General features: G+C 34.4%; 1 pseudogene; it reads right to left on the reverse strand.

Moving 5' to 3' along the window:
• Positions 1-25,077: 25,077 nt before the first annotated feature.
• On the reverse strand, positions 25,078-25,628 carry LOC105738907 (annotated as a pseudogene).
• Between the last annotated feature and the right edge of the window lie 46,461 nt (positions 25,629-72,089).

A 72,089-nucleotide genomic window follows, 5' to 3' on the forward strand; every position in this document is an offset into this window, starting at 1 on the left:
TCCAACTTTGGTCTTCCTTTTCAAGATTTTGGCTTTTCTAGGTGACCTGATTTTTCATAAGAATTTTAAGACCAACTTGTCAAGTTCTATGAAGAAAGCTGGGGTTTTGATGGGAATTACATTAAATCTGTTGATCAACTTGGTTAGTACTGCCATCTTAACAAAACTGAGTCTTCTGATTCATGAATATGGAATGTTTACAAATATTTAGATCTTTTAAAATTTCTTCTAAGAATGATTTTTAGGCTTGTGTGTTACATGCTTGTATTCATCTTTTATATCTTTAGCATTAATAGTGATAGCTCCTTTTTAATATTATTAATTTGAGTCTTATTTTTTCTTGTCAGTTTCAACAGTAGTTTACATATTTTCCTGATATTTACTAAGGTAATACCATTTCTTCTATTAAATTTTTCTATTTTGTTTTTACATCATTATTTTTGTTCTTATTTTTATTCTTTTCATTTTTTGGCTTACTTTGGGTTTAATTTGCTTTTCTTTTTCCAATTTCTCAAGGTGGATCCTCCTATTTTTTATTTAAGACCTATAATATTTTGGTATAAACATTTACTACCATAAATGTCTGTCTTAATGCTGCTTTAGCTTCATTTGATATACTGTAATTAAAAATGTTTTAATTTTTCTTTGAGACATACTCTTATATCCACTGACTATACATGCGTACTGTTTAATTTTAACATATTTGGGGATTTTTCAGACATATTTTGGTTAATCAGATTTCTATATTGATGCTGATATTATCATGGAACATATTATATTTGGTTTTAATTCCACTAATTTTTTTAAGGTTTGTTACACGGTTAAGAATATGGTCCATTGTAATGACTAGTCAATGAGTACTTGAAAGAATATTGTGGTTTTGTTTTCTACATTTTTCAGCAGTGGTTAAGTGGCATGTTCTATAAATGTCAATTAAGCTCTCATTCAGAGATTGGAAAGCTTTTTATTAAGCAGTAAATATTTTAGGCTTTGCAGACCAAGTGGCAAAGTTGAGGACATTATGTAGATACTTATAGAACCGTTTAAAATGCAACTATTTAAAAGTATGAAAAACATTCTTATCTTGTAGACCATACCAAAAATGTAGTGGTCTGGATTTGATTGATAAGCCATAGTTTGCCAACTTCTGTTCTAATTTGTTTATGGTATTGTTATAATTTTTTATATCCTTGCAAATATTCTCTACTTGTTCCATCAATTATCTATCAATTATATGAACAAGAGTGTTTAAACCTGTGGATTCTTCTATTTCCCCTATTAATTTTGTCTGTTTTTAATATTTCTTATATTTTGGAGCTCTGTGTGTACAAATACTTTTAAGAGAATTGTAGTTGGAATTTGTTGAGCTTCTTCCATATTTAACTGTCTATATCCGTCTGTCTTTCTATCTATGTAAAAATATATGTCTTTTGCCAAGTTTGGGATGCTTTCAACCACAGTTTCATTAAATACACTTTGTGCAAAAAATCTTTTATCCACTATTTCAGGAAATCCAATGTCAAAAATGTTAGATATCGAAATATTATTCCACTGGTTTCTAAGGCTGTGTTCCTTGTATTTTCTATATTTTTTCATTATGCTGTTCAGATTAGATAATTTCTATTGTTTAATTTTACTGATTTTTTCCTCTGTCATCTTCATTCTGCTATTCAGCCCTTCCAATGATTTATTATTTATTTTTAAAGTTTTCTTTATTTTTAATTGACAAATAATAATTATATATAGAGAGGCAAACAAAATGTGATGCTTCAATCCAATGCAAAAATCAGATTTTTACCATATTCTTCAGCTCAAATACTTGCCATTTCTTTATGATGAGAATATTTACAGTCCATTTTTTAGCTATTTTGAAATATACAATACATTATTAATAACTGTAGTCACCATGCTACGCAATCAATCAGCGGAATCTGTTTCTCCTATTCCACTGAAACTTTGAACCTTTTGATAAACATTACCCTTTTCCCTTCCACTCTTCCATCCCACCACACCCCAGCCTCCGGTAACCACCACTCTGTTTTCTACTTCTATTAGTTCTTTTTTTTGGATTTCACATATAAGTAAGATTACACAGTATTTTTTTCTCTGTGCCTGGCTTATTTCACTAAGCATAATGTACTCTGAGTTCATCTGTGTTGTCACTAATGACAGAATTTCCTGCTTTTTACAAGCTAAATAGTATTCCAATGTGTAATTTTATTTTACACATTGGAAAATGAGCAAATTTCTCTGTCTTAAAATTTTCATTTGCTTCTGTTTTATGGTTTCTTTTTCTCTTTCTGTTCATTTGAATTGCTCATGTTTATTTCATAAAATATGATTATAATAACTTCTTTAAAGTCTTTGGTAATTCCAACATCTGGTTCATCTCAGGATTGTCATCTATTGATTGTCTATCTCTTGATTGTTGGTCATATTTCCCTGGTTCTTGATAGTTTGAGTTACTTTGGACTGTATCTTGGACATATGGAAAGCTATGTTGTGAGAAACTGAGTCTTCTTAAAATCCAGTGGATGCTATTGATTTTTATTTATTAGTTTTAGTAGACAATCAGCTTATGTACAGAATACAAGTCAAACTGCCTTTTGTAGGTGGTGAATCTAAAGTAAGTTCAATTTTTAAAGTGCCTACTATATTTTTTGCATCTGCCTCTCATCTGAGCAACTCAGGATGAGCTAGAACTTGGGCACAGGTTTAATATAGTAACTCACTTTCCAAATCTTCTACTCTGCTTTCAGGGTAGGTTCTGTACATGGGCAGCTTAGGATGAGCTTAGAACTTGTATTGGTTCATATACAAATTTAGGTATCTTCCTTCAGCTCACTCCTCTCTGGGATCTCTCCCACACACTCCAGTATCTATGAGCTGGTTTGTTCTGGTTCGTCTAGACAAAATCATGAGATTCTCTAAGTGTTTTAGCCTCCCAAGCTGGTGTGCAGTTCCATGTAACTGGGCCTACCTTTCAGGGCAAGCAAAGAAAGACAATATAGAGAAAAAATTGGAAATCTTCTGCAAGGGGACCCCATTCTCCGTTTCTGAATCTAGAATGATGACTTTTTTTTTCTTATGTCATTAGGTACTTGTGTCACTGCTACACCGCTGCATTGCAGTTCTGTGACAGGACTGGATTTGGTGTGGGCCTTAGAAGGTTAAAAACAAACAAACAAACAAACAACAGGAGAAGAAAATCAATTCTCTTTACTCTCTTCAGCTCATAGAGGGCTTTTTTATTATCCCCCTGGTTTGCTAGCCAGAAAGAGATTACTAAGAGATTTTGATTTATTTGTCTTGCAATGGGGAGCTAAAGAAGAAAGAAAAAAACTACATGAAACCAAACATGACCATATTGGTTGTTCCTCAAGTTTTCATGTCTTTCCCAGTTTTACTGTTGTCATCTACTTTTCACATTCTTCAGGTGGTTGCTTTTTGTGTTTTGTCAGTTTTTAAGCAGTAATCAACCTTAATGTGCTTCTGTCAAGTGGAATTTTCACCTCCTTCTTAAATTCTGAGGCAATTTGCACACATACACTGAGAAGTCCTAAAAAAAAAAGAATGAGTACTTTGTACTCTTCATAGCAAATGTTCTAATTTACTTAGCGGTAAAAGTTACAGTGTTTTCTTTGTTAGCATCAGATAAGTTTGGGCATTTGGGAATAGAGCTCACATTTATGAATAAATGGTATCAGTGATAAATGAGAATTGCTATTTCTAGAGAAAGTTATTTCTTTCTTCAGAACTTCAGAATCTTGATTTTCTTAAGATCCTTTATAGAATTGCAAAGACAAATGATCACATTTGATTAGTTATACTGTGATACCTGAATAAATTAAATAATATTTAAACGTTAATGTTATATCAGATCTGTAATTAGTTTTTATCCTAAAAAGATAAACTGGTCAAATCATTCTCAAGTGGTCATGCAATATTGCCAAAGGACATTACAAGGAAATATCTTTTCATGGATTTAAAAATAATCTGATACCGTCTAATTAAAAAAAGATATACATGTCACAATTGAAATTTATGATTATTAAATGGTACTGAAAAGACATTGAACCTATTTAAGCATATGTTTTGAATATTTTTATTAACAATTATTTCTACAAGTGTCTCACAATGTATTATTTAACATTTAAAATTAAAATTAAAATTAGTGAGATTCCAAACACCCAAGACATTAAAAATCAACTCTTGTGCCATGGAGTAATTGGGGCTAAGATAAAAGTTACAGTCCACAAAAGGCTAAATATTGATCTGTTCAGTTTGCATCCATTATTGCTGATCTTTCAGAATTTAAATATCGATTGGGCACTGCAGTTACAATAAGCTAGAGCAAAGGCTCATCCATATTGCAATGTTGGGCAAAAGAAAAAGAGTTTTAATGTCAATAAGCCTATGGCCTAGTTAGAAAATGCCATCTTCCTTCTAAATCTTTAGCCTGCCTATGAAAAAATTAATAATTTATTGAAACATATTTTATGACAGGGCTTTCCCTTCTGTCTCTCTGGCATGCGTCCAGTGTACACTATGAAGTAACAGTTGGAAAATGACCTCCACTTCTTCAAATGTGTTGTTTCTTTAGTTTGCTTAATATTAATCATTTATTTGAAAAAAATATATACTAGAGATGCTTCTCAGTATGGCTAGACTTTCATGCTCATTGTGGCTCTTTGCCGGAGTCTAATATGACATCAGAATGATGTTACTTTGGCTGTGCCAGCCATACTAGAATTATAATGCATTGCTCTGATGATATATTAAACATTGACTTGGAACCCAAATACATAATTGTTAATGACAAAGGGAAGCATAATTTACTATCTCCTATGCCGCCCTCCTCTTCAGCTGCCCCCACTCCCCGAGTTGCTTAGGGCCATGCCTTCTCAATGCATTGTCATTATTTCAAATAGTACGTAGCACACATTTGTAAGTTCCTACCAAAATTTCCTTGTTGGAAATATTTTATATAGAATATAGCACTCCAAGGATTTTCCCATTGGTTTATGTTTTAATAAAGCAAAGTTAAAGTCTCAATTTTATCCCTGTTTCCCAATAAAGAGTACAATTGCTAGTTAAACATTCAATACCTGATTGTTGATAGATCAAAAAAGCATTAAAAATGCCTCAAAATGTCTCACACTGAAGATCATTTGTTTTCAATCTGTCCAGAAACCATATTTATAAACTCTCAGCCAACTTTTCAAAGGAAAAATATCCTTCACATTTTTACCAACCTAGCAGAATCAACTTCTGCCATATTGTCTCATTGACATTTATTTCTTATAATAATCAGCAAAAAAGTGTTATTGTGAACAAAATCACAAGGCAATAAGTTCATGATGCCCTTGAGTCACTAATTTATATTTGTCTTTCTCTGTTTCCTGGAGATATTTTTCATTTAGTTTCTCTTTCAAGTATCATCTTAGCTGTCAGATATTTTCCTAAAAACCCTACGATGTGATTTCAGAAATGTCTTAAATTTATTGTCTTGAGAAGAATCTATAGACACTGATTTCCCATTTATCTTCATTTTTGTGTTTCTAACGTCTGACATTATTTGGCCTTGTGAGTTGCAAGAAAAGATATAGCTCACAGTTTAATGACAATTTCCTCTACTCTGCCTTTTTCAAGTTTCAAATAATTAGATATTTTAAAAACAGTTGCTATTAAACAAGTAAAAAGTTTTCAGCTTCAGCTCTTTCTTCACATTTTTTTGTTAGGAATAATAGACAAATTTGGGGGCCATAAACTCTATCGAATTTCTTCATAAACTATTCACAGTGAAGAAAGATTTTGGACAATTGTTTTGTCCTAGAATTAGCAAAATACATTGTAGGATCACACCTTCTCAGTTCTTAGACCAGCATCCACCTTGACTTAAGACATACATTTTTGAATAAATAAAGGTTTCTCCACAATTTTATATTTATGATATTAACATTTTATTTGGGAAATGGGGAGTGTTCTGTGGACTGCTTTCATTTTCATTCTCATTTCTCTAGCAATTATAAATTTGCTTGGAATAAAACTAATAGCATGCAGATTTTAGTTACCGACGCTTTTCAATATAGCTCTTTCTAACATACAGTCTTAGATTAATGTTCAGTATACTGAAAGAGAAGTTAGGGGATAGTGAGGAATGGCAAGAAAACATTTTGAGTACATTATATTTGGATGTCAAAGTTGCATTTTAATGATAGAGTGGGGCTGATAGAAGGAAAAACATGTTTCATGTAAATACCTTAGGCTGGCATGTTTTTCAGTTTTTGGGAACATTTTTATTTAAATTATTTTCCCTGTCATATGTAGCCAGAACGGTCTATGGACTGTTACAACACAGGAAAGTGACAGTGTTCACCCTCTTGCTGGATAGCCACTGACAGAGACATTCAGAGGCATAGAGGATACACTTTGTGTAGTTACTTCATAGTAATCACTATACATGGCGCATAGTAAAATCATCCTCCGTTCTCAGGGTAAGAATGTCTACTGTCCCGTTAGCTTGATCATGTTTTTCAAATAACTGTTAATAAAAATGTCTTAAAATTCTCACTATTTGCCAGAATTCATTGAACTGCATTCGTGTTTCTCAAGTTTTATGGGATGCCATAATATTTACATAAGGTACTTGAGAAAATTTTGGATTCTGGATCCTTGGGGACAGATATGTTGAATCCGATTATCTAGAAAATTTTATTCTGTTTTTGGTCTTTCACATTCCTGGAACAGTATACATGTACTGATCATTTAAGGAAGGATTCTTTATGATTTTATCTGCTGCAATACAAGTAGGTATTGTAATCCCAGCATCAATAAATTGATATTATTTTTCAGAATTGTCTTTTCTAAACCATGTTGGATAAACCCATACATATATTGAGAATTATATGGTTTCACAGACTAAGGCATGCAAGATATTGTTGCTTTTTTAGCTGAGTTTGGATAAATTTATAATAGTTTACTCAGTTTGGACTAAAACTCCATTTTAGCAGTATATGAATATACAATTATAAACTTGGTAACTTGATTTTTTTTAAACCAGAATAGTACCATCTCTTAAAAACCTGACAAAGAATGAAACAATGAGCTAATTAGGTCTGAATTCATTATCAGCCATATGACCTTGAGCAAGATACTGATTTCTGCCTATTTAAGTTTCATGAACAATAAAACGGGATAATAGTACCTATCTCAAAGTACTATCATGAGAATAAAACCACATAATCAGCATGATGTATTTATCAGAGTGCCTACCATATATAAAATCAATGAATGATATTTGTTATTGCAATTGTTAAAACTGTTCTAAAATATATAATTTCTTTATTATACTTTAAGTTCTAGGGTACATGTGCACAATGTGCAGGTTTGACACATGTGTATACATATGCCATGTTGGTTTGCTGCATCCATTAATTTGTCATTTACATTATGTATTTCTCCTAATGCTATCCCTCCCCCATCCCCCACTCCATGACAGGCCCCGGTGTGTGATGTTCCCCGCCCTGTGTCCAAGTGTTCTCATTGTTCAATTTCCACCTATGAGTGAGAACATGTGGTGTTTGGTTTTCTGTCCTCGCGATAGTTTGCTGAGAATGATGGTTTCCAGCTTCATCCATATCCCTACAAAGGACATGAACTCATCCTTTTTTATGGCTGCATAGTATTCCATCGTGTGTATATGCCACATTTTCTTAATCAAGTCTAGCATTGATGGACATTTGGGTTGGTTCCAAGGCTTTGCTATTGTGAATAGTGCCACATTTGAACTCTTGCCCAGGCTCTTTAGTATCAGGGGGAGACCACCATTTGCAAGTAAAAGCCTGGTTATCTCCCCAGAGCTTTCAAGGCCTCACTCTGTTCTCACACTCTCTTCGTGTTTCCGATGTATCTTCTACTACTCCCTCGAAATTGACTGTGTATCAGTCATGTTGTTCCCTGTGCATCCCCCATGTACACTCTGTTCTTCTTGATCCATGTGACAGAATGGAATCTCCATCCTTTACCAGCTGTTGAAATCCAACAACCCTTGGCCCAAGCTTCTGGAAACTTTTCTGATCTACAGAAGCATCTCTGATCTCAATCATCAAGATCCGTTCTACTCAAAGTTTGGTCTGCTCATCAGTGACAAGCCAGAAATGCAGAATCTCAGACTCCATATCAGGTTTATGGAACCTGCATTTCAACAGGTTTCCCAGGTGACTTTTATGCACATTCAATTTTGAGAAGTGCTGACCTGAAGGATTTTGAGCAGTGGTCATCAGTTTAAGCTGTGCACCAGAATTACCTGTGATCTTCTATAAAATGACTCCTGTCTTCCATTTCCAGATACTCTAATTCCATTGGCTCAGCTTTTATCCCAGAAATTTTGTTTTCCAAATTCCTGATGAGCTCAATAGGCAGCCAAGTTTGACAACTCCCAACTTAGAGTCCAATTAGCACCATTATATATGATGTGTCCCCTCCAATTTTTTACAGAATCCAATCGACTTCAAATGTGATATAGATAGATATGTACATATGTATATATATACACAAACATGCACACACACACACATACACACAAACATATGATTTCTCTGAAAAAGTGATAAAGTAAAAATATCCATACTAACTTTAAAAACAGCTGTAGTTTTTCTTGCTACCACTGTCCAGGTGTAGATAATTACAGCAGAAAGGAAATATATAAAAGTTATTATTGCTTGCTAAGTTCCAAAATTCCATGAAATTGAGATTCAGTATCTTCACATTTTTGATAAGAAAACTGAAACTTTAGAAAGACTGAGTAACTTGTACAAGGTTACACATCTAATAAGCAAAAGCATCAATATATTGACCTCAGTCAACTCCTAAGCCATTTGCCTTTGTACATTAACAGACAAATAACGGTACAGAGCAATAGTGAAATCATCACTCTCAGTTCCTCTGTTGCACTAATTATTGAATCTAACTCCTGTTCATTCTCACTCTAACTGCCAGGTTCTACATCTTTTGTGTGAATTTTTGCAATAATTTCCAAGTTGCTCTTTCCGAGTCCAGTTTCTCAGTTCTTCATTTCATATTGTTTCCAAAGACAGCCCTGTAAATCATAATTGCATCATGTCCCTTTCTGCTCTACCCACATGATGGGTAGAGCAGAAAGGGACATACTGGAATATGTAATATGTAATATGTAATACTGGAATACCTTCCAGTATTACAGCCCGCCATAATTTGACACCTACCTGATGACATTGACTATTCATTTCTCAACTTGCGATGTCTTTCCTCATCTAAAATGCCTGATGTTATCCCTGAAGGTTCATGTTAACTAGCCTCTAAAGCCTGTTAAAATATGGCCTGTGCTTCTAAATGTGAATATTTAAATTAGGAAAACTATTGTAAAACTTTTTTGCATTCACTGTCATGTTATATTATTTTTAATAATATATTTGCTAGTGCGTGGTACAGTGCCAGGATGCACTTTTGGAGAAATGGTCTTTTGAGGCCTGGCGACAATGTAGAAAACCCTATGTCAGGAGTGGTTCGTTCTTTAAACACATTTTATATCCAAGACTCATCATGCGACCCAAAGTAATAAATGCTTTCTGCCCAGATTTAAACATGCTTTAAATAAATTTTAAAGAGGTGTAGTGAGGCAAGGAGTTAGCAAAGTTTGTATTCCAAGACTTTTCTCCTATAATGAATTTTTGACATCTGCAACACTGTTCTTATGCACTAATAGATCTAGGCTGTATTGTACCTCTGGGTTAGCCATAGATGGGACCCCTCCACTTTGTCTACCATTAAATATTAGAGGAGAAATAAGGGGAAATACCCTACAGAAAATAAAATTAAAGAATATCAGGGACTGGCCTTGTGCAAACTGACAATGGCGTGTCACATGTTTAACCCTACAGGGAATTTGGATAAAAAGTAAAAATATAGACATTATATCTGACCATCATTTCTTACATGGAAAGGAAGTGGCTTCATTTCCTATTGAAGGGTCTCCTTAACAGTATGTCCTCCCTTTTTGCATAGACATGATATCCTATCATGTGTCATCCCACACCTAGCATACTCCTTATATTCTTGATGCTTAACAAATATAGGTTTAATAAATGAATATTTATTGTCTTAAAATATATCTAGACTATTTTGAAGAAACATGAATGTTTTACAATTACCATATATGAAGGTTGTTTTCACCATCTCAAAATCCATCCCATTATATAACCACCACATATTAAATATGACTTTTAATAAATCAAGAGAATACTACCATATGTATCTGAATTAGATTCACATTTAGAGATAAAGTCATTTATTAATTATTCAACACAACTGCTTAAACCATGTTAATTCTCAGAAACAGTTAATTTTGCATTTATGTATACAAAAAAATACATAACCACAAACAGAAATTTTACCGCAGTCATTTGACTGAATTGATTGATTAACCTGAACACAGTGGTTCAGTCATTTGACTGAGCCAGATACTTCCTTACAGAACTTTAATCCATTGGCTAACATATCCCATTTATCTCAATGTTACATATACTTCTGATTTGCATTTAACACAATTTGGCTGCATTTATTTGAGTGATTAAAGTGACTAAATAAGTTCCAAGACAAGTCTTAGAATTGTACAGCATGGATGTTGACAATACATTTTCAAATGCCAGGAATATTTTTGGCACTATCGTAGAAAATAATTTCAAGACCTGATACAAATTTGCTTGCAAGCCTTCCTCTTTATTTTTCAGTATATTTTAGTGAGGGACTCCTGTGAGAAATTAGCGAGGTCTCTAACACAGAATTTAAATTCTTACTGGCCAATGGAATTCTGCAATTCCATTAACACAAGAGCCTACATAACCAAGATTTATATTGCCAGAAACTCTTGTTTGATTTATAATCTGGTAATCCTTTTATCCTCCATTTATATGCAGTATTACTTGACGTAAGTGCAAGAATGCCTCTGCTAATAGAATTCACGAATAGTGGACCAAGACATTTTTTTTTAGATCATAAAGCCTCCATGAAAAGAGGCAGAAAGGGAAAGGCTGGGTCTGGCTATGATGGGATAATGGGATCTGGCTTTAGCACAGTCTCGTAAATGAAACTCGTGTTAAAACTACTGATTTTAGAACAATAGATTGGCATAAAGTTCTCTTTAGATGGGTCTGCTCCCTCAACTTAGCCCACAAAACTATTTTACCAGTCCTTGAGTCACAAGAGAGTTTAGATACTTGTAATTTTTGTTACAGTTTATATTAAAAAGTTATATGGACTTAAGATGTATATGTATATGGAGAGAAGCAAAGAAAGTGGAGTCAAGAGGGACAGAAAATCCTAAACATCATTTCTGGGATATAAGGAAAGCTGGATATAAATGAATAGTCACCAAGTCCACTTTATCTATAACATGCCATCTTTTAATCAGACACCAATCCAAACAAACAAAAATAATAATAGTAAACTAAGTGTCCAAGGTTTCTATCAGTTGCAACCTTCTCTGTACTATTCAGCCTCCACTTCCTTTCCCCCACTGTTACATCCTATTTGTTTACTATACTTTGAACTTGGTTTGAGAAATAATTTCTGTCACTGTGCCACTCAATAATAAAATGTTGTTTCTGTCTCTTACCATTCATCCAAATGCTGATTTTGAACAGGCATTATTTCATTTTCATGATTTCTCTGTACACATTGTAAAATTCTTATTTGAAAACCTCTTAGCTGTGTAAAAAGTGTGTTAGCTCACAGCCACACATAATATATGCATGGAAAAATCTAGTAGAATGGTGCTCATCATTTTGGGGGAGTATAGTGAGATATCGAGTGATTTGGGGGTGTTTGCCTTTGTACCTTATATGTTTTTCAAACTTTCTACTTGAATACATATTATTCCAGAGTTTCAAAAAATTCAAAAGCGTTGTTGTGAAGAAGTAAACTTTGAAAGTGTCTAGATTAATTAAACGAGGATATGGTGGAGCATAATGATCAGGTCATAGGAAGGCAGTGCTTTACTTAAGAGGTCATCCAAAATAGTCTGCTATTCAAAGCGTTTCAACCATCTTTGAATTTTCTGTGATTTAATACCACTCTCTTATCTACAATATGTCTTTGATACTTTTGTCATTTGATATCTTAAAACTTACATGATATGGCATCACAATACTTAATAAACTGGGGTTAAATGTGGTTTAAGGTCAATTTAACCACCTAAACAATATTAAAATAAATTGCACAAGTAAAGCAGGATAAAAAATTGTTTGTCTGTAAGTTTAATGGCTTCAGACATAGGATAGTAAATGTGAATACTTAATTTTACTGAATTAATAGTTAAATTATATTTTAATGATTTGGGAGGCAGAGAAAAAATGGGATAGAAATCAAGGGAGGGAGAAATGGAAAGGCAGAAGTAGAGTTGGATGAAGAGAAAGGAAGAAAGAGAGAAAAATGTGTTAGTAATATTCAGCAAGATCCTATGCCCAGATTGAAATGTTGACACATTGTTCCCTTAGTTGATGAGAATGTGAGTCAGCTTCAAAATGTCTCTGTGTCTTCAAAAGAAAGATTACTATCTGTAGGATCCCACACCACGAACACTCTGCCTCGCAGTTTGTGCTGAATACAAAGCTTGGCATCATGAAAGTTGTACTACTAACTCTTCCTCTATTAAAATGCATATATTTATTATTAATTATTATTAAATTTCTTAATTTTAGAGTATTAGGGGGCAATGTAGGAATTTTGTTGACTCATTAGAAAAACCTAATGTGATATTCCAAACAATGCAACACTGTATTAAAAGTCTGTATTTATAGCATTAATTTTAAGTCCTCGTTTGAACTGTTATATTAAAGAAGAATACAAAAAAAGGTAAATCTCAAAGTTAAGCTGGGAGCTTTGCCTATTTAGTTTTCCAGTTTGCTGAACACACAAATAAGCTCATACCACCCGCAAATTAACTTGACCCCTTCTTTCTTTTTTATCTATTTCCCTCTCTTTGGCCCTCTTTCCAATTTTTTTCTCTCTCCTCCATATTCCTTCTTGAAAATGTTCTTCCACCCCAGTACTGTACAAATAGAACTTTGCATGTTTCTACGTCAGTTCTGAATTCCATTCATTTATTCACAATGATGAGTAAAGACAAATTATTAAATTCACTTCCAAAGCAATTAACATTTTCAGAATCTTCATGTGTTACAGCAGTTCATGATTCAGTCAAAATGAATCAAATAAAATATTGGCTATGTTTTATATTCTTCTTCCCTGTGTCTTGCAATCTAGTTGTACTGAAATAAAATTAGGAAGTTGCTTGGAATTAATTTAAGCACTATACTGCATTATACTAAAAGTAATCATATGTGTAGTGCATTATTGTAATGCATTATTTCTTATTTTCTAGATAATGATTACATCTGTGATACTATAAAATAATACCGTAACTACATTCAATTTTTCAGCAAAATACACTTAATTCTGGTGATCATTTAAAAATCAGTGCATTACAATGTCTATAAGATTGTACTATTATGAACAAGAAGAATGCAGTATTTATAGCTTTTTTAATATCTCTATATGAAAAAGTCAGCGACTAATTGCAAGTATTATATCATCATGAATTACAATAGGCAAAATAAGGAGCAGCGGAAAAATTTGGCATTCCAATATTAGCTTAAATTCTTGTTAGCATGTTTTTTAAGCAGTGTGCATGTGTGTGTAGTGTATACGTGCTTAAGCAAAAAATTAATGCAGAATAGAAAAGATTGTGTTCCATGTGTAATGAAAAATAATATAAAATAGTTTATAAAACATTTTCTTGGAAAACTCATTTTTTTAAGTTAGTAACAATAGATTGTCTCCAGAGGCAGAGAAATGAATTAATGCGTCTCTAAATATCATTTCAGGTTGTTTAATCTGTGAAAAATTTTAAAACTAATTTGGTAGAAGTTGAAGAATTAGAAATATATCGGTTTAATTACTCTTAAAAATCTTACAATTTGTTGGAAAAGTTAATTCTTTGATTCTCAGTTTTTTCCTTAGAATGAGGACAGCATTTCTCAATGTTACTATGTAGAAAAAATGATATAACAAAAGTTAAACCAACTAGCATAAATAAGTATGCTTTCCCTCTTCCTTTCTTGCTCTCTTTTTTTCAGATATGCGTTTGTCCTTATTTTTAGGGATTTTATATGTGTGAGGATAATTATTTTCCTATACTTCTTAAAATAAGAATGTTAATATGACTGCCCTTGGTCTTATTGAATTATCTCTTCATTTTAAGAAACTATTGAAGGCTTATAATAAAATAACATCAATTAAATATATTATCTCTAAAGTTTGTGTTTAGCTTGCTGGATTTTCTCTCTTTTTTGAGAGCAGTAATATAAACCACGTGATGAAAATATTTTTTCTTCCCTTTTTATTGATATATTCCCAGTGTCTAGAAAATACCTCAGACATATTTTGCACCCAACAAGCATTTGTTGAACTGAAAGTATAATCAAGTTTGATTTGCAGCACGTTCTTCTCAGTCTGCTTTAACTGAATATAGTTTTGGCTTGGCTTGGTTTTATTAAAAATGGACAATTAAATATTTTGAATAATTGAAAATTATTTTATTATTTACAAAAAGGAGAAAATGATGCACATAATAGGAAGTCAATAAGTGGACTGGGGAAACAAAAATATTTGAATCGGTCTACTCATTTTTAGAAATAAATTAAGAACCCAAAGTTCATTCCAATTATTTGGAAAAAAGAATATTAGTTTACTACCATGGCTGACATGAAAAGAAAACTTACATAAAGTTAACAAATATACTCATTGTCTTAGGGAATTATTTTTGATGGCAGTATGCAAAATTGAGTGTTCTGTTAAATCCTGTCATTCAAAATTGGTAGGAAAGAACTGTGGAATCTGAACTCATTTAAATATTCCATCTATTGGAATTACAAGAGTACTTGACATTTATGATATATGCTACTGTGCTTTTATTCTTTAGCTCATTTTCTTAAAACAATTTTCTTTTACTTTTGATCTTTCATAATAATAAAAGCTTTGTAGAAGAGGAGGAAGACAAGAGCTACCATCTGGAGAGCAGAAAGTTTTGGGAAGGCATCAAAGGCAAAGAACCTAAGAATCCAGGAAGATCTTGAACTATTACCCTTTACTTGAATTTTTAATCATGGAAATATTTGCTTGGAAAAGAGACTGTGTCTACAATGGCAACCATTTTTATATTCAGAAATTTGCCATGTAAAATAATTGAATGTCAGATGAAGAACTGCCTGTCATATTTTGCTATTAAAATAATATATTTTTATGCATAACCTGACCTGCCTTTGTGAGTTACTGTAGCCTGTGGTCTCTCTGCAAGATTTTCCAATGGGATTTTTAATAATATTCTGATGTTTGCCATCTTAAGCAGTGCAAGCTGTTAAACTCAATTTGTGAAAAAAAGAAATCAGGTATAAAACCAGATAATCTGTATCCCTTTGGAATCAAAAGTCACTTTGCCAAAATATTTTAACACGCAAATTGCTTCTTTAGAGATGTTTGTCATGATAAAATGACAGAAAACTACATTTCCATTATAATTATAACTGACTCGTGGTGCTAAGTTTTTATAATTTAAAGGTATTCTCAACTCTGACAGCCCTTCCATGTTGAATTATGCATCTCAGGCTCTTAAATAGTTCTGCTGGCACGAGACAGCTGAGATGAAGTTGTCTTTCTAAAATAATTGCTCCATGGAGCATCCATTATACCTTCAGAAAAAATGTATTACTTGACTTCTACAAATTATAGACTAGCCTATAATGGGTATTTTTGACAGCTATTAGCTTAAAAAAAATCTGAACAGTAAAATGAGTATTGATATCACAATGGTGTACCGTGCATGTTAATACCAACCTTCTCTGTACTTTCCTCCTAAAGCATGATGTAATCATTAATTATAATAATATTGATGTAACTGCACTCATGTTAAAAATATAGTATTTGCAAAGTATGTCATTTTCTCACCTATGAGATAAAAAGCATTAAATGAATATTTACAGTAGATTTTGAAGACACTGTCCAAGCTTGAAGGATAAAAAGTGAATTCATTTTTGGCAATATTTTTCTTAGTCATGAGATTATTAAGTGTATTTTTAAAACATGAATGAGACAATAATCAATGAATAATAGAGGTAATAATTTTAACCCTCAAATTCTTCTTCAAAATGTTGAACACTGGTAAAAACATAATTTATCAATAAATTTAAAAATGTTTTCTATTTCTTATCCAGAATTTTATGCATCATTTAGTTCTTAAACCAGTTATAATTTTTTAAGTAAAAACACTTGAAAACATTCTGTCAGGAACATCGCATCCCAAAGAACAACAATAATCCAATTATTAAAATCTAGAATGGAAACAATATTGATAGACAGACATAAAAGTAAAGGGTCATTTTCTTTCATTTTTCCATTTGTACCAATTAATTCCAGTTCTATGAAATAAAATATTTGTGGTTAAATTTAGGGAAATTCTATGCAAATTTAAAGTTTTCTGTGATAAACAAATATGAGGTAAATATTTTCCTAGCATATTGCATTGCCAGGCTTTTTTTTTTTTTTTAATGTAACTACAGAGAAAGAAATGGCTTAATTTCCTATGTCTCCCTTGAATAAACAGTTCACAGACCCAGACACATATGGACACGTACCTCCTACCTGAAAAATAAAAAGTAACAATTTATCATTAACTTAACATTAATTAACACATCAATCCATGGTGTAGCAACTGCCTAGTCTGTGCTACTTTGCCAAGTACTGATCAGACATTTCTTACTCACAATTATTCCTTATTAACCGTATCCTAGAGGTTCATTCTTCTACACGTGGCCAGAGCCAAAATCACCCAGATACGTGGTCTTTACAAATTCCCTTGGATTTAAATTCATCCTCCCCCTCAGGCTAACAGTAGAGAGACAATTCCTGGGCTAAGTCCCTGCAACTCGTTTTCTTTTGTGTTAGGGGTTTGGTTGGATGATGAGGACGGGTGGGAGGTTAGAGGGAAACATGATACAGTTTTAGTGCATCTTTCCAATTCTGATGTCTTACTTTTATGTCTCTTATTCAAATGAAGTTAGAAGACTATAAAACTAGTTTAAGAGATATAAAAATATTTAGAAATAAATATTTAACCATTGTCTTAAAAAGAACAAGAGTAGGAGGGAGGGAAGTAGAAAGAAACAGGTGACAGAGACTTTATACTTCACTATGCATTAGTCACACCCTTTATACTGGGTCCAATGGGTACAATCCAAGCTAGAGAAAAGTGCCCTAGTGTTGGGATTAATAGTTTATGTTAAGGTTACCACAATTGTCTATGACAATCTAAGTTAAAAAAATCTCTTTTATATATTCCGTGCAGCTGATATTATAATATTAAACATTAACACACTTCTTTTTACTAGGTAAGAAATTTTGATAGCATGAGATCTTGATTTTTTAAATATTTATTGTAGTCACAAATTATTAAATTATGAACTAAAATTATTTATCTATTTACACAGTTGAGGCATTATTGATGGAGTTATCAAACAAGTATCTCCCCAAAGCAAAACCACTTATAGTAACATAAGGATGATTTTTATTTCAAGGGACTTAAATAATGTATTTCTACATCCTTAAAACTCATTGAAAATTGGGTTTATGGGTTTTTAATTGGAAAGACTACCAAGTGGTGAATACCATCTGCTGGGAAGAACCTGTATCTATAATATTATTTCAAAAACCCATGTCTTTCCTGTGTTTACCACGAATAAAATTCAACATGTATATTATCTGTTTGTGTGGTATTTATATAAAATGTGAAAATTATACACAATCACCTGTGAAAATGCAATGGAATTTTGCATGATTTTAGTTACTGCTTTTGATTTTTCTATAGCCTTCACATTTTACATAATACAAATAAGTTTTTATTTACTTTATGTAAGCAATACAAAAATTTCTTCTTGTTGCAAAGTTTTTCAACAAAAATACAGCATAAAATGTCAAAGTACTTTTTCTTGATGTCTTGACCTTTCCTATCCCCTTTCAGCTCTCAAACCCTAACAACCCAGTGTTTTCCCAGATGCAACTGATGTTGTTAGTGAGAACTGTCCAGACCTTTAGTTTCCTCTAATTTTATTGTATACTATGTATGGGAAGGCTGCAGGTTACCTAGTTGTTATTCGATGTCTCAGAATAGAGAAACAAAATCTCCCCCAAAGCTTCCTTGCAGAAAGGGGTGTGATGTCCTTCTGGCCAATAAATATAAGCAGAAGTCATTATGTTAGGGTTTGGAGAAACTTTTTTTTTTTTTTTTTTGAGACGGAGTCTCGCTCTATCACCCGGGCTGGAGTGCAGTGGCACGATCTCGGGTCACTGCAACCTCCACCTCCTGGGTTCATGCCATTCTGCTGCCTCAGCCTCCTCAGTAGCTGGGACTACAGGCGCCCACCACCACGCCCGGCTAATTTTTTATATTTTCACCGTGTTAGCCAGGATGATCTCGACCTCCTGACCTTGTGATCTTCCTGCCTCGGCCTCCCAGAGTGCTGGGATTACAGGCGCGAGCCGCTGCGCCCGGCCACCTTTTTTTAAGATTTAAAATGCTGGTTCTTATCCAGCAGCTACCTAATAAGAAGTCTGACCCTTACTTCTATTTTTCCATCTCTTAGCATATGCTTTTAAATTCAGCCTGACCAGCACTTAAGGAACATTTTCAGTACAAAGCTTTAGGTTGTCCAGTAAGTGCATTCTTCTATTGAGAGTTCCTTGAAGTTTTTATTTCCTAGTAACTCCCTTGCTCTCTGAATGTTCTGTCTTCATAGCAGCCTGTTCTTATTTGAATAGAAATGTCCCCTCAGACATTCTAAAGATGCCAAATATTATTTTGCTTTTAATTATTGCCTACTTTCTTTTGCACATATCTACTATTCTATATTCTCATTTCGATCCTTTCTTTCAAGAGATGTTTCCAACATATTTATAGTTATGAACGAGGAAGTCAATTAATTATCATGAGTAGTGGTGTTGATTTCTTCAGGAGTTCATCGAACTGTTTCCAAAAGAGACTGTTCCAAAAGCAAGGCCAACAGGCTCCTTATAAAGAGAGCAGTGGGGAGTTGTAGGTTTTGTGTTATGCTGTTTACGTGTGAAGATAGCCACGAATTTCTGTCCTTCCCTAGATTCTAAAGTGAGGATGGCTTGATTTGGCTATTGGAAATCAAGTATTTATCCCCTTCATAGAGCTTTATTTTCTTTGTTTTTCTTTAGACCTATTATGAAATATGTAACTATCCAAGCTTCTCTCTCACTGATGCAAGTGACCACCTGGGAAGCAATTTACACTTTCCACACAGGTCTCAGGATCAGAGCCTCTGTGGGCAAGTTCTTTTGCGGGTAATGAGATGGGGATTGGAGAAGCAGTGCTGCTCTTCTGAATACATAACTGAAAATGACTCATCTATTCCCAGGCCCATCTTTTTCTATGCGTGTGTTGATTTCACATATTTAGCTTCTCTGGATATATTCTATCCTTCCCCAAAGTTTTTCAAGGTCTGTAATTTCTCTCTGTTCTTTCTACAGGATCCCGTGTAATTTTCAGTCTTTAATAGCTCATCATAATATCTAGGAGAGTCTTTGGCACACCACTTGTTTCCCTAGACTGTTAATGATATTTACAAAAACAAAAAAAAAGCATGTTTTCTACTGATAATCTTAAGACATTTGAGAGGAAGGGGACATGGGTGGTGTATTAGTCTGTTTTCATGTTGCTGATAGACATACCCAAAACTGGGCAATTTACAAAAGAAAGAGGTTTATAATGGACTTATAGTTCCACATGGCTGAGAAGGCTTCACAATCATGGTGGAAAGCAAAGATGAGTAAGTCACATCTTACACGGATGGTGGCAGGCAAAGAGAGAGAACTTGTGCAGTGGAACTTCTCTTTATAAAACCACCAGATCTCATGAGACTTATTCACTATCGTGAGAACAGCAAGGGAAAGACTTGTTCCCATGATTCAGTTACCTCCTGTGGGGTCCCTCCCACAACACATGGGAATTCAAGATGAGATTTGGGTGGGGACACAGCCAAACGATATCATTCCACCTCTGGCCACTCCCAAATCTCATGCCCTCACTTTTCAAAACAAATCATGCCTTCCCAACAGTCCCCCAAAGTCTTAACTCATTTCAGCATTAACTCAAAAGTTCTCAGTCCAATGTCTCATCTGAGGCAAGGCAAGTCCCTTCCGCCTATGAACGTGAAAATCAAAAGCAAGTTAGTTACTTCCTAGATACAACGGGGTATAGGCATTGGGTAAATACAGCCAATCCAAATGGGAGAAATTGGCCAAAACAAAGGCACCACCAGCCCCATGCAACTCCAAAATCCAGTGGGACAGTCAAATCTTAAAGCTCCAAAATGATCTCCTTTGACTCCATGTCTCACATCTGGGTCACAGTGATGTAAGAGGTGGGTTCTTATGGTCTTGGGCAGCTCTGCCCCTGTGGCTTTGCAAGGCACAGCCTCCCTCCCAGCTCCTTGATGGGCTGGTGTTGAGTGTCTGCTACTTTTCCAGGCATATGGCACAAGCTGTCATTGGATCTGCCATTCTGGGGTCTGGAGGATGGTGGCCCTCTTCTCACAGCTCCACTAGGCAGTGCCCCAGTAGGGACTCTGTGTGAGGGCTCCGACCCCACCTTTCTGTTCTGCACTGCCCTAGCAGAGGTTCTCCATGAGGACCCCACCCCTGCAGCAAACTTCTGTCTAGACAGCCAGGTGTTTCTATACATCCTCTGAAATCTAGGTGAAGGTTCCCAAACCACAATTCTTGACTTCTGTGCACCCACGGACTCAACACCACATGGAAGCTGCCAAGGCTTGGGACTTGCACCCTCTGAAGCCACAGCCTGAACTATACCTTGGCTCCTTTTCGTCATGGCTGGAGTGGCTGAGACGCAGGGCACCAAGTGCCTAGGCTGCACGCAGCACAGGGGCCCTGGGCCTGGCCCACGAAACCATTTTATTCCTTCCTAGGCCTCCAGGCCTGTGATGGGAGAGGCAGCGGTGAAGACCTCTGACATGCCCTGGAGACATTTTCCCCATTGTCTTGGGGGTTAACATTCAGCTCCTCATTACTTATGCAAATTTCTGCAGCCACCTTGAATTTCTCCTCAGAAAGGGGCATTTTCTATTCTATCACATTGTCAGGCTGCAAATTTCTGAACTTTTATGCTCTGCTTCCTTTATAAAACTGAATGCCTGTAACAGTACCCAAGTCACCTCTTGAACACTTTGCTGCTTAAAAATTTCTTCCACCAGATGCCCTAAATCATCTCTTTCAAGTTCAAAGTTCCACAAATCTCTATGGCAGGAGCAAAATTCCACCAATCTCTTTGCTAAAACATAACAAGGGTCACATTTTCTCCAGTTCCCAACAAGTTCCTCATCTCCATTTGAGACCACTTCAGCCTGGACTTTATTGTCCCTATTGCTATCAGCATTTTTTCAAAGCCATTTAAGAAGTCTCTAGGAAATTCCAAACTTTCCTACATTTTCCTGTCTTTTTCTGAGCCTTCCAAACTGTTCCAACCTCTGCCTGTTACCTAGTTCTAAAGTTTCTTCCACATTTTCAGGTATCTTTTCAGCAGTGCCCCATTCTCCTGGTATCAATTTACTGTTTTAGTCTGTTTTCACACTACTGATAAAGACATACCCAAGACTGGGCAATTTACAAGAGGAAGAGGCTTATAATGGACTTACAGTTCCACATGGGTGGGGAAGCCTCACAATCATGGTGGAAGACAAGGAGGAGTAAGCCATGTCTTATATGGATGGTGGCAGACAAATAGAAAAAAATTGTGCCGGGGACTCCTCTTTATAAAACCACCAGATCCCATGAGACTTATTTACTATCATGAGAACAGCAGGGGAAAGACTTGCCCCCATGATTCAGTTACCTCCCACAGGGTCCCTTCCATAACATGTGGAAATTCAAGATGAGATTTGGGTGGGGGGACACAGCCAAACCGTATCAGGTTGAGTGGGAGTAGATGGTCATTCACATTTCGTAATTTTAACCGAGTCTTTTTCGAGCTTTACTTATTTATTCCAGAAAAAAATGGCATACGCCTGTTTGTATGTGCATGTAAACAATAAGATTAAAGTATTGACCCTACCTGTGTATGGGAAAAAACTAAGGAAAATTTTATAATCTTTGTGTTTGTATTTTTTCATGTTTTCAGTAATAAGTATGTATTGGTTTTATAATAAAATAATAATTAAAAATAAGTTCTACAGAACTGCATTAAACCATAGTGTGCCTACTTTAATCTTTGTAAAATGAAAATGACAAACTACTATATAACCATTTTATATGCCAGGTACTCCTCTAAGTAATTACTTTATGTATGTTAAGTTAATCCTCACAGAAGCTTTTGGACATGAATACTATTATTGCTCCCTTTTTATAGAATTGGGAACTGAGGCACAGGTCAGTTAAAGAACTTTGCCCAAGGCTACATGGCCAACATGAACAGGAAGTGGATTTCAAATCAAGTAGTTTTGCTCAATTCACTAATGAAATGTATGTGTTTTGCCCAGATTGGGGATAAGGGAAGAGGCAGTAAGAAAAGGTGCAGGAGACAAAGAATAATTAGATATAGTCTGAGGATTGCTACTTTATTTTAAATGCACCAGAATCTGAATAAAAATTAGAAGTAGTTTTTCCTCTGGATTGCAAGACATTGTATGTGACAAATATTCATGTTATAAGCCTGCCAGAAATTTAAAACCAATAATTTTAATGAGATTCTTCTGAAAATATTAACAAGATTTTTTGTATGGTGGGTTTTATGGAATATGGCAAAAACCACCGTACACTAAGACATCTCATGGTTACTAACTTTTATTGTTAGAAAATAATTTCTTTAAATTTTCTTTTTGTCTTCAAATGTTCTAGATAAAACTTCAAAAGTGTACATACATGAGAGAAGAACCTTTTTAATGAACATTTTAATGGCATATTCAAGCTGGCTTCTAACTAAAAACTCATGGCTGAGAAACTGTGACACCAAATAAACAACAGAGGAAAAGACTGAAATATCAACATTTAGTAAAGAAGGTGAGAGGAGACATATCAAATTGATTCACCATCTCCTCAGTGAAGTTGGCCTGGAGGCATATCATTATACACAAGACTTGAAATAATCACTCAGTTTTACAATCCATACATTAAAGAAACTTGAGTTAAATAAGGGAAATATATTGAGATTATAGCTCAGAGTGGTAAATCTTTCCAGAATTGTTACAAATTATTTAATAGGAAACTTCTCATCTGACAGATAAACTTACAACATGGGACTTGGAGAGGGGCAAGTAGGTAACTTAAGTGACCCCAAGTGTAGATATTGTCCTATGGAACATCATAGTACATGCAGAACACTATGGTATCTACAGGTTACCAAACTCCTTAATAAATACTTCTTTGTTTAAAGTGGTTCCTATGGCCTTTTGTTCATTCAATCAAAAACGTGTTTTATTATTTTCAATCCTGACATTGAGAAAGCTACTTAGTTTCCTCATTCAGAAAATACACAATTTTAATGATATATACTCCTAAGATTGTTATAAGGATGAGGTAACTCAATATTTGCAATGTGCTTAGAACAATGCTGGCACACTGTTTTGCTGCATGTGTATGAATGATACAGGAACACATTTATTTTCTGGCATCCTATTGACTTCACCATTGTCTTTCTTAATATTATTTGCCTTCTCATTCTATTTCGCCTGAATAAATGAGAATCTCTCTTTTTTTTTTTGTCAAATTGCTGAGTTAATTTTCAAGTTTCTTGAGCATACCGAGAATCTAAATTCTTGCATGTTGTTGACCTTCATTATAGGATATTAATATTGAGATTTCCTTTGTGTAAATGGCTTCGTGTGTATTGTGAGTAAACTAAGATAGGTGTTTGAGAAAAAAAAATTAAAGTTATCACAAATTATTGAAATAGTCTCTAAAACCTCCATGGGATTATTACAATGAATTTAAAACAAATCATTCCATGGCTGGGTGTGGTGACTCACACCTGTAATCCCATCACTTTGGGAGGCCAATGTGGATGGATCACTTAAGTCCAGGAGTTCGAGAGCAGCCTGGGCAACATGGCAAGACCCTGTCTCTACAAAAAGAAAAAAAAAATTAGCTAGGCATGGTGACATGCACCTTCAATCTCAGCTACTTGGGAAGCTGAGGTGGGAAGATCACCTGAGCCCAGGAGTTGACGGCTGCAATGAGCCATAATCACACTGCTGCACTCCAGGGTGACAGAGTGAGATCCTGTCAAAAAAAAAAATTCATAACATGCATAAGAATACCTAAACCATTTATAAATGGGTGCTGTTATGTATTTTTATCATTATAAAAACAGTGCAATTCTATTATGTAGATTTTTAGAAATAAAGAGAAGCATAGAAAACATAAGTTCCCCTCTCCTACAAACATTGTTAAATTTTGATTATACCTTACTAATGGTTTTTAGTTAATCTTATTTTTTAACAAAATTAGAAACACATTGCGTTCATTGTCTTGTAATCTGATTTGTTCATTTTACACTATAATACCTGTTTTAAACTCCTCTGATTGTAAGGTTAATATATATATGTTGAAAAGGTTAAAAAATGCAGCAATGTAAATGAAGAAATATACTGACTACTTTCCTCAGGGAACATTTTTATTTTAGCTTTCTGTATATTTCTATGAAATATTTTCTTTACATATACAACCATATAGATGATATAATATAGTTATATATACTGTTAGTGTGGTGTTTTTAATTCATAATATATCTTGGCCATCTTTCCAAATCAGTACATTGAGGTGTGTTTCATTTCTTTTAAAAGCTGCATTTTATTATAGGAATATACCACACTCATTAAGCTACTACTTTCTTTCTTGCTGGACATTTGGGTTGTTTCCAGTGGTTTTTTTTTTTCACTTTTAATTGCATTTATTTTATGTTGAATGTATTCCCATGCCATAAGTTTTTGTTCCTTCATTTTCTTCAGAGATCTTTTTCTTCTGTGCAACTTTCTCTTCTGGTTTAGGAACAATTTGTTTCTTTTCAGTAAGGATCATTTCAATGCGGCAAGGAGGGCTTCTTTATGTATGAGTTAATCTGACCATCAGCTCCATCAGTCTAAAGGCATATCTTGGGTGCTTCATTCACCTAAATATGCTCGATGGCCAGAGAATCTGCACGTAAACCCATAATCAGCATGACTCTCTGCATATTTAAGCATGTGCAGCAAAAATTCAAGCCACCGATCCCGTGTCCAGCTCCACTGTTTGGCCTGGGCACACCTACCAACTCCACCACTGTAATGTCGGAATGGTACACGCTGTTTCTGTAAAGTGACATCTTTCAGGTCACTTAGTGGCTTTTCGTACATGCGTATCCTTGATGGCCCGGGCAGTTTCACGAGTGTTCTTAAATGAATACGATTTGAATGTCTTGATTTGCATGACTTCGTGGGGTTTTCTGTGTCAATGGAATAGTCAACCATTTTCAAAGATCACCTCAGGCCACTTAGGGGGAGAGGTAGAGCAGTGGCTCCCCAGTTTCTGATATTACCAGCAATGTCCTAGTGAATCTGCTTATGCTCTTATTTTATGCACTGGTAACAGAATTTCTGTAGAATAAATTCCCAGAAACAGAACTCCTGAGTCAAGGGACAGGTACATTTATAATTGCATTTAGCTTTGATAAATTTCCCTATAATGTGGTTGCAGCACTGTATATGTCCTCAGAGCAGGAGAGAAACTGTTCTCTACACATTGTATACTTTTAATGTTTTGCCTAAAAAGCAAAAATAAATAATTTTTTCAATACTACAAATAGTCATTTTATTTTAGACTGTTGGATCTTTGAGAATTTTTCATGAGTGTCCAATATTTTTGTTATTTTGGTGGAAGGTTGTTACTCGAACATGATTGGGGATTTGGATGGAGTTCTTCAACATGTCAATGTGCTTACATGGCATATATGTATATGCAGAGAGAGACAGAGAGAGAAATCAAATATGCCAACATAAGCAAGGCATACTTTCTGACTCAAGCTTGCATAGGCTAGAAACAAAATAAGCTTCTAGAAATTAAAGATATTGTATTATGTCAGTTTAGAGGAGTAAAGAAAGGCTCATAAAGAGGCAAAGCTTTTTGAACATTCCCATGAAATAAATTGAATTACAATTAAACATATCGATTGAAAATTAAAAGTTTTGTTTAAAAACTATTAGTTTAATACCAGTTATTAAACAGTCAATTAATTAAAATAATTAAACTCTGAGTTTGTGTGTAAACCTATTAGGTGGATTCCCCCAGCACTTTATTAATTGTGATCAGCCGATCTCCTTTGGTTGCTGCTTTGAAGGATTTCCTGAGGACTCAACGAGTGAGACTATAGATGCATTAGCAGCACTGAATAAGTGAGGAGAGGGCCTGGAAGTTCTGTCATCCATGATGAGCCTGCTATCTTGGGGAAATGTGAATAAGCATTGAAAGAGATATCACAAAACTGGATCCGAGTTTTTTTTTTTTTTTTTTTTTTTTTTTTTTTTTTTTTTTTTTTTTTTTTGACAGAGTATCGCTCCCTGTCACGAGGCTGGAGTATGGTGGCACCATCTCAGCTCACTGCAAGCTCTGCCTCCCAGGTTCAAGCGATTCTCCTGCCTCAGCCTCCCAAATAGCTGGGACTACAGGCACGTGCCACCACGCCCAGCTAATTTTTTTTTTTTTCTTTTTTTTTTTTCTTTGAGACGGACTCTCACTCTGTCGCCCAGGCTGGAGTGCAGTGGCGCGATCTCGGCTCACTGCAAGCTCCGCCTCCCAGGTTCACGCCATTCTCCTGCCTCAGCCTCTCCGAGTAGCTGGGACTACAGGCGCCCGCCACCACGCCCGGCTAATTTTTTAAATATTTTTAGTAGAGACGGGGTTTCACCGTGGTCTCAATCTCCTGACCTTGTGATCCGCCCGCCTTTGCCTCCCAAAGTGCTGGGATTACAAGTGTGAGCCACTGTGCCCGGCCAATTTTTTGTATTTTTAGTAGAGATGGAGTTGCACCATGTTGGCCAAGATGGTCTTGATCTCCCGACCTCATGATCCGCCCACCTCGGCCTCCCAAAGTGCTGGGATTACAGGCATGAGCCACCACGCCCGGCCCCTGAGTCCTTCTTTGAAACAATCTGGTGGCAATTTTAAAATCATGTCATCCCAAATATCAGATTAATTGTTAATAAAATTACTACTGTGAATGACAGGTTGTCTTCAGCTGACACTGAATTGGGACTCTACACTGTTTTAATGATCTCTTATTTCTGCTACCTTCCATGCTCTCCCTCCCTAGGTCAGAATTGCACTCTGAAAATTGCATTAAGTTTACTTTCACTTCACATTCCTTTTATTTTTTATAGTTTCTAATAAATAGTCCTTTCTGTTAATATCTAACTCTCTTTCTCTTTTACGGTTTGTCACTGCCTGCCTACAGCACCCTTGCCACAGTAGCTTCGAGGCCATGCTCTCCCTCCCACTTTAGAAACTGAAAGGGGAAATCTTGCTGTCCCCTCTTGGTAGCCAGTGCACTAAACCCTGTTCTAGGATCAGCTGAATGACCGTAGCTGGGTCTTGCATCTCAAGGGCTCAACAGAAAAGAGTTGAATAATTAATGGAAGGCGCTGTTCTTATCTGTCCATTCCAGTGGAGTGTTTATAGCTGAGCCTCCCACTTCACAGCCTTCAGAGTTATGTTTTTCCTAACCATTGTCCACTACTGTTTCTCCAGTCTTCCTACAAATATCCTTCAAATAAATACATTTACTGTATATTACTTACCATCCAAGGATTCCTAGGCATTATATCTAGCCTTGCCACTGAGTCATTATTTCTTAGGAAGTTTACTCTTGTTAACACAGGAGTCATTATTAAAAATAAGAAAGGCTTCTATTGAAAATGAGTGAAAATGAAGAGTGAAAAATGCTGGAAAAATGATACCCTATGTTGCAAGACTGCATCATTGTCAGCTTTTGTTAATTGGATGAAAGTGCATATAATTAGAAATAATTGATGGAAATCCACTTATTTAAGTGGTTAATATATGAGGGACAACATTCATGACATCCTAATTGTAAAAGACCCTGTATTTGCACCAGTGTGCCAGGTACTACAATGCTCTCTAACTGCACTGCCTGATATATTCATTTTCAACAAATTATGACTTTTAGTATAACCACCTCTTTCTCTTTTTCTCTCACTATAGATGTTGTACATTAATATTAGACTATTCTTAGAGTGAAAAATACAGCTAGCCTGGCTTTGTTTTTTGTCTCATTCCCATCTTTTGGAGATGGGAGGAGAAATAGAAATGAAAATCAATGAGGATGAAGCTTAGCCAATAAATATTTTCTTGCTAATTTGTCTTATTCTTCTGTGTGAAAATGTTTGGGATTGTGGAACCAAAGGAGTGCTGTGATTCTAAGGGCGTGGGTTTCAGGGGACCAGGAGGAACTGTCCAGAGTTGCCTGCATGTAGGAGAGCAGTGTTTACTGCAGGCTCTGGCTCAGAGAAGAAACTCAATAAATATGAGTAGAAGGAAGGAGAGAGAAATACAGAATAAAGGATAGGAGAAGGCAGGGAGGAATAAACAATGCATGTAAGGTGGATTTTTGAATAACACAATGTGAAGGAATTTGTTCTTTATTCTTTGATGAACTGTAAAGTTTGCATAGATTCTAGCAAAAAAAATTGCTACTAAAGAAAGACAGAGATTAAATGAATATTTATAAAATAATTTCTCAATGGCAAAGCACTATATAAATAAAGATATTATTACATATCAAGTAATGATAAACCCAACAAAGCCCACTGTAAGATCTGTGGGTCTGATATTCAAATCTAATACTGTCACCATTTCACCACTCAGTCTCATGGTCCTTCACCTGTTCAACTGGCAAAATAGGAATATCATTTCAGTGTAGTATCATAGGAATGATGTAGTATACACATCCTTAAGGCTTAAGGTTGTTATAAAGTAACTCTACCAAATTGATACCATTTGAAAGACCAAACAAGAACTTCTTGGGCAGCCAGGAAAGTCAGTTAACTTCTTTTACAGTTGCTTTTTCACATCTACTTGTCCTTGTTTCCCTCTTTCCTTCCTTCCTTCCTTCCTTCTTCCCTTCCTTCCTTCCCTCCTCTTTGTTTTTGCATTTCTTTTCTTTTTTTTTTTTTTTTTAACAATTTCCAGAAACTGGTCTTTATAGAAGTCTTTAAAAACTAGGCCATAATTGAAATCATTTACAAGTGATGACCTCATACACACCTCGCCATAGAATACCAAGAATTACAAGTATAATTGCTTGTGGAAGGCCATGGGTGTACAGCATGAACTTCAGAAACACAAGAAGAATCAGATCATAAATCAACTTGAGTGAGATAAGAAATCTGAGAAGAGATCCAGGAGGACAACTTTTCCTCTTTATTCATGCATCTAACAAATACTTCTTCAGCTACTATATTGTGCCAAGAAAATGAGCTAGACTATGGAGACCTGTAAACCTCATGAAGCAATTATGCCAAAGACCAGCTACTTTGTTAATCTGTAGTGGATCTTTTAATCCCAGCATTTCCTAATGTGTAATTTCTAATTTGTAATCAACTTCCCATTGGAACTTGAATTTTTAAATAAATCTCGCTAGACTTCAATGAATTCTATCATAAAATAGAAACAATAAACCTAAATTTCCTGGAGGCCATAGTTTGGACCACTTAAATGCTCCCAATAAACACGGCACTGCATTGACTTACTATGTTACTGAGGACAAGGTTACAGTGTATTGGTCCTGACATCTAATTCCTCCTTTCCCTAGCGCTCATTAGTCCCAGTCAACCCATTGTCTTTTCCAAACTGTAGCATACAGGGTAATAGTGCAATAGCAGCATAAGAAATTAGTTTTTATTTCTACAATAAACCAACTTTTCCATTTGACTTGGTTTAAATAGAGGAAGATAAAGCAGTTGTTAAAATAAGAGGCCTACATAAGGGTTCATTATGAAGATCACACCCCCACAAAATAAATATGCCATATTTTCTAAATAATACATATATATATATAAAATATGTTAATGTTTTATAACATACTCTTATCAGGAGATAAATCTTATTAAGGCGCAAAGAAGTTATTGTATTTGTTAAAATGGGTGAATCAATATAAGCTTTCTTATGGTTTGTCATATTTGTAAAATATTATATTTCTCTTCAGATAGAGTTACATACTGTGTAGCTCAAAGATAATCCCTATGGTCCTGGCATATGTTACTTAATTGTCTCAGAAGGAAATGCCATAAATAGCATGCTGTCATCCCCCACAGGCACGGGCTCATCTGTCACAGCGGGGGCTCCAGACAGGGTGAGGTGCTCTAAGACATTTCTTAGTCTATGTAAATCACAGCCATTACTTCTTACCACTTCCCAATTGGTCAATTATGTATAAACATGTGTTAATAAAAATTTGCCTCTCTGCCTCTAAGGTACACACCCATAAAGCTATGTGAGTATGATAAAGTATAAATGGCATACATTATTATCTGATTCAACCTGCCTCATAAATTATGATCCAAAGTGCTTCTGTAGAAACAAAACTCCAGAAAAGCCTGTAAAGACAAATGCTGGAAAAGAAAGACAGAATAGAAACAGTATATTTTTTCACATTTGCAACTTTAGTGAAAAAAACACTCAGGTTTATCTTATAAGAAGAAAGAAGCTAAAAAATATGTTACACTTTATAAATATTTTTATAAGCATTTGACTTAATTGTCATAGATAGTGGGGCCATGAAAAATAAAATCCCCTATTGTTAGTAATAAATATGCAAGATGTAATCAACACAAATCTATCTATAAATGCCTGGGTTCTAGAAATTTTCAAGAAAAAGGGACCATACAAACTTCGACTGGAGGATGCCAGATCAAATAGTACAAGGAATAGTTTGTTTTAAGACTATTGAAGTTTGTGAGAGAAATATGATAAGCATATTTTAGTGAAAGGTGTAATGGGTTTCGAATCATAAGGCCTGTCTTAATTAGGTATGTATGATTTTGGACACATTATGTAAATCTTCTGAATATCTGTTACCTCAGAAAAATATAGAAACTTTTGGTGACACCAGCCAAACTCGCAGAGTTGCTATGAGAAACAAATGAGATTAGTAAGTGCTGAAAAACAGTTTACAAACGTGTGTTTACATAGGAATCATTATTATGTGTTTTAATGGCAATTCCTATTTTAAAAAATATTGAAAGGTTTTTAAGACTAATGATTATAAATTTATGGTTATATTTCTTGGAATTGCAATAAATTAAAAATGTTATTTTAAAGGTATATATACTAGTGTTTCTTAAATTATTGAACAGAATAGTATAAGAGAATGGTAAATCATGTGTGAACTGAATCAAAATTGGAATGGTAGTAATTGAGTGCTTATCAAACACAAGGCATTGCACTAGGAATTGTATCTGCCCTCAATAAGCCTTTTATTCACTTATTTATTCATTCATTCCTTAACAGCTTTGTTGAAATATAGAAGATATACAAAAAACTGCTTTTGTTTAATGTGTTCAACTTGATGAGTTAGGACATATGCAAACACCCCGGGTGCCATCACCACCATCAAGATAATAGACATATCCAACACCTCTTAAAATTTACTTGTGTTCATTTTCTTTTTCTTTGTTTATTGTGTTAAGAACATTTAATATGGGATCTACCCTCTTAAGAAAGTGCACAATACCCTATTGTTAACTACAGGCACGATGCTATACAGAACTCTAGAATTTTTTCATCCAGCATAACTGAAACTTTATACCCACCGAACAAAAACTCTCCACTTCCCCCATCCCCTAACCTCTAACAATCACTCCAATACTCGCTGCTTCTGTAAGTTTGACTATTTTAGATACCTCATATGGGTGGAATTATACAATATTGTCCTTCTATGACTGGTTTATGTAATTTATCATAATATCCTCCAGGTCTGTCTTTGTTGCCACAAATGGCAGATTTTTTTAAGGCTGAATAATATTCCATTTATATATGTAACACATTTTATTTACCCATTCATCTGTCCTTGGACACTTGGGTTGTTTTCCTATCTTGGCCATTGTGAGTAATGTTGCAATGAATATGGGCATACTGGTATCTATTGGAAATCCTGATTTCAATTCTTTCATATGATTTAGAATAAGAGCTAAGACTCTAGACTCCAAAGAAACACTAGTATTATTTTTTTCATGCCTCTTTTAATATAGGCTTTAAAGATCCAGAATTTCTTAGCCCACTGACAACTTTCATTTATCTTTAAAGTAAGGTGGATCCCAGCTATATGAATAGACCTGTCAACTCATAGATTCAAGAAAAACCAAAGGTTAATACTAATGACAAAACAAGACACACCCCAACATATAATCGACCAGGACTTAATAGATAAGGTTTTATCACTATCCAAAATGTGTTAAATTGATTTTTGGCAGTGATGGAATGGTGAAATTCTATTTTAGATTGACAGACATGAATTAAATGTGTTATTAATACTGTCTAATATTTTTGTGAGTTCACATCACCCTGTCCACTTGTACATGATTTACCACAGGAAATCTAGTAAAACACAAATGCATGAAACAATTATTGTAGGATCTCCAGAATATCTTTGAAATTTTAAAATCATATATTAAATTGAGATTATTTTTATTATTAAACTAAGTAGAGGTAATCCTAACTGGGCTATATCCTAACCAATGGGTCTTTTTTATCAGCAAATTTATGAACTATTATTTATTAGCTGTGGGAATAATGAATAATTAAGGCAAGTAAAGGAATAGTAATGACGGGTTATGAATTCACTCAAAAAACCTGACATTTTACTGCTTTTCCCACAATACATCATCATTCCATGTAGATTTAATACACTGAACAGATAACATAGTACATTTTAATGAGACTATTTTGAAATCTTACTCAAATTTGCATTTATTAAACCTTTACCTTACTTCTAACTAACGTGATTCACAGGTAGGTCCAAAGGGGTATATGCACCATCATTCAATAAAACTAATGAATGTACAATAAAGATGTCATTTTACTATCTATTCACTTTTAACTCATGTCTGAGCAACTACCTTGAAAATACAGTGTTACAGTATTACACATTTTACTAGGTAATCTATATATTGTATGAAATAAGGGTTTTTATTTGAGGAATTTGAACATTCTTTCTTTCTACCCTCTCTCCCTTTTCCCTTCCTTCCTTTCTTTTTTCTCTCCTCCCTCCCTTGCCCCTTTCCTTCCTTCTTTTCTTACCTCCTTTATTCATTTATATTCATTCAAAACCCATTTATTCATACAAATGACTCCTATAAAACAGGCATTATATTAGATTCTGGGGATATAAAAATTAATAAAATAGTCTGCATTTAAAGAACTTTCATATGACACAAACACAGACTTTCATACCTCTTTGTAATGGATTAGTTGGTTGAAATTTGAATGCCTTGCCAGAAGGAGATATATGACACCCTTCCACAGTAGACTACAATAATAGACTAAAGTTAAGAAGCGTATAATAATAGAGCAACTAATAGAAGATGATTCTACCACAATAGTAGAAACAGTGCAGGTCATAATCACCATCGTAAAGTCTTAGGGTAGCGTACTCAGTATGTGTGGTGTGTGTGTGTATGTGTGTGTGTATACATACATTTGTATATATGCTATGACATGTTATATATATATATATGCTATTGAGAATATATATACACATAGAAGAGTTAAAAGTAAAATTATTTAAATTATACAATACAAATATGGTCCCCCAAAACCTTGATGTCGTCATATTAATATCATTTAAAATAGACTTTAAGACAAAAGCATTATGATGATAAAGAGGCTCACTATATAATTATTGAAGATATTCACAGAGAAAACAAATGAACTTGAATATTAACTTCATAAAGTCAAATATGAATTAATTGATTTAACTACAAGAAGAAATTGTGAAAATTTCATAGTTTGAAGTTACAGGAGATCTCTTTCAATCATTGATAGGTTAGGCAAAAAAAAAATAGAGCCATAGAATAATATTTGAATAATATATTTAATGACCTAGAGTAGATTAACATAAACACAACTGTAAACATATGTATATGAGTATACATATTATATATGCATAAGTAGTGTGTTTAATCCAGTTCATTAAATGTATTCAATTATATTTCATGATGAAACATTAAGATATGTCTATCATCTATCTGTATCTACTTATCAATTTGTCTATATTAGTAGTGAACACTTGGAAAATAAAACAGAAAAATACCACTGTTGTGTGCAACAGTTAGAGATCATACATTCTTCTCAAGTATGTTTGGAATATTTATAAAGAATAGCCATTTATCCATCCTCAACAGTGAAAAAAACCCACACAAAACTAGAGCACACAAAAATATAAAGTTTAAAATACCCATATATTTGGAAATGTAAATAAATCCTTCCAAATAACTTATGATACAAAATAAGGTCAAAAAAGAAATAAAAACTATGTAGATACAAATATATGAGATCAATGAACAAAAATCAACTGCTTTTGTGTACACTAATCATGAACAATTGGAAAATGAAACAGAAAATTACATCATGTTCAATAGCATCACAGCAAGAAATATTTAGGTATATGCTTAACAAAAATGCTTAGTGATAAAATATTATGATATTGCTATATGTTGTAACTTGGATTTAGCAAAAGGGATATTAAATGGAAATTTGTAGCATTAAATATGGATTTGAAGATAAGTAAACCTGAAAACTAAGTGTGCCATCATAATGCCAGAGAAGTGAGGAAACTAGAAACACTGCAAAATAAAGTTAAATTAAGGACAAGTAAGACAAAGTAAAGATAACACTTGAAATTTTAAAAAGAAAACAAAAAAACCACAGAGAAAATAAAAAAAGCATAAGTTTGTGCTTGGAAGAGTCTAATAAAATAGGCAAACACTACAAAACTAATGAATAAAAATGAGAAGGAAAAAATAAACAATCATAGGATCACAAAATGGGAACCTAAGTTGTACAATGCAGTGAAAAGCAGTATTAGTAAATGTATTCCAGTTAATCTGAACACTTAGATAAAATGAGCAAATACGTTGAAAACTAAAAATTACCAAAACCAAATGAAAAAAACAAACAAAAAAAGCCCATATCAATGTTTTTACAACTAGTGAAGAAATAGGAGAAATAATTTAAAAGACCTTGTTGGAAAAACCCAGGTCTGGATGGTTTTACAGGCAAATTCTACACAATTTCAACAAACAGATAATTCCCATTATATGCAATAAACAAGAGAGAATACTTCACAATGATTTCTATTAAGCCAATATAATCTTTATTCTGAATCCAGACAATGCCAGCATGAGAAAACCAATTTACAGGCCAATCTTGCTGTGAATATAGATCAAAAGTTTTTATACTCACAAGCCAAATCCTACAGTGCATAAAAATGATTATCCATCATGAGCAAGTTGAATTTATTCCAGGATTTAAAGGTTGGATTAACATTAGAAAATACATAATGTTAATTTACCACATAAAAAGATTAAAGGAGGAGAAATGTATGATAATCACCATATGATAAATCCAAAAGAAGCAGAAAAATGTATTTGATAATATTCAACACGTATTTATCATCAATCTTCTAGCAAAGTAACCTATTGAGGTATCTACCAAAAGACTCTCAGTAAACACTACTCTAAATAAAAAATATTCAAAGCATTTTCTCTAAAATAAAAAATAAAGGTGCCCATTATCACTACCTTTTTTCAATTGTATACCAAATGCCCTAGACAACACAGGAAAAAGAAAATAGAGAAAAACATAAATAAGTACAGGCAAAGTATTAAGAGAAAAACGCACATATACAGATGCTATGATTGTTGATATACACAAGCCAAGTGAATTTACAGTGAAATTATTAGTCGTAATATATTCTAGATATTTTAAGATAAACATACAAAAATCTATGACATTTTTATTCAACAGAAATAAACAAAAAATAATTAAAAGAAGAATACCATTTGAAATAGTAACAAAACCCAATGCATTTCTAGGAATAAATCTAATGAAAGATACACTAAAATTTGTATGACGAATTTTATAAAATATGTTGTCAAGCACTAAAAAAGACAAATACATAGAAAGACATATCAAGGTAATGGAATAGAATATCTCAATATTATAAAAATTTCAACTTTCACCATGCTAATGTATATTCACTTATAAATTGAAAACTAATTACAGATGAGTTAAAGATATATTTTAAAATTTAAGTGGAATGCATAGATGAATTTTTCTATTATTTCAGCTATGAAATAATCTTTTAAACACCACACCTAAATATATAATAAGCATAAAAAGAAATATTGACAAGTTTGACATTTTTAAATTTAAGAGCTTCTGTTCAATTGAAGTCAGGAATAAAGTGAAAACACAAGCAATAAAGGGGTAATCATATTTACAGCACATATAACTGAAAATAATTAATATAAAAATACAAAAAGAACTGCAAATGTGAATAAGAGAAACAATAAATTTTAAACCTAATAAAAGATATGAACAGGTATTTCTCAGAAGAGGAAATACAAATGGCCAATAAACGTAGGTAAATGTACCAAATTTCAGTAGCATTCAGGCAATTGCCAATTTTAACTACTGTAAGAGAGGATTATAAATAAATTAGATTAGAAAATTATGAAATCTAACAATATCAAATGTGACTTAGAAGATGTCTACCATATCTGCCATATAAATAATATATATAAATAAATGTTTGCCTCACAAATACAATGCAAATTACAATCACACTGAGCAAACTTAACAATGCCAAATTAGATTTTTTTTTTCCTATGGAAATGAGTAGTTGGGAGAATGATGTTAACACTGGCAAAAATAGGCAAGCCAGTGGTGAAGCCAAATTTGTAGATAATTGTCATGTTAGACATTTTAAGTTTGGGCTGATGTCATGACATATAAGAAAATATAAAGCAAAGGTCTTTGGAGACGCAGGTCTGACACTGATAGAGTGACATATTTTAATGTCCTCAGTTTTGTTTTAATTGAGTTGCCATAGGTCCCATTCTTCTGCAGGATAGTTGCAGTAACCCAGTGTCCTTTCTGGATAGCATTCTCTTTTGCTTTCAAAAGTGCCCCGTTTTGGATGAAAATTTATACTGCCACCCTATGTATGTTAAGTCTCTTTCAACCTTACCATGCCACACTTTGATAAATGTTCATGGATCTTGAGGATTGATACATGGGATCCTCAAATTATTTGACAGAATACCTGAAATTGATCATGAAAAAAATATAATGCCAGACAATTTTGAAATGAAATGCTGTAGGTATACTCAAAATGAGTACTCACCATGTTACTAGTTATTATCTGTGAGTCTTTTTTCCCTTGGCTAATAATTTATAATCACTTTTATAATTAGTTAATAACAAATAGACAGTAGAAAGTTCTACCTTTTTCATCAAGAGCAAAGTCTTGATGGAGTTATATTGCCAGAATAGATGAATATTTCAGAATCCCAAGAGCATGTGCTACACATTTCATTTGTAAGAAACATAGCTACAATATGCATTCCAACATGTCGTGGAATTTTGCTAAAACCTCCACATCCATTAACTGTAGATTATTGTGTTGTAACATATGATCCCATATTTGCTGGTATGCACTATAAAGACTTTTATAGTAAGCGGTCCCATTGATTAACATGGACAGGAGGAGAAGGGAATATTCTGACTGGATAGATTTCATCTTTTGAAGCCATGTGTATTTGGTCCAATTTTCAATGTCAAATGTAGACTATAATTTAGTCAGACTTGGCTTTTGTTCTTTCCCACTCCCAACCTTAAAAACTACAGAGTAATATTATTTATTAGCATTCATCAAAGAGTATTTTTGGCAGCATTGAATCACAAAGACTGATATTGGTGTATATAAAACAATACATGTGCAAGCCCGCAAAGAAAGGAAATTTGAAGAGAATGTCCATTATATAACTTGAGCTGTTTTTCCCTGGATCAAATAAAATTATAGAGGCGCCAAGCACAGTACCGTTGCTGAAGGCCATCATAAACCCTGGTGTTCATGAGGTTGTATAGTCTTTTCACCATGAAAAATAATTCCTTCTGTATTTAACTCGCCAAAGTACTGAGGCAGCCTGGGAAAGAGAGAGGTTCTTTTTTTTTTGTTAAAATAAGAGTACCTACAAAACAAGGCATATAAAGGTAGATGAGGTAAGAATGTAACACCTCTGTGACTTTATTCTGAAACCAGGTGTTTTCTTTCCTCCTATGGTAAGTATGCATCATAAGAGTACAGTTGACTCTCTTGGTGTGTTTTAAAAACAAAGAGACATATCTGTTACCTCAATTTATTTTTCAAGTATCTTTATAAAAGTTAATATGTAAATGGTGTGGATGATTAGACAAATTGGCAAGCATCATGTCACTCATCCACTGCTTATGATTCAAAAACCACACATTTCTACCCTTTCATGTAAGAAAGAAAACTAATTTCAAAAATCACATAACTTGCTAACTTCATTATGTAGAGACATTTTAAAAAATAAGAATCCAGGAAAACTGAAAATTTGAGTCACACCTGGATTGATTTCCCATATAGAACATCCGCATATTCAGAAATATCTAAATGTTTTACTATACCTGTCAGTCAAGGAGTCAGATATTTAACTAGTAAAGGGGTCTTATTTCTCTTTTTAATTGTGAATTAGACTCCATACACGTGCCATCATAACAAAATGAGCATGATAAATTAAATCAGCTGGTTGTTCCATCTCTGACAAATTTCTTGGGCTGTTATGTTACTGTCAGCTGCAAAATAGATTATAATTCTTTCTTCATCCTGCTATTAAATTGATGTGGTATCCTTCCCAGTATCACATCAGAGGGCATAGGATGTCAGTTCGTTCCATTATCGGTGATGCTAAGTTTGATATTTTTGTTTATGTAGTCCATGAAATCTTCAATTCTTTTTTCTTTGTGTGTTAATATGTACTTTGTGGGGTGATCATTGAATCTGAGTGTATGGTTCTCAGATAGTCTTTTAGCAACCATAGACAATTTTTACTTGAAGGAATCATATCCATATTTGTGGCAAGGGAATGACTTTCCATTACTCTTTCAATTTTTCCTTCTACATTTATTAGCAGATAGCTTGTTAGGTAAAGTACCCCACCTGCTCCTTTTTTAATAATTTGTTTTTTAGAATACACAAGGACATATGGATATGTCACTTGTTTTATAATCCAATTCTGTCAATATTTATTTCATAGCAAGTTGTCTATAATTTGACCAATAAAAGAAGGTCTCTTCTATTTCCTATATCCTTTTAACGTGGCCTAACAGGCTTTTGAGCACTCCTTTAGTTTCTTTCTTTCTTTTTTTTTTTTTTTTTTGAGACGGAGTTACATTCTTGTTGACCAGGCTGGAGTGCAACTGCGCGATCTCAGCTCACCGCAAACTTCGCCTCCCGGGTTCAAGTGATTCTCCTGCCTCAGCCTCCCGAGTAGCTGGGATTACAGGCATGCACCACCACGCCCAGCTAATTTTGTATTTTCGGTAGAGATGGGGTTTCTCCTTGTCGATCAGGCTGGTCTCGAACTCCTGACCTCAGATGATCCGCCTGCTTCGGCCTCCCAAAATGCTGGGATTACAGGCATGAGCCACTGTGCCTGGCCCACTCCTTTAGTTTCTAACATAAAAGACATGACAACTAAGTTTTACAAAATGACCCTTGATTGAATCCTTGGCTGAAGAACAAAGCAAAAGACAGCTACAAAAAGCTTTATTGAGATAATTGGGAAAATTTACATATTTACTGTATATTAGATACTAGATGTTAACTTTCCTTACTGTGAAAGTTTTACTGCGTTCATACAGGATAATGCTATTGTCTTAGGAGTTACATACTTAAATATTGAGAGTAAAATATCACCGCACCCTTAATTAACTCTCACATGTATCAACAAATGTTATAAAAAGTTAACACTTGGTAAACCTGAGTGTATTTTCTGGAGTCGGAAATATTTCAAAGTTAAAGTTGGGGTAAAAAATGTAAACATTAGGACATGGTAGCACATACCTGTAATCCTGGCTACCTGAGAGACTGAGGTGGAAGGATTACTTTTTTTTTTTTTTTTTTGAGACAGAGTCTTGCTGTCGCCCAGGCTGGAGTGCAATGGCGCTATCTCTGCTCACTGCAGGCTCCGCCTCCCGGGTTCACGCCATTCTCCTGCCTCAGCCTCCCGAGTAGCTGGGACTACAGGTGCCCACCATCTCGCCCGGCTAATTTTTTGTATTTTTAGTAGAGACGGGGTTTCACTGTGTTAGCCAGGATGGTCTCGATCTCCCGACCTCGTGATCCGCCCGCCTCGGCCTCCCAAAGTGTTGGGATTACAGGCATGAGCCACCGCGCCCGGCCGGTGGAAGGACCACTTGAGCCCAGGAGTTCAGCCTGGACAACATAGTCAGACCTTGCCTCATTAAAAAAAATTAAAAATAAATAAATAAATAAAAATTATACTTAGATAATGTTCAATGAGGATAATGCATACGTTTATCAAGCAAATGGAAAACTGTGGATGAATTTTAAATTTTTTTCACTACTGAGAATAAATGAAGACTTTGAGTTATAGGAAATCCAGTTGCTTTCTCTTTAGTAAGCAAAGATAATGACAGAGATTCAATTCTAATACAGCCGAAATCACATGCTTTATTGTGCAATTTAAGACCAAGAAATAAGCTAATAATCAGATGGAAGAAAAAAAGGTGTAAATAGTTGAATTTTCTGGTAGCAGATCTGTGTATTAAAATTTACCTTTTTATTGTATATATAATCCCTGCCATTGTATTATGTGTATATTTTCCTAACATATTAACTATATATGCTAAATGTAGTTCAAGTTTTTAAATGATCGGTATAAGATACGAAGAAGATATGGGCGGTTTACTTGAATATGTATATTATAAAAGAGGCTATGATATTTTATATAATATTATGTTTCTTTCTTATAACAACATTAGAAGGGAAGGGCATAAAATTTCCTTTAATGCAGATTTTGTTTAACTGGATTACAGTCAATTAAGGTCTTACTCAATAATTTCACCCGTATTCTGAAGGACTCTTATGAAGGAAAAAAAAACATTTTATGATAGTTTATCAAAATATTAATACTTCACTCTTTGTGAAAAGAAAAAATGGAAACTGAATTGACTTTTTCTGAGGTCATTACTGAGTTTTCTGTCTGATTGAAGGTTCTGCAAAGAAAATGTTAAATAAATTATATAGTCACAGGTAGAAATTTGGAAAAGTTAGATAACTACACACACACACACACACTTATTTAATCCTCAAGAAACCCTAATTATGATGGATTATTATTATTATTTAGCAAATGAAAAGATTTGAACACAGGAAGCAATTCAAATACACTATTTTTAAAAGGTAAATTCATACAAATTTCAAGTCATGTATGATGTCCTTTTAAAAAGATTTTTTAATTTGTTCGTAATAGAGGATATACTGTTTATCTTGATGACTAATCTACCTTCATCTGGCCAAACGTGAGTAGGATAACACATTCATTGAACAGGAAGAGCAAGTGCTATAAAATACATTACATTGTTGGAAATACATAAAGTAGGAACAATCAATTTGTCAGCACTCATTATTATAATATTCACCACTTTATAAGTGGCCCCAGAAAATTATTTCTGGAATTTTAAGTCTTCCATTTCAGAAGCATTCATTAAATTAAATTATTTAAATTAATTATTGTAAAGATTGACTTTTTTAATTACAAAGGTTTATAATTAAGGAGGTAAAGACAACAGGTTAGCAGTGCATATTAGATGTGCTGGAAATGAGAATGCATATGAAAATGAAAAAATCTGACTAAACTGTGCATGTCAATAAGTGGCATATTATTAGCACTTTGAAAGCTTTCCTTTTAAAAATCCAACTAACTATATTTAGACTTCTAAAGAAGGACACTTCCTCCTAGAATATTGCTGTTTTTATTGTTTAGCTTTACTTTTCATTTCTTTTTTTGTTCCACTGGATGATTCTTGTGTAAAGGGCACATCAATGTTGTTAACTAGTTTTTAATTTGTATTTGTTTAAGATTTCACAAAATATCTAAGGCCTTTACTTATGCATGTTTTAATATGACCATCAGACATCATTTCTAAAATATATGATCCAGTAAATAATGAGTGGCAGTAAAGATCAGGTACAAAGGAGTGAGTAATATAAATTCATGCTTTGACATATAGTGCAAAATGGGTTACTTACTGAGTCATAAAAATGAATTGGACATTTAAGCATTTGATTTTTATGTCATCCCATCATGCATTATAGGAATGCACATAGGGTCTGGATACCATGGAGGCATAAGTTATGCAGAATGTTTCACTCTTATTATTACATATATAGAAGATATATAATTATGTATATCATATATCTAATATATATTGGATTGATCTTTGTAAAACTTACATGTTATTAGTCAATTGTTAGAAATATGAGTTATATGAGTTTCCTAAAATATGAAAAATATAATCCAAGAAAAACAATAATATAATAACATATATTGTAAACACACGAAGAACCATAACAATTTATTGATTTTTAAAATAAGAGGACCAAAATATTTATTTAATCCAAAGGAGAAATTAAATCTCTTCAAAATAAGTTCAATGAAATTAGGTAATTATTTAAATAATAATTTAATTATTTAAATTAAATAAAATTAAATTTTTTAAATAATAATTATTTAAATAATTACCTAATTATCACCTATTCCCTTGGTAATAGGGATATAGATATAGATATTTTTCACAGTATCACTAGCATATATATGTTGTACATATTTTATTGTCTATGTTATTATACATATACATGTATATATACATATATTAGATATATTGGCATTTCTGGTAAATAATATTTCATCTTAGAATGTGATAAAGTCAATAATACATATTTTAAAATAATTTAAGTATTTTACAACAGTTAATTAGCTAAAATGATAATATCCTGAGCTAACATTATCACAAATAAACTAAAAAAAATATCAATACATGTCGGATGAGTTAATGTATATCCAAAACTAAAGTCATAACTAAACAGATGCTTCAAGGTCTTACAGAAGGTCCTGCTGCTCCTAGAGGTGAAAAGAAACTGTGAAACTGCCAAGTATTCTTTGAGAAATATTTTCCAAATATTCTTTGTCTTTCCACTAAGTTCTTAGTTTTTTGATTTCTAATTGCCAAAATGTCAGGAAGAAATGAAATGTTGCTTCTTTACTATCATACTAACTCAGCTGTTTACTATCCAGTTCTTAGGAGTATGTATAAGGCATCATAGCAATGGACCAGTATAAAGGCTTTTTGGGAAAAGAGGCTAAGAGATTAGGAACAACGATTGATAAAGCAGTGTGAGAATTTGAAAGATGCATTGATGGCTTTTGGTGTTGGGACCTATGTATTTCAATGTACTTGCTAATGATGAGGAGAACAACATGAACAGGGAAGCGGTGAAATATTCTGACAGCACTAAACTATTTTGGTTAGTTAAAAACTAATGAGGTTTGCAAGATGCTCCAGATGGCTCTAATCATACTGGAGAATTGAGCAGTCCAGTGGCAGATGAAATTCATTTTTGATAAATGTACAGGAAGGAATATTGAAAAATTATAATCTAAACTCCCATGTATACCATGAGGTTTTGAACTTGCAAATTCTCTGACGGGTAAGACATTTACTACTAACATTGCTGGTTCAATGAAGGTGTCCCCCAATGCACATCTTTTTGGAAACGGCTGAGTAGATGCTTGGATGTGTTCAGAAAAAGGTTTAAAAACGCAAATAATAGGGAAAGCTGTTTGGAGATAGATAAAGAACATTTTACCCACTGCAGCAGGATAGATTTCTTCTGGGTAACAAGTGAGAAGTAACAGAAACAAGAAGGTCACAGAAGCTTGTGGTAAGAGTGACTTATTCCTGAAGTAAGATTGAAAGACAGGCTAACAAATGGAGAACACATTTACATATGCTCAAACCTGTTTGTACTATAAAGGTTTTCAATTTTAAGCAAGGTTAGAACCATGGAGAATTTGATCTCATTAACAGGGCAGCAACTGTGGGGCCCTGACGATTAATACATGAGTTCGAATATTTGGCACTTGAAAGTTAAAAATTCAAGGCTTAGCTTGGTTCAGGTACTGGGTTGTAGGTGATAAATCCTGAATGTGTATAGTCATGGTCTCTTTGTGATTTTTATACGCTAAGAAAAAAAGTGATTATATTAGCATATCAAAAGACCATGCTTCCAATTCACCAATGCTTGGGTAAGTAATAGGCAGAAATTGCAGTGAAAATTTTAGATGAATACACAGAGATTGCCTTAAATTAAAGAATGTCAGTAACAAATTGATCTCTCTCTATATATGTATATGTATGTATACACACACACACATAGTGTGAGCTATATACATATATACATAAAAATTTGTTGTAAATGAATAATTGACGAAAATGTCTCATAACTTGTTTTTGGCTCATAGTTGAATTGAGGGAAAACATTTTATAAATTCAAGGTTCATTGATAAAATTGACAGCTTTTTCGAAACTGAATAAAACCACTTACATTGTTTGTGGGAGATAACATGAAAATGTACATTATTTTCTCAAGGGATTGCAACAATAGTCTTTTGATCTATTAAAAATAAGTGAAAACTATTAGGATAAATATTTTGTACAATTTAAGAATTCATGAGAAACTAGTCAAAAAGGCATGTTTTGCATAAGATAGAAGTAAGGTTAGACCTAAGAATTATAAATCAGGAGGTATTTTAAACTGTACTATATATTTCATGGCTACTGAATATGATTCAATAATCTGCCCTTAAATATGACAAATCTAAAAACAATTATATAATATATTTACACTAATGTATATTAGTATGTGTATTTATGTAGTATAATTACATGAGTACATAACTACACTACAGTGTGTGTGTTACATCACTGTATGTGTCACTAGTTTTCATTCATAATAGACTTCGTTCTGAGTCTTCTTTCTGACACATGATTCATGAATGAAGAATCAAATTAACTATAATTTTTGCTCTCCACTGGAGCAATATTTGAAAGATAGTGTCTTGGTGCTGAAATAGTTCTCTTCTGGGAAGGGCCTTTATTTGGGGAAGCAGAATTTAAAAGGCCTGCTTTCTAACATCTTTTCATAATGGATGTACACCATGCCATCTATGATGATTCATGAAAGACTTTCTGTTTATTTTTATTTTTTTTAATGAAAATGTGTATAAGCTTACCATCTGAACATTAGGGTACAGACATACTAAACAGTTCTTTGCATTATTTTAAGATATCTACTTGACATGTTAGGGAAATTGCCTAAGAATTTGTCCGTATCTACATAAGAGCATAACTACCTGAATGTGGATTTAGAGATCTATGAATGTTTCCAGAATGCTAGCAAGTTGAAAACTGGCTGGTCAGTGGAAGGAGACCATGTGGACCTGCAGTTGCTAAGACAGAAGCAATGAGAAAAGAATGAAATGGATGAAGCAGCAAGGAGGAAATAACATTTTTTATCATAAGTGTGGCCCTAATGCCACATGTTCTCTCAAGATGTTGAATAGATATCTACTTTGAGGAGGCCCTAAAAGCGTACTAGAAGAAGGCACCTGGAACTGTGATTGACTCCTTTTGCATATGTCTGCATTGCCCTCTGACCTTCAGCATTCCTAGAACTCAACTCTTCCTAGTAATACATCTCTTCCAGTATGCTACACTGAAAATGCGCTGTTCAAAACATGCTGTTTTTCTTTTAGTGAAGAGTTTGTATAAGTAAAAGTGAATAATACTGGTCAGTGGAGCTACAAACAAAAGTGGTTCCATGTGTGCTTAGAGGCAATTCTCTGTTTCTGTGAAGGACTGCAGCAGGGAAGACCTTGCAGCATCGTTCAATAGCTCTTAAGTTCTTTAAGAAAGCTAAGCTTATTCCAGATTCTCTTGATTACTCCAAATTCCCTTGATTACTGGGATGGTGTTAATTTGGTGTTGTAATTTATAAAAATAAAATCAAAAACAACAGCCAAAAAAAAACTCCTTGCAAAATAATGTTTCTAAGGAAGAGATATGCAAACCAGTGAGTAAAATAACCGCAATGGCATTGGTTTGAGAAGACTTACTTGTATCTCTTTCACATTATGTTTATCTGTAGATTCATAGACACACTTTCAGTAGCATGCTTAGGGTTTTAAGTGTTTTACTCTTTTTTTTTGAAATAAGTTTCCTCTCAAAAGCCCTGGGTTCAGGAATATGAATAACAAAATGGCTGCTTGATCCACTCAATGAATCTGATTACCAGGGGAATAACCTCATCCTCTTATCTTGCCTGCCATAAAAGTAAGCAGAGAATACTAGTTCAAGGGCACTTTAGCGAATTGTAGCCTGTTGCCTGAGAATGCATGGATAAATAAAATTTCTACTGTCCCCATAAATTTAAGCCATAGCTAAATAAATAGACTTAGCAGAATCAGAGAAAAAATTTTAAAAGCCTATTGAGATCGATTTTAGTCTCTCACAGCAAAAAACAATAAGAAATACAGTAACATCTTCAAAAATTATTGCTTCTTTGGTTTAGATCTCCACTAACATTTTTATGTTGTTAGATTATAAATTCTTAATTATGAAAAAGAACTAATCTATCCTCCATGAGGTCAGGGATTTTGTCTTTATTTTTCTTGACTCTACAGTCTCCAGCATGTACGTTGGCAGAAAGTATATCTTTAATTAATGAATAAATGTATGTGTGATGAATGAATTATTTTATTGAAGAAAATGTACAGCGAGTCTTTGATATCTGTGAAATGAAGGGTAAAATATCATAGGAAGTCAGAAGTATGAAAATGTAGATACGGTACAACTGCATCTTTCAAAAATGCAACATTTCATAAAGTCTATGTTATGGTATCCCATCAACTTATATATTTTTTTCAGTGTCATCAGCCTTCATGTTTTTATGAAAGAGAATATTGAAGTTCCCTTATAATTTCTGGTTCCTAGAGATAAGAATATAGCCTGGAATACATTTGGTGCTGTCTTATTTTTTGAAATGAAACTGTCTCATCTCTTAATTTTCCTCATATTGTCTTTCTTCATTCTCCATCAAATTACATGACCATGTATGTGACTCTTCTACCTCCCAATGAAAAGAAACCTTTCCTAAAGCTAAGTCCATTCTATATTCCCCCTTTCTTATCAAAGAATGGCTTTAGTAACCATTAAAAATTTTTCTATAACTTATTAAAAGATGGTAAGGAATATTTTATTCAAGGAACTACTGCAATGACATTTTTTAATAAGGGAGAGTGATCAGGCTCAACTCCAAATATAAGAAGAACAAATGGAGATTTATAGCCAAGGAACAGAGTGGAAGTCAGTGGATAGAAATGTACTCAGAGGAATATATTCCTAATGGAAGAAATCTCAAATTCATTATGCTCAAAATCAAGATTTATTCCTGTTTTTGCTTCACATTCCAGCTTTTATTTCTCTCAGCCATATTTTTTGTCTCATCTTTTCATCAATGATCGAAACATTGGATCTGCCATTGAATGGGTATAGGGATGATCCAATCAATTCTACATCCCTAATAACCACTATCCATCATAGCTTTTACTTCTACTCTGCCCAATTTATCTGGCCATCAGAAACTTTTACCTCATTATCGTTAGTCAATATTCTGCCCTTTTAAATCAAATTTTATATTGCTGCCAGATGTATGTCTATAATTACCCTGGTTCTTTGTAGTGATATGCCAATGAATATTATTCTCTCACCTAAACATGAATCCTTCCCTATTAACTTTATAAAGTTAATCAGGGAAGAAAGGAGAGGGAGAAAAGAAGCTGAACCAAGCTTACAGTATGCTCAGCATTAATCATTAGGTCAGCTTGCTCCGTGACATCTTCCTCATAGTTGTTTGCCTCTTGTATTGGAATAATGTAGACCCTAGATTACAGTTCCTCTTAACTGCTCTGTAGGTAACAACTTGAACATTATGAAACATTAAGTTTTCCATTTGAGAAATTCTTTCAGGTCCTGCATACCAGTGAAACTACTGACATCAGCTGGTCTGAAGGACCCCACAGGAGGTGATTCACCAAATAATGCAATTTTCATAACCTAATGACTTCAGCCCCTTTACCCCAACCAATTAATGACTCCAATTTTCCATCTCCTTGTTTTTCATTATTTCCTTAAAATCCACAGCTTAGAACTCCTCCAGGAGACAGATTTGAAGGTCTCCTCCCATCTCCTTCCTTGACACCCTGAGATCATTAAACTCTTTCTCTGCTGCAAACCCTGCTGTCTTGGTGTATTGGACTGTTGCTGTAGTGAGTTGTCTTGTAACAACAACCTTCAATTATTTGCCCAAATCTAGAGACTTCAATGTAAACTTTACCTCCCAGCATCCAAATGGTAGGCTACTCATATTTATCTTCCATGTATGTTATTTCTATAAGTAAGTGCGGAAGAAACAGAAATTTGAGAATCAGGGACACATAAATTAGAAATTTAACCCTTCATGTACTAGTAGCCTTGGAAGATATAACCCTTCTTAGCCTATTTTCTTATTGTAGAATGAAGACGTAATGCTAACTCTAAAACATTAAAGTAACAAAGTAAAATGGAGTATGCAAACACATAGCATATATTAGGGTCATGCATGTTGGTGAGCTTCCCCAAGTAAACTCTCCTTTTGCACTGTTACCTTACTTAAGAACAAATAATTAATTACAATAGTGCAAGAAGAAGCTAGATTTTGCATTCAGAGGACAGAATGTTTGAACCTGTCACTCACAAGCTTTGTGGAGAACTTCAGTTCATTTATTGGAATGGCAGTTTTCTCACCTGTAAAACAATCAATGGTGTGTTGAGGATTAAAATACTCTATGTAGAAACACAAATGTGAGGCCTCTCCTGTAAAGAACTAAGTAAATTGTTTTCAACTTTTTCCAAGTGTTGAGTATAATAAAGAGATAGTGGGTTCTTGTAGAGATTTTTGAGTTAGTGATTGTCATTTTTATTGTGTTACTCCATTATTAAATGGAATTTTTAGATCTATATATTGTCCGGGTTTAGGAATGAAAAGAGTTGTCAAAACTGGAATAATTTATTATTTTATGTTTTATTTTCTACGTTACAGTTTTGGAAATTCTTAAAAGCACCTTACCCTTTCTATTTCAAAAATATTCAATAAAGGTTAATGATTTCAATGCTAGTCTCTAATTTCCATTTCTCAGGGCAATTAAGTGTTAATGGATATGTTTTTGCGAGTAAAATTACTAAAAAAATCCGTCACCATAAAAAGTATATTTTAGATCTAGTTTCCAAACTTATCATAACATATACAATAAGTGAATAAAATTTTCAAACACGGCATTTCACCTCAGCCACTGACATTGTAGATAGTCAGGGTGGATAGGTTTAATAAATTGTGCTAAAACACTAAAAAAAAAGAAAAAAAGGTTAATCATTATTCACATTTAGTTTTTAATATATTTAATTTCCCATAGATTAGTAAAATGGCTTTGTTACAGGCATTTAGAGTAGATTAGTAAATTCATTAATGTTGATTGCATCCACATAGATTTGTGATATTTGGCACTTTTCATCTCCATGTGTTTTGAGATTGAGGCACGAGAGGCTTTCTGTGACAGAGCTGTCTTTGTGCTGTAATCACATGGGCTTATTCTATTGGACTATGTGTACATTACTGCAATTGAACTAAAGTGGGTCTCTTTCTCACCAAGCATAGTTTAGTCATGCATCAATACATTTTTAATTAAAAGTGTGTGACAGGTACAATAGTGAAGCACAACAAATAATTTTCTCAAACATTCCATTTCCTCGAAGATAGGTAATCAGAATCTTGCCTCTGTTAGTGAGAGAGTATTTTTTATTAAGCTGTTTGATTAAATACCTAAAAACTTTATGCTACATAGCTGCATTTTGGTCGTAAGCACTTTATCAAAGAAACTTCACGTGGTTATATCAAAATAAAGCATTTGTTCCTGACAGAATTAAAATAGGTGACAAACAACCTAATGAGCCTTTTAAATTTATTTTTTATTGCTCATGGTAAACAGCTGAGAAATCAGCAGTGATGTGAATAGTGGAATCAACTAGAACATGGCTGTTTCTGAAGGAGAAAAGTCAGAGTGAAAAGCTTAGAAACAGAAGAACGCAGGGACCAACTCCAGGGTCTTATTGCAAGGTTCGTGAAAAACATAATAGCATTGTTGTTTTGATACAGAAATCTTATAGAAGACTAACCTCTCTAAATGATTTGTAAATATGAAAGTTGGGTGACGAGCAGAAACTACTTGAATTCTCTCCATGTCTTGCTGTGCAAATTCCCCCAAAAACTAATAAACTAAATATGGTGGCAATTCTAGTTTTGCTGAAAAGACTAGGTCCAGTGGTTCAATCACTGATTAAACAAGTTGAGGCCCTTCATGAAAAAGGGACCCAGCTTTCTTTAATGATCATGAATTTTAGCATCAATATTTTTATAGTAGTATTTTATATTTTAAAAATCTACTAACTTCTACTAACAAAAACAATATAAATTACACTCTCAAAACTGGAGGAGTAATATTTTACTGCAGTGGAATTTCACATGAATTAAAGAGAGATTTGCTGTTTCATTTGTGGACTGGCTTTGGGCCACATGTTAGAAATTAGCCATTTTTTCAGTAGCATTGCAAGATCCAGTCATAAAAGTCCTCTGAAAACATAAGAACTGAACAGAAAACAGAATGTTTTGGTGAGCTCAATAAAATTTGATTAACTAATTAGTTTTGGTTATGTGTTTAAAAATCGACTACTAAAATTATGTAGTACCTTTCTACGTAATATTTTTAATAAATAACTTTTTGTATATCCTGCATTATTGTATCATTACAAAGCTCATTATATTAGGTTGGGGTATTTTGGTCAGTGTTAATAAATAACATCATCAATAATATGTATAAAGGAGTTTTTTTTGTTGAATTTTATTCTATTTCATTATATAAGACTAAAGATTAAAGCATTAAATAAAATTAATATCAGGGCCTGGCACAGTGCTTCACGCCTGAAATCCCAGCCCTTTGGGAGGCGAAGGCAGGTGGATAAGTTGAATTCAGGAGTTCAAACCAGCTTGGTAAACATGGTGAAACCCCATCTCTACTAAAAATACAAAAATTAGCCAGGCAATGTAGCTCACGCTTGTACTCCCAGCTACTTGGGAAGCTGAGGCATGAGAATCTCTTGAACAGGGAAGTGGAGGTTGCAGTGAGCCGAGATTGCACCACTGCACTCCAGGCTGGGAGACAAAGCAAGATACTGTCTCAAAAATAAATAAATAAATAAATAAAATTAATATTATTAAAATTAATTGTATGATGCCTATTCTCAAGAAACATATAATTTTGTTTTAGAAACAATTTTATAAATAATGCAACTGGAAAATAATATTGTATGTGACCAAGCAAAAACCATATTGATTTGCTGAAAAGAACTAAGAATTTTAAGTTGAGGCTGGATAGAGTGGCTCACGCCTGTAATCCCAGCAGTTTAGGAGGCCAAGGTGGGTGGATCACTTGAGGTTAGGAGTTCAAGATCAGTCTGGCCAACATGGTGAAGCCCCATTTTTACTAATAAATAAAAAAATACATAAGAATTTTAAGTGGGAAGACTTAGTGGTTATATTCTATATGTCTACCTACTGTCAGTAATATGGGCCATTACAAGCTTATTGAGATTCAAAGTTTTGTATATAAATGAGGATACAATAAAAATTTTAGCACTAGGCAGGTGGATCACTTGAGAGGCCAGGAGTTCGAGACCAGCCTGGCCAACATAGCGAAACCCTATCTCTACTAAAAATACAAAAATTAGCTGGGCATGGTGTCGCACGCCTGTGATCCCAGCTACTCAGGAGGCTGAGGCAGGAGGACCGCTTGAACCCATGCGGCAGAGGTTGCAGTGAGCTGAGCTTGTGCCACTGCACTCCAGCCTGAGTGAAAGAGCAAGACTCTTTCTCAAAAAATAATCAAACAAACACTAGCAAATCTTATAGGATTGCTGAGAAAAGCTAAATAAATTTTATCTATTGTTTTATTAACTAGAACATTCTACATTCATGATTATTAGTTTATTGTTTCAAAAAATGTTATTAAGCACCTGATTTAGTGACACTTAAGCTGAGAATTGAAGAATGAGTCGGAAATCCTTGAACCAAGTGGGCAAGAATGAGCATAAAAATACCAAGCAGAGAATACAACATATGAAAGGTCATGACTTCTACATACTCCACTCCAGGGCAAGGAGTCAGATATCAGCCCTGGAAGTTCTCTTTATGTGGTATTCTTCCCAGAGGTATGAAGCCCACCAACCTGCATGACTAAATATAACAGTACGAGTGAAACTGGAAAGAGCATTGCAATTTCTAGGAAGTGAAATATGCCCCGGGTAGCTTGGATTAAGTGAGCTGTAAAGACAAAGAGCTGGAAATAATGACAAAGACAAGGTGAAATAATTTAGGGCTCTTATAAGATTACTTTGAGAATGTTGGGAATATTCTAAGAGAAAGAAGAACATACTAAATGAGTTGGGAACCAAAATATCAGAGTGTGTTATTAAACAGATTATTTAGAATATTGTGTGGCAAATGGATTTAACAGGTCAACTTTCCAGGGATGGAGAATTGTAGTAGTTAACTTCAGAACAATGGTGTCCTTGGTTAGGGATGTGGAGATGGGGCAAAATAGAAGTTGTCAAGAAATGCTGAAGGTGTTATAAATAGGATGTGACAGAAATAATGCTTAGGAGTAATACATTAATCAAATTCATCCAAATGCCTATTTATTACCTAATGTGTTTCCGGTGTTATGCAATATTAATTGAAGAAAGCTCCACTTAGATTAAAGTGTCCCTGATTCCTGGTTCCACAGAAAGCAGAAGAGGCTTTACTTTTAAATTATTATTTAGGTGTATTCTAACCCGTCTGAAAATGACTTGAAGTATTGACTCAAGACACTTGTCCCTGTTTGGCCATTCAAACAAAAGAAAGAAAATATTTCAACTTACTGAAATGCAGAATATATTTGCAAATCATATATCTAATAATGGTCTGTTTCTCAGAATATATAAATACAGTCATGCATCACTTAATGACAGGTATACATCCTGAGAACTGCATTGTTAGTCCCTGCAAACATCAGAGTTTACTCATACAAACCTAGATGGCATAGCCTACTACACACCCTAGGTTATATGGTATAGCCTTTTGCTGCTAGGCTACAAACCTGTACAGCATGTTACTGCACTGACTAATGTAGGCTATTGTAACACAACGGTAAGCGTTGGTGTATCTAAACATAGAAAAGGTACAGTATAAATAAGGTATCATAATCTTATGTGAACACTGTTGTATGCATGGTCTATTGTTGACAGAAAAGTGGTTATATGGGGCAGGACCGTAACTCAATGACATAAAGACATATAACCCAATTTAAAAATTCGCAAAGGACTTGAGTAGACATTTTTCCAAAGAAGATAAAAAAAATTTCCAACAAACACACAAAGAAATGCTCAACATGATTAAACATTAGGGAAATGGCAATAATTTACATTAAATCCACAATGAGCCTGGACACAGTGACTCAAAGCTACAATCCCAGCGCTTTCGGAAGTCAAGGCAGGAGGATGGTTTGAGGGCAGGAGTTCTGTTCAAGACAAGCCTGGGCAACATAATGAGACTCTATCTCTACAAAAAGTTTTAAAAATTAACCGGGTGTGGTGGGTAGCATGTGCCTATAGTCCCAGGTAATCAGGAGGCTGAGACAGGAGGATCCCTGGAGCCCAGGAGTTTGAGGCTGCAGTGAGCTATGATCATGCCAGTGCACTCTGGCCTGGGAGACAAAGTGAGATCCTGTCTCACAAAAATAAAGAGAGAGAGAGAGAGAAAAGAAAGAAAGAAAGAAAGAAAGAAAGAAAGAAAGAAAGAAAGAGGGAAGGAAGGAAGAAAGGAAGGAAGGAATAAAGAAGGAAGGAGGGAGAGAGGGAGGGAGGGGGAAGGAAGGGAGGGAAGGAGAGAGGACAGAAGGAAGGAAGGAAGGAATGAAAGAAGAAAGGAAGGGAGGAAGGAAGAAAAGAAGGAAAGAAAGGAAGGAGGGAAGGAAAGAAGGAAGGAAGGAAAGAAGGAAAAATCAAAGTAAAATATAAAACTACAATAAGACACCAATTAAAGATTTGATTATAGATTGTAATTTTAAAAATAGCAATAGTGGTAAGGATATGAAGAAATTAGAACCCCAGTACATTGCTGATTGTAATACAAAATGATTTGGTCACCATGGAAAACTGGTAAAGTTAAAAATAGAATTACTCATATGACCCCACAATTTCATTCCTATGAATTTACACAAATAAACTGAAAGCACGTACTAAACATGTACACACATGCTCACAGCATCACTATGGACAAAAGCCAAAAGGTAGAAACAGTCCAAATGTCTATCAATAAAAATAAATTGGTGTATATACATATAATGAAATATTATTCAGCCATAAAAAAATACAGTCCTGATACAGGCCACAACATGAAGAAACTTCCAAAACATTTGCTAAGTAAAAGAAACCAGACACAAAAGCTCACATATCATATTACTGAATTTATATGAAATATCCAGAATTGGTAAATCCATGGAAGCAGAAAGCAGATTTATAAGTTACCAAGAGCTTGAGGGATGGGGGAGTAAGGAAAAATCCTCTTAATGAGTAAAACGTTTTACTTTGGAGTGATGAAAATGTTTTGGAAGTAGATAGAAGCGGTAGATACAAGACACTGTGAACGTACTAAATACCACTAAATTGTTCCTTATAAAAATAGTTGATTTTATGTTATGTGAATGTCACCTTAATACGTTATTATTTTTTAAACCCAGAATGTGGATTGATGTTCAGGTATGAGCATTGCTGCTATTCCTTCAATAATTAACTCAATACAACCTTTTCTAATCTGTGAAACAGCTGAGAATATAAATTAAATTACTATTTTTCTTGTATCGTGGTTTCCTGAGATACACAGTGCAAAAAGTAGATGAGCCATTTTCATATATGTACCAGACATCGAAAATGTGTCCAACTACAGAGCAAACTGCTATAACAAACACTTGAATTAAATTGGTGATATAGTTTGGATGTTGTCCCTTCTAAATCTCATGGTGAATTGTAATGCCCAGTGTTGGAGGTGGGGCCTAGTAGGAGATGATTGGATCATGGGGGCTGATTTCTCAGGAATGGAATAGGGTCATTCTCTTGGTGCCATCCTTGCAATAGTGAGTGAGTTCTTGTGAGATCTGGTTGTTTAAAAGTGTGTGGCACCTCACCCCAACTCTTGCTCTCACTCTTGCCATGTGAGATGCCTGCCCCCCCACTTCGCCTTCTGCCATGATTGTATGCCTTGCTGAGACCCTCACCAGAAGCAGATGCTAGCACCTTGCATCTTGTACTTTGTATAGAACTATAAGCCAATTAAACCCTTCTTTCTAAATTACCCAGCCTCAGTTATTTCTTTATAGCCACTCAAGAATGGCCTAATACAGTTGGTAATCTGTGTTGAAAGACTTTGATATCATGCAATGTCCAATATAATAATCCAGTTAAAAATTAACAATGACTTGGTTTGCCTTCTCAGTGAATATTCACATCTTATTGATGTTCAGAATTATAACATTGGATAATACCTTTACAATTGTGTGCTTTCTCATTTCTTAGCCTATGAAGTTAATCAATATCATAAATTTTTTACTTTACATTTCTCTTCTTTGTTTTTAAGATAGTTTTAGCTTTATTGAAGTATAATTGACAAATAGGAGTTGTATATATTTAACTTGTACATATGATGATTTGATGCATGTACACACGTACCTATATCAATGTTCACCACAATCAAGCTAATTAACAGGTCCATCACCTCGCATAGTGTTATTTTCTAAAGTGTAGTTTGGTTTATGAGAGAGGTCCCTATACTTTATGGAAATAATAAAAAATCTTTTATGACTTTTTTTCACGATTGTGTGAGTTTGCAATTGGTGATATATCGACCTTATAGATATTAGGGAAAAAATTGAGCAGCTTTCTAATAAAACTTATTTTCAGATATTTAACAACTTAATATTTTCTTTAATAAACCACTTTTGAATTTTTGATTCATTTAAATAAAGTACAGATACAATAAAGCACAATAAGAATAACCAAAATTGTAAATTTAAAACTACAACATACGATGGCATGTTATATGAAAAGAGATCTTTTTCTATTGCATGAATGCCAGTTGAGACACATTAACCAGTCCAAAATAAACCTTGAAGAACAAAATATTATTAAAAAGCATGGCAGAAGTTCCTGTGAAAATTAAAACTAGCTATGTCTTTCAAATTTGTAAAATGTATGTAAAGAAAAATAATTATTTTTTTCTTTTAAAAATGCTAAGCCATCTGGGAACCACATAAGACTTCTAAGACAATAGTAATGAATGGACCATATTCTGTAAATCACTTTCCTAAATGATCTATGTGTTTTATAGAAAGTCTAAGCAAATTTTACTATTACTATCAGAGTTTGAATTTCTATACTTCTTTATATGCTACTGTTACAGATATCTTGGATGTTTTGCTACATGTGAATGGCTACCTTCTGATTCTGTTTAATTCTGCTTTTTAAAAAGGTTCTTGTTCAAGGAAAGGGCAGAGTTTAGAGGAACCTACTCTGGAAGATTCCACTTTCTACGCGTGCCTTACAAGATTCCCAGCAGTCCATACTTCAAATATAATGTGGAGAAAATGTCTAAAGAGAATCTTCATTGACTTTTTGTAGTCCAGAACATGAGGTCATATAAGTGAAGATAAACATTGCAGCAAAACCATCCTCTTTAATGACTGCCCAGAACTTCTTGGTAAATTATCTTTGGCAAATCAGTCCCATTACATTTTCATTCTACAAATGTTTTTGTGTGTGTTTCTTATCTGCTGTGCACCATTGTAAACATTCAGAATAGCAAGTCTGAAACATGTAAAACCTAACATGTGATTTCAAAAGTCCGAAGAATAAACTGAACTGCCATATTGTCACCTACAAAATCCCTTCCACTTCTCCTGATAAAATAACCATCTGATATGGCTTGGCTGTGTTCCTACCCAAATCTCACCTTGAATTGTAATAATCTCCACGTGTCATGGGAGGGACCCAGGGGGAGGTAACTGAATCATGGGGATGGGTTTTTCCTGTGCCGTTCTCATGACAGTGAATAAGTCTCACAAGATCTGATGGTTTTATAAACAGGAGTTCCCCTGCATAAGCTCTCTTGCCTGTCGCCATGTAAGACATGACCTTGCTCCTCCTTCACCTTCCACCATGAGTGAGGCCTCCCCAGCCCTGTGGAACTGTGAGCCAATTAAATCTCTTTCCTTTGTAAATTACCAAGTCTCAGGTATGTCTTTATTAACAACATGAGAACAGATTAATATGCCATCTAAATTTATTGCAATTACTTATTTTACAACTATAAATGAAGTCAGGATTCAGGAATTACACTTACTTATTTACAGTTAAATCTCCAATATCTAACAGACTGCTGACTTACATAAGATGTTCAAGAAATCTTTGTTGAATAAAAAATGGATCCAGAGACTAAAATGGGATCAACTGTGCCTTTTGTTCCTCTTTACTGTTTAAGGAGGAAGGTAAATTTAGATAACTCAAAACATTACTGACAAAACACTGCAGTCATCTGAACAAATCATTTCCAGATGAATTTGTGACTTCTCTAACGTAATTATTAAAAATAAAATTAATTGATTTAGAATATTATACGGACAATCCACATTTTCATTTTAATCCTCCAGAGCTAATGACCTCCTTGCCTTAATCTCTTTATGGTTTGTTTTCTTAATTTCCATAGGTTATATGTATGTATATATTTTTTAGCATATGTGATCACATTAAGCCAAATGATATCCTCGTAGTTGTGTTGTCTTTAAAAAACTCAATCTTCTTAATAATTAGCAGATGTTTGTATTATATGTACTTGAATTTAGAGCAAGTGAGTGAATCATAATAGTGCCAAAGCAATTGAAAACTCTGAGGCAAAAGAAGCACAAGAAGTCAAATGGGACTACGCATAAATTTTATGCAGTAATTTAAATTTTACATTAAAACATGTAGACAGGCTTCTAAAATATAGTAAATTATTTTGCTACTTATTTTAAACTAATTTTCATACTATTTCTGCCTTTTTAAAATAAAAAAATAAAGAGTTCAAAAATTATTTAAATTATTTTTAACTCAATTGTTTTCTTGTTCTCAATTAAGATATGAAGCTAAAACCCTAATTTCACTACAGTTTGCATTTCATTTATAACCTAATAATGCAATATTCTGTATATTCTATCAGAGAAGTAATTAAAATTAGAGATGGCAAATACAAATATAATTTCTGTAACTACCTCTAGCTCAAGTTTATTTTGGGATCAGATTATTTTTGAAAGAACAAGGCTCAGAGGAGTGAGTGAAATAACTGTGATTGAATGTTGAATGAATCAGAATGGCAAAGCCAGAAAATTATGTTTCTGCCCAGCCTTGATATACTTGCTAGCTCCAGGCTATAGTTTGAGTCTGAAGTATAAATCAAATATGATTTGTATACTTTTCAGTATAAAACAGAAAAAAGGAGAGAAATATTTCCAAGTAGCATGTAGAAAGCTAGAGAATATTGCTCACCATCCGTAAAGAAGGCCAAATAAACTACAAAATTATTATTTTTTTAGGTTGTAAGGTAACCAATAGATCTGAACTCCAAAAGGTGACAAGCTTTTCTGAGGAGAGATGAGACAAACAGGCTCTTTAATCTTGGCAGAGAATGGGAGGAGAAGGTGGCTGCCACAGACGTGGATTGGAAGAAAACAATGAAAATTATTACTGAATTCTTAAATAGCAAGTGTGGTCTACTGTAACAGATTAGAAGCCTGGAGAATCCCCAACAACTGTTAGATAGGCACTCATTTCCAAGCTTGTTCTAACCTCCACAGATTATTTATGAAAATGACTACAGACAGGTAGGAGACAAGGGGAGAGTCCCTTCCAGGGTAAGGCACCGGCATGAAATTGCGCACATCTCCTAAAGCCTTCTATCAAACTAAGAAAAATACTAAACTGCTGACGAATAATTAGGAAATCCACTGATTTCCAAGGCCCAGGTAAAGATCCTTGACTTCTGGGTGCAAAGAAGGAAGTAAAATGTCTCTGCTCCAGTGGGAGGGGCAGAAAACCTACTCGGGCCCAGCATTTACACCAATACAAAGCAGAGTTCTCCTCCTATTAGAAGAGGTAGGAAGGCCCTGATAAATTTAGCTTCAAAGTCCTGATGAAATAGTAGTAAAACAAATTCAGAAAAGTATAGAGAAGATAACACATCTAAATTAGATTTGTCCCAAGAATGAAAGGTTCACTCAAAACTTAAAAATCAGTCAATGTAGTCACGAGATGAAAATAACAAATCAATGCCATCTCAATAACTTCGGAAAAAAACATTTGAGAATACTCATAATCTGTTTATGATTTTAAAAAAATAAGCAAAGTATCAGTAAAAGAGAAATTCCTTAACTTCATCTAAAAATCTATTGAAAAAACAACAGGCCTTGCACAGTAGCTCATAACTGTAATCCCAGGACTTTGAGAGGCTGAGGTGGGCAGATCAGTTGAGGTCAGGAGTTGGAGACCAGCCTGGTCAACAGGCTCGTCTCTACTAAAATATACAAAAATTAGCCAGGCTTTGTGGTGCATGCCTGTAATTCCAGCTACCCAGGATTCTGAAGCATGAGAATCATTTGAACCTGGGACGTGGAGGTTGCAATGTTGCAGTGAGCTGAGATCATGCCAGGCTGGGTGACAAAGTGAGGTCCCATGTCAGGCACACACACACTACAGTGAATATCATACTTAATGGTGAAAGATTGAATGCTTTCTGTTTAAGACTGGGATTGAGGCAGAAGTGTCTAATTTCAACATTTTAATTCAATGTTGAATAGGGTTCTAACAAGAGAAGTTAGACAAGAAAAAGGATTAGAGACATCATGATTGGAAAGAAAGAAATAGAACTATCTCTATTTGAAATCAGCATGATTGCCTATAAGAATCCACAATAGCTGTTATAACCCATTTGTGGTTTTAGCCAGGTTGCAGGATACAAAACCATATACAAAAATAAATTGTGTTACAGTGCACTAGCACCAAATATTTGGAAATTGAAATAAAAATAATACAAAACTGAAATATAAATGGAAATGAAGGTATTATTAAGGAGGAAATACCGTTTGTGACAATGGGTTTGTAACTGTACACATTTGTCAAAACCCACTTAAATGAACCTGAGAGGAGGTAAATTTTATTAACTGCAAAATATACTTCAATAAACCTTACTTTAAAAATGCCCAATAAAAAGGAAAGAGTGGGAGCTACTTTGGAGAAAAGATTCTCTAAAAATATTAGGAAAAAACCTGGAGCCCTCTGACTTAACGGGCAATCAGCAGAATGCCAGACCCCACGAAACACAGAGATGATAGTGAAATGGTTACGAGTTAACACTCTGATGCCAAATGACAGGTGCTTAGATGCTGGTACCTCTACTCCAAGCAGTGCAACCATGGCAAGTTGCTAAACTGCTCTTCTGTGAAACAGAGGTAATACTAGTGCCTTCTTCATAGGATTGGTTTGAGGGTTAAACTAATGAAACACTTACAGTACTTCACTTATAAGGAGCACTACATATGTGGTTTCTAAAATATATATTATTATGTATTTTAGTGAATAATTAAATCACAAACACATTCACTAATTTATCAAATAAGTAACACAAATCAAAGGCAGCCAAAAATATTGAAAATTTTAAAAGCAGTATTTGAGAGTAGGAGGAATCGTATTTATTTTTTTCTTTTGACACCAAATGTTTCTAAGAACTGCGGTGGATACTTGAGTTACCCAATACATGTTGGTAATTATTATTCCTTACAGATAATGTTGTTTTGATTAAAACAATAAATGAGAATGAGTTCAAGCAGTCATTAAGCCAATGTTTACTATTCTTTCCTTGATGCTTGATGGGTGAAGTTCCAGCATTGCTTTTAATGGGATCACAGTCCAGTGGAGAAGGTAGGTATACAAATAAAGTCATGTGCCCCATAATAACTAGTCAGTCAACAACAGACCACATATACAATGGTGGTCCCATAAGATTATAATATTGAATTTTTGCTATATCTTTTCGATGTTTAGATATGTTTAGATACATAGATACCACTGTGTTGCAATTGCCTACATTATTCCACACAGTAACATGCTATACAGGTTTGTAGATTAGGAGCAACAGGCTTTGCCATATGGCCTAGGTATGTGGTAGGGTACACCATGTAGGTTTGTGTAAGTACATTCCATGATGTTTGCACAGTAAGGAAATTGCCTAACAACACATTTCTCAGAAAATATTGCCAACATTAAGGCACACAACTGTAATTAAAATACAATATAAAAAGTGCTGGAAGAAGAGGTATACACAGTGAAATGGGAGCTTGGGGGAGGTGGGGGGCAGGGTTCCAACTGAAAACAATAGGGATAAGAAGTGGTAAGCCTAATGGAAAAGGGTTTGGGTTTGCTGGTCATTCAAGGATGGGTCAACTCTGACTTTGCCATTTCCTTTTTGCATGACCTTAAGGAAGTACTTTAATTATTTTAGCCACAAGTTCTTCATCTTAAAATATGGAACATAACAGTAAGTATTTTATCGGGCTGTTGTGAAGGTTAAATGAAAAAATACATATGAAGGACTTAGTAAGTACGTGACAATCACTCTCAATAAATGCTAGCCATATTGTTATTATTAGCATTATATTAGTAGTATTTGTTTCTACTAATTACATCATACTAATATAGTATTTAGCACTAATTACATCATACTAATATAGTATTTAGGATTGGAAAATATATGTATAATATATAGTGTTAAATACTAATACTGTGTTAAATACTAATACTGTGCTAATACTGTGTTAAATACTGTTGTGCCAAATATTTCTGATACTTAAAAAAGTATTTTTACACAACATTTTTACTGGATCTTCAGTAATTATGCAAGGCAGAATGGCAGATTTTATTGTTCTCAATTTACAGATAAGACCAACAGGAAGAGTGTAAAAGGTCTTGTACAACTGTTATAAGTTTTTCTCATGAAAGCTTTTTAAATTTATCTGTATTAGCCTGAAACGACTTGATTTTCTCAATTTTTCTATACTGTTTTACTCATAATTTTTTGATCCATTACGCAATGATGCCTAAAACATAGATGTACACACACACACACATGCACACTCTCTTTCTCTCTCTTATGTGTGCACACACAATAAGACCCTGCAGATGTTTATTTTCAACCTGTTACATAAATTGTGGCCCTTTAATATAGCTTTTCGATAATGTGAATTTATTTTATTCTGGTACAATCATTTTTTCCAGTTCTTTAAATGTATAATTTGGTAGGTTTTATTACTTTAAGAATATTTCTATTAGAAATAACAAAATAACTATGTACTACAAAGGAGACTTAATGTCAAATTCCATTTCTAAGGGTACAACGATAAAAGAAATAATAGCAGCAATAACAAAAATGCTTTGTTATTGATTTATTATATCTTTTTTGCCTTCTAAAAAGATCCTTTTATTCATTCTTTTAATACGATAGCCACATTATTTGACTAATGGAAAATGGAAAACAAGTATTACTCAACACTACCTCTTAGACACCTGGCAGAGAAAAATGGTTTCACACGTGAAAAAGCAGTAGGAGGGAAATTAGGTGAAATATCACATGAAACTAAGCTCCTATATTTTATTAAAATTTATAAGGCACAGATTTAAAAAGATATAGATACCATTCATAACAATTCACTGATTTATTCAATTTGGTTAATCTTATCAAACAGGGTTTTGTGGGGTTTTTCTTGTAGGCTTCACGATACAGCTACTAGCTGTTAAAATTGGACTTAGGATTTCAGATCTTGATTTTTTGCGTACAAGTTTGAAAAAAAAGGAGATCAAAGTAAGCAATATTAAATTAGTAAAACAATTGGTTGATATGACAAGGAATTTATATCCTTAAAAGAGTGTAAGTAAGATACACAGTTAAAATGTTACTATATTTGAAATACAGACATTCTGCCAGCAGGAAAAATATTTGTTGGGAGTGAAAAAAATGACTCCATGAGTTGTTAATCAATCATTCAATTAGCTTTCTGCTGGTACTTGTATAAGATCTATTACTGTTGTGAACATTTTACCTGTGAAATAAGGGAGAAAAGATAATTAAACACACATTAACCAGACCTAGGGGTTTGAGTGTAGCAATCTATTAATCAATATTGATTGAATATTATAATAGACATCATGAAGGAGATGGGTTTTAGCTGTGCCTTGAAATATGAATAAGATGATGGTAGCAAGAAGGCAATAGAGTAAGAAGAAGATACAGGAGAAGAAATTTCAGGATGGGAAAATATGACATTTCCACAATTTCTTCATTCACTGTAGAAAATTGTACGTCTATTCAATTTTTCAGATCAAACAACTGAATACACATGTTTTCTTTTCTAATTCTCTATCAAATGTTTGCAAATATGAAATATAGCTATATAATTTTTGAAGAGTTACTTCTTCAATGTGAGTTAATTTTAAAATAGCATCAAGCAATATTTACTTAGTCATGCATTCACTTATTTCAAAATTCCCACCTACTCCTCACTTTTATTTTCCATTTCCTTAGTTCAAACTTTAATGTATTGATATTTTGATGTACCTATTATTTGCCTGGCATTGTTCTGGGAATATAAAGATAAGCAAAACATGACCTGAATCCCTAACTTCTGGAAGCTTATAGTCTAATGGTAGAGACAGACACTGATCAAATGATTCCAAAAAGATAAAAATCTAGTGTAGTGCTAGAATAAGAGGTGTTATTAGAGCATATGAAAGGGAGAGTTGACCTGGTCAGGAAGGTCAGAGAAGACTTATCTGGGCAACTGACAATTTAATAACAACCTAAAGGATGAGTAAGGGTTAACTAGAAAGGGAAAAGCATTATATATGAAAGGCAAATCATATGCAAATACCTGTACTGAGAGGATATTTGGCAGGTATGATCTTAAGGATGTCAACATGAATGAATAAGAGAAAGCAGGGAGGAATTTGGTGCCAGGTAAGCTTGGTGCTTTTTCTCCTGGATTATTTCTGGTCACCCTCTAGTTCAGCATCACTCTAGACCCTCTCCAATCCAGTCCTGTCATATGTGTTTATTGAAGTTAATGTGATTATATCATTCCTGTCATAAGCCTGTTTCTTCATTCTTCATGGAGACACCTGCATTCAGGCATGATACGTATCTCACCATAGCCGGAACATGGTCTGCCTTTAAGTGACCTTTGAACTGGTCACCTATCTTGACCCTTGAATTTGCTTTGCCTGGATGGATCTGCCAGCAGCCTGGCAATCTGTTCATCTTTTCTGCTGAGGTCAAATGTTACCCTCAGTTTTGGGACCTTCATGAATACCCCCAGGGTGGGAATCTTTCCTCTCTGTGCTTCCACAACTTTCTTTGCTTCCCCTGTCCACACCTCTGTTGCCATGGCATTCGAGGAGAAGGTAAGCTCTTTAGAGTCAGGGATCTAGTTTCACTCTTTTATATACAGTATGTTGAGAAATGTCTGAGAAAACTTGACACTTAAAAAAATGTGGAGTTTTTTGGCCAAACTAAACATTTATGTCAGTTTTTTAGGCCATATTCTGATAATTTAGGATGAATGAGTTTGCCTGAATTGTTGATTCAAATAAATTAATTTAAAACTGCTCAGTTTTAGAGATAGCTTTTTATCACCATTAATAAATAATGACGGAACAATTAACATTTTTGGTGAAAACCCAGTCTTAACTTCTTTACTTAAATCTAAGATTTTAAAAATATGTTAATTACCATTAAAATATGACTTTGAACAATTGACTTAAACTCTATGCCACAGATTTCTCATTTTTAAGGTGAGGATAATAACTATCTCCTAGAATAACTACTTTCAGATAGATAGTTTCTCTATCTATAGATAGACAATATAGATATCTACAGATATCTATCTATAGATAAATAGTCCCTATCTAACAATCCTAGGATTGTTATGAAAATTAACTAGTTAACATTTCCAAGTATTTTGAACAGTATTTGGCACTAAGTAATTGCTCTACCAGTGCTTGTTAATTAAGTAAAAAAACAAACAAGTCAGGTATGGACAGGCATTTCTGAGAAATTTCTATGAGTTGTAAAGGAGTATAAAGATGAATCCGTTATAAATATGCTGATTATGCTTTGAAAGATCCCTTTTATAACTACCCATATTTATTCAATATAACCAGTTGTAACACTACTCCTTCCTCAGCCTGCACAATTCCAGCAGCAGGTAAAGAAAGAGACTCTAGGTCTTTGTGTCATACTCTTGTACCACAGGTTGTATTCTTGGGCTTAGTGGTGAGTTAGGTATTTTCCTTGATGCTTCTTGCTAATTCTACTTGAGACAAATTGTGTCTCCCTGTTAACTTAAGAAAAAAAGAGTTTAAAGCTCATGCCATCAAAGAATGCAACCCCCACTCCTCTATTGCAGTTATTTCTAAGACTCTAATGACCCATCCTCATCCCTTTAACATTTAAACTCTGGTTTATTGTGACTCTTTGCAAAACTATTGCTGTTGTAATTCTTAAGAATTATCTATATAGAAGCTTCTCTCACTTCCCTGGCTTCAAAGTTCCTTGGAGTTTACTTCTCCATAGATATAGTCATTCCTCCATCTTCAGCCTTTCTCTTTCCTCATTTCAACTAAGGTATCATCAATAACAACTGAACCCCTCCAAATTTCAGTTTCAAGCATAAAACCAGTTTCTACTCCCTCTAGTCACCTACCTCTAATAGTTCTTCACCAGTCTATGACTAACATTCTGTTGATTCTATGCGTTTTCATTCTCCCTTTCTGACTTCATTCTCACTTTTTTCTTTTTAACAGTTTAGATTTTATAGTACATCATTTATTAAAATGACCCAACTGCCTTGCCCATCTCCATTCATTGTATTCATCTGGCAAAATCCAAACCCTGGTTAAATAAAATTCAATATCAACCTCAAGCCTGTTCCTTTGAAGCTGGACAAATGTGAAGGAAAACATTATGACTGGTCTTACTTCAAATTCATGAGCACTATATTTAAGAGGAGAGCCAGAACTCATATTGAATTTCTTAATTCCTCTTGTTCTACCACACAGCTAAATAACTATATGTTGTCCTCACTTCTCAAACTTTCAGCACCTTCTTCCCAACTTTACTCTCAGCAGGATTCTTAACTGTTGCTTCTAATTTCATTGAAAAAAAAGTATACAAATATAATTAGGAAACTTTTACACACTTCCCATCACATCTACTTTCCTACAGCATCTGCTTCTTATTCTCTACTTTTTTTAGTTTCTCTGTGTAACCATAAATCCTCTCCCTCCATCTGTGCATTACATTTTATTCCCCCCTCACTCATTCCCCAGTCCATTGACTCATTGTGGGCTGAAATGTATTTCCCAAAAATGTGTACTTTGAAGTCCTAACACTTAGTACCTCAGAATGTAATGGTATTTGGAGATAACATCTTTAAAGGGTTAATTAAGTACAATGTGGTCTTTAGGGTGGGCCCTAATCCAACATTGCAGGTGTTCCTATAGGAAGAGGAGATTATGAAACAGACAGACAGAGGCACCTGACTTATGTACCAAGGGGAGACCATGTGAAGATAATGAGAAGGCAGTCATTTGCAAGCCAAGAAGAGAAGCCTAAGAAGAAGCAAAACATGCCTACACTTGACCCTGAACTTTTGGCCTCCAGAAGGTTGAGAAAATAAATTTCTGTTGTTTAAGCCACCTAGTCTGTGGTATGTGCGATGGCAGCCCTAGGAAGTGAATACACTACGTCGGACAGTCTCACTATCTTTTCTGCAATACTAATCATTTCTCTCTCAATAGAAGTTTCCCATCAGTATACAAATATATCTTTATTTCCTCTGTCTTATACAAAGAAAAATTATCTCTTGATCACACATTCCTTCCTGCTACTACCTCATTCTTTCACCGTTTTCCATATAATTCTGCTTCTAACTTTTACCCTCTCTTTCTTTCTTGAATATAATCCAACCAGGCTTCCCTTCTGTTTCTCTTCTTAAGACCATCACTCCACGGGAAAAGTGCTGCTTATCTAGCAAACTCTTCAGTAAGTTCTTTAGTTATTTTCAATAACAATCTCCATTTGTTATAGTACTCAATATTTATTTGTTATCCTATTTGGCCTATAAACACCATTTAATAGGGGAAGGATAAGTCATCTCCCCTCCCCCCATTCTCACTGCTTAACTCCGGACTTACATATACCCAAATGTATACTTGGCATTTATTCTTGGCTAATAAGTTTTCCTAAATTCCACCTGTCCAAAATAGCACTCCCTTTTAAACTACTTGTCCATTTATCTCTACCTTAATACATGACAATTCCATTCTTCCAGTGGTATGGTTTGACTCTGTGTCCCCATCCAAATCTCACCTTGAATTGTAATAATCCCCACATGTCAAGGGCAGGACCAGGTGGAGGTAATTAGATCATGGGGATAGTTTTCCCCATGCTGTTCTCATGATAATGAATGAGTCTCATAAGATCTGATTGTTTTATAAGTGTCTGCCATTTCCCCTGCTTGCACTCACTCCATCCTGCCGCCCTGCGAAGAAGGTGCCTGGTTCTCCTTTGCGTTTTCCCATAATTGTGAGTTTCCTGAGGCCTCCCCAGCAATGCAGAACTGTGAGTCAGTTAAACCTCTTTCCTTTATAGCAGGAACTGTGAGTCAGTTAAACCTCTTTCCTTTATAGTTCTTTATAGCAGCATCAGAATGAACTAATATATCCAGTAAAATCAAAAGAAAGCAAGCAAACAAGTAAACATTCTACATGTTATCTAGGAGTCCTATTAAAATTCTCACATCCCTTATTGAATCCATCAGCAAATCCTGTCAGCTACATATCTCTTCAAATGCCAGAACCCATCAATTCTGTCACTACCTTCCTCTTCCAATTATTCAAAATCTCTTGGTTGGACTCTCACCACTATTATCTTTGTACTTTCCTCCACTTTATTCTCAGTGCCACAGACAGTATCATCGTTCTGTGATATAACCCACATTATGTACATCGCTGCCCTAAACGCTTTGGTGGCTTCTCATCTTATGTAGGAAAAAAGTCAAAGGTCTTTCAAGGCATCCCAACATTTTCTCTGTTCTTTGTTATTTGTTCCTCGAATACTCTGGACACCTCACACCAGAACTTGTGAACTTATTAATTAGGTTACACATGATACGTTTTCAGAAGTTTGCAGGGCTCCCTCTTCCACTCTGCTCTATTATAATCTTATAAACTATCATTTTCTTTATTTTTTTCCTTTCTCCTGCTTTCCTTAACTCCATGAAAGTAGAGATCACGTTCCGTTTAGCTTACTGCTATAACACCATGTATAAAACAGTCTCTGGCACATAATAAGCACTCAATAAACATCGTGAACAAATAAGTAAATAGATTTACTAATATGAATGATACATTCCCTGATCTTTTGCAACATGCTTACATAATCAATAGACTCTTTGCCCCCTTTTATTGCCAGAATTTCCTCAACAGTTAAATCTTCTCTCCTGGGCTTCAATGACACAGTTGTATGGAAACTTACTCGGATATTCTGATCCCTGGGCAAACCTAGGATTCTGAGAGAGTTAACATCTGATAGGGCAACTTTTGACTAATAGGGGATGGTTTCTGGTGGATAAAAGCTCTATTTTCCATTCCATGAACCTTCTAAACCTTATTTGACACAGTAACTCAAAGTGTCCTCAGCATAATCAAACTGCAGTTGCTCATGATGACAACTCATTGGTAATGGAATCTTGTATTGGCTTCACCTCCTTCCTTGGGGTCTCTTTCTAAAATAAACTGCCTGCGTACATGCCCTTTTCTCAGATTTTACTTTCTGAAGAGAACCCAGGCTTTGTCAATTTTTCTATGAAGTGAAGTCCCCAAATATCCCCTAGAGTACAATAGGTACTTAATAAATATTTACAGGATACCTAGGTATTTTATTCTCTTTGAAGCAATTGTGAATGGGAGTACACTCATGATTTGGATCGCTGTTTGTCTGTTATTGGTGTATAAGAATGCCTGTGATTTTTGCACATTGATTTTGTATCCTGAGACTTTGCTGCAGTTACTTAACAGCTTAAGGAGATTTTGGGCTGAGACGATGGGGTTTTCTAGATATACAATCATGTCATCTTCAAACAGGGACAATTTGACTTCCTCTTTTCCTAATTGAATACCTTTTATTTCTTTCTTCTGCCTGATTGGCCGGAAGTTCCAACACTATGTTGAATAGGAGCGGTGAGAGAGGGCATCCCTGTCTTGTGCCAGTTTTCAAAGGGAATACTTCCAGTTTTTGCCCATTCAGTATGATATTTGCTGTGGGTTTGTCATAAATAGCTCTTTTTATTTTTAGATAGGTCCCATAAATACCTAATTTATCGTGAGTTTTTAGCATGAAGGGCTATTGAATTTTCTCGAAGGCCTTTTCTGCATCTATTGAGATAATCATGTAGTTTTTGTCTTTGGTTCTGTTTATATGCTGGATTACGTTTATTGATTTGCATATGTTTAACCAGCCTTGCATCCCAGGGATGAAGCCCACTTGAACATGGTGGATAAGCTTTTTGATGTGCTGCTGGATTCAGTTTGCCAGTATTTTATAGAGGATTTTTGCATTGATGTTCATCAGGGATATTGGTCTAAAATTCTCTTTTTTTGTTGTGTCTCTGCCAGGCTTTGGTATCAGGATGATGCTGGCCTCATAAAATGTGTTAGAGAGGATTCCCTCTTTTTCTATTGATTGGAAAAGTTTCAGAAGGAATGGTACCAGCTCCTCCTTGTACCTCTGGTAGAATTCGGCTGTGAATTCATCAGGTCCTGGACACAAGGGATGTGAAGGACCTCTTCAAGGAGCACTGCAAACCACTGCTCAACGAAATAAAAGAGGACACAAACAAATGGAAGAACATTCCATGCTCATAGATAGGAAGAATCAATATCGTGAAAATGGCCATACTGCCCAAGGTAATTTATAGATTCAATGTCATCACCTTCAAGCTACCAATGACTTTCTTCACAGAATTGGAAAAAACTAGTTTAAAGTTCATATGGAACCAAAAAAGAGCTCGCATTGCCAAGTCAATCCTAAGCCAAAAGAACAAAGCTGGAGGCATCATGCTACCTGACTTCAAACTACACTACAAGGCTACAGTAACCAAAACAGCATGGTACTGGTACCAAAACAGAGATAGGAACCAATGGAACAGAATAGAGCCCTCAGAAATAATACCACACATCTACAAATATCTGATCTTTGACAAACCTGACAAAAACAAGAAATGAGGAAAGGATTCCCTATTTAACAAAATGGTGCTGGGAAAACTGGCTAGCCATATGTAGAAAGCCAAAACTGGATCCCTTCCTTACACCTTATACAAAAATTAATTCAAGATGGATTAAAGACTTAAATGTTAGAACTAAAACGATAAAAACCCTAGAAGAAAACCTAGGCAATACCATTCAGGATATAGGCATGGGCAAGGACTTCATGTCTAAAACACCAAAAGCAATGGCAACAAAAGCCAAAATTGACAAATGGGATCTAATTAAACTAAAGAGCTTCTGCACAGCAAAAGAAACTACCATCAGAGTGAACAGGCAACCTACAGAATGGGAGAAAATTTTCACAACCTACTCATCTGACAAAGGGCTAATATCCAGAATCTACAATGAACTCAAACAAATTTACAAGAAAAAAACACCCCCATCATTAAGTGGGCAAAGGATATGAACAGACACTTCTCAAAAGAAGACATTTATGCAGCCAACAGACACATGAAAAAATGCTCATCATCACCGGCCATCAGAGAAATGCAAATCAAAACCACAATGAGATACCATCTCACACCAGTTAGAATGGTGATCATTAAAAAGTCAGGAGTCAACAGGTTTCCTGGAGAGGATGTGGAGAAATAGGAACACTTCTACACTGTTGGTGGGACTGTAAACTAGTTCAACCATTGTGGAAGTCAGTGTGGCAATTCCTCAGGGATCTAGAACTAGAAATACCATTTGACCCAGCCATCCCATTACTGGGTATATACCCAAAGGAATATAAATCATGCTGCTATAAAGACACATGCACACGTATGTTTATTGCAGCATGATTCACAATAGCAAAGACTTGGAACCAACCCAAATGTCCAACAATGATAGACTGGATTAAGAAAATGTGGCCCATATACACCATGGAATACTATGCAGCCATAAAAAAGGATGAGTTGATGTCCTTTGTGGGGACATGGATGAAGTTGGAAACCATCATTGTCGGCAAACTATTGCAAGGACAAAAAACCAAACACCGCATGTTCTCACTCATAGGTGGGAATTGAACAATGAGAACTCATGGACACAGGAAGGGGAACGTTACACACCAGGGCCTGTTGTGGGGTAGGGGCAGGGGGGACGGATAGCATTAGGAGATATAC

The sequence above is a fragment of the Nomascus leucogenys genome, chromosome 20, assembly GCF_006542625.1.
Source record: "Nomascus leucogenys isolate Asia chromosome 20, Asia_NLE_v1, whole genome shotgun sequence".
Classification (NCBI taxonomy): Eukaryota; Metazoa; Chordata; class Mammalia; order Primates; family Hylobatidae; genus Nomascus; species Nomascus leucogenys.